Source organism: Stenella coeruleoalba (genome assembly GCF_951394435.1).
Source record: "Stenella coeruleoalba genome assembly, chromosome: 14".
NCBI classification, from domain to species: domain Eukaryota; kingdom Metazoa; phylum Chordata; class Mammalia; order Artiodactyla; family Delphinidae; genus Stenella; species Stenella coeruleoalba.
The window spans coordinates 43816078-43876363 of NC_137160.1; the positions used below are offsets into that span (position 1 = coordinate 43816078).

Genomic DNA, 60286 nt, shown 5'->3' on the forward strand with positions numbered 1-60286 from the left:
TATGCTCTGGAAGAGTATATGGGGAGCTAGTGAAAAGTACATTTTTATTTTAGATGAAAATTAAATATTTTCTTCACCGTCTTGGGGACAATTATGCTTTTAGAAGTATTGTCTTTGGTGCAAGAGAATTGCTTCCTCTATCTGCATGGCTCTGTGCTGAAGGATTTTTTAAACATTCTTTGATACAATCTCCAACTGGTGAATAAGGCTCATCTCCCACTATATTTTTCACCCTCCGGAGGTGCTCCCAGCTCGATCCTGAGATCTCTGTCCATGTGGATGCATCATCAGGTTCCTACAGGTTCTAGAATTGTTGGAAAGACATGGACCAGAACAAGCTCACAGCAATTTGAGCCTCTGAGATTTTTTTTGAAGGATCACGTGAGAGGATTTCCATTAAAGAATTGCAGCCTTGATGCCCGTGGGTTGATTGAAACCCATAAATGTGTTTTGTTTGCCCACCATGATGTATTATTACTTTTTAAAAATATAAATACCTTGGCAAGGACATGCTCTCTCTAGTGTGACACGCGCCCACCATCTTCAAGCATTTGGGGAACTAGCCCAGCAGGAATTAGGCTTACAACCCTGATACACAGTGCTTAGCCCTTTGAGTATGCTAAAGATTGAATGACTATCCTACCCGGAGCTTAATATTCAGGTTGCGTTGGTAATCACTTTCAGAAAATGTTAAATCAGAAAAAGTGTCTGGCATATATATGTTAAAAAATTGAAATCTATTAATGCAATTCTTACCAAACATTTTTTGAATGGTGGTGGATTAAAAAAATGAGAACATGAGTTAATAAACTATTTTGAATATATAACATTTTAATAGGACATTATATTTTATTAATTTAGAAAGAAACCATATGTTTAAATAATATTTTAATAGTGTTTTGTGCCAAACTCTATAGATTTATAAACATTAACTGTATATATCACAAGGATATTTCTCGTTCAGACAAAAATAATTTTTTTAATCTATTAGCTAGTTAACCTTTGAAACAAATGAGTATCTGATTTTCTTAAATTTTGTGATTAGTCTCCTTACTGTTAGTCACAGTTTCTAAGTAAAGGGGTTTCTTGATATGAAGTTGGATATTAGAGCAGAAAAGAAAAGTTTTAATAAGTAAGATTATATTTTAAAAGGTGTCCATTTTTATAGCCATTGTCAGTAAAATAATTTTGGAGAGTAATGCAATTTCTGGATATCTGTTATTTGATGTACATGTTACTCTGACAATGATACCAGTTTTGAAATTTTAAAATATAATATTAAAATTTTGGAAATATATAATAATAACGTGTTAAGTTATATTCTTGAATGTAGATGCAGTATGTTTGCTAAGCAATTAAAACTCACTAGTCAAACATTAACTGACATGTTTGTTTATGTCTTCATATTTCTTAAATTTAAGAATGAAAGAGAAAATTTGTATCTGAACATAAAATACAATTAAAGGTCAAAGGCTGATTTCTCAATCGGCAAGAGAAGACACTCTAAAACTATAATCAAAATTATTAGAAGGGCTTCCCTGGTGGCGCAGTGGTTGAGAGTCTGCCTGCCGATGCAGGGTACACGGGTTCGTGTCCCGGTCTGGGAGGATCCCACATCCCGCGGAGCGACTGGACCCGTGAGCCATGGCCGCTGAGCCTGCGCGTCTGGAGCCTGTGCTCCGCAGCGGGAGAGGCCACAGCAGTGGGAGGCCCGCGTACCGCAAAAAAAAAAAATTATTAGAAAGTGTAGGAAATGAATTTGTATTAAGCAGTTTCGACTATTTTAAAATTTTTTCAAAATATCGTTAAAATTTATCTCACAGAGGAACTATGATGCCTTTGGGTTTATTTAGGAAATTCAAAGTCATTCTTTATTTACACTCAAAATTAAATGTTAATTGTATGATTGATGAAATTTATGAAACTCTGCTGAACTGTTTACAAATTTAGTTTGTTAATAGAACATTGTATTTGATGGATTATTTCATGTAAGTTAATTGTCTGTTAATTAATTGTCAGTAAGTTAATCATTCTGAATTGTTTTCAAGAATTAAATCTATAGCTAGGGAAAATGTACAGTTAAACTTTCCTATCTTGATCAAGATCTCAAACTATTTCATGTGAAAAAATTCCATGGAAACACCAAGACAGATGAAAATTGATATAATTGTTATAAATGAGCTTTGTTAAATACTTCCTTAACTTTGCTGAGCTTTTAATTCTTCCTAGGTTTATTAAAAATATTTTGTAAAATTTTTTTCTTTTTTCTTTTTGCGTTACGCGGGCCTCTCACTGTTGTGGCCTCTCCCGTTGCAGAGCACAGGCTCCGGACACGCAGGCTCAGCAGCCATGACTCACGGGCCTAGCCTAGCTGCTCCGCGGCATGTGGGATCTTCCTGGACCGGGGCACGAACCCGTGTCCCCTGCATCGGCAGGCAGACTCTCAACCACTGCGCCACCAGGAAAGCCCTATTTTGTAAAATTTGATATCTATGCATATGTTTACTCGTAGAAAATGGAATATGCTATGTTATTTGGAAAATGTTCACAATAGATGTTCTAGAGTTGAGGATTTTTATTATCATAGAGGAAAAGCTAACTCCATTTTGGTGTGTGTTAGTTATAAAAGTCCTGTACTAGTTGAAAATCCTCAATTAGATTAGGGCAATGAAACAAATTATGTATATTGCTACATGTTTCTGGTTTCTTTTATCTGCTTTTCTAATAAATGTGAAGGAACATTGCATTTGAGCAGAAACTGCCTTTGTCTTTCTACATAATTAGGTTAAAGAAAAGAGTACTACATATAGCAGGAGAAAGCACTACTAAGAATGGATAAAACAACTACACGCCAATAAAAATTAAAAAAAAAAAAAAAGAATGGATAGATCGTTGTATACTTTGTAGGGCCCAGTAAATTTAAGCGAGCATAGTTTTAAAAAACTCTTTGAAAGGATAGTGTTGCATAAAAAATAAAAACCACACTTGATCTCAAATCCTTGCCACTACCAATAAAATAATAACCACTTTCAAATATATAGATAGAATAATTGTGTAAGAAATGTTATGTGCAAAGTATATTTATTATATGCATTTCATGTGGATAGATCAAATTATTTTAAAATCTTTACTTAAAGTTTTTTGATTGATAGGAATAAAATGTCCTTTATAAAATCAATCTACGGAGTTAGACTGTTTATTTACTAACTTTAGAGAAAAAAACAATTAAAAATAAGTGTGACCTTCCTCCATATTTGGTCTGAGATACATAAGATTTCAAATTTTTAAAAATTTAGTTGTCAGAGTGCAACAATGAATACCTGTAATTGTGGAGTGTTTTTATTTGTCCATGTTTAGGGACCATTAAATGCTATAACATGGAATTATTCTTAAAAGGAAATTTCAAGGCTTCCTTTGAGATACCTGAATTTTTACCTAGAATTCATACCAAAAATTCACATAGAATTATTTTCTGCCACGTATAGTTCAAGAAAAACTAAAAGGAACCCTCTAATCCAAAGTGGAAATGAAAGAATTTTCTTATTTTGACTTTGTCTCTCTTAAAATATGTAGAAAGCTTAGGAATTAAGAGTGGATGACATTTATATGGTTCATTTACATAAAATTTAAAATCCAACTTCACAAAGACCTTTCGTCCATAGTAGGCGTTCTGTAAGAGAGCTAGGTTACTATTCTACATCCACCATATTTCTCACCTCTTTGAGATCCATAATGAAATTCTAAATCAGTGGTTCTTGAAGTGTGATTCCTAGACCAGAAGCATCAGCATCACCTGGGAATGTGCCAGAAAGGCTAATTCTTGGGTCTTTTCTCAGACCCACTGAATAAAAAACTCTGTGGGGGAGGCCTTGCAGATGTTCCCAGTGTACAAGTTCACCTCTGTACTAGGTCTTTGCTACTCAGTGCTGTTCATAACACCTGACAGCAGGTGAAGAAAGTGGATTCAGGCCCCACCCCAGACCTAGTGAATCAGAATCTGCACTTCAACAAGCTGTCCCAGGAGATCCCTTTGTACGTGAAATTTGACAAGCACTGTATAGATGATCCCTTGGTTAGAACCTGCAAAACTAATAGATGAACAACACAATTAGCCAATTAGAGTGAGTACGCTGGTAGTCTCAGGCAGCAGGTCTACGGCTGCCAAATGGTAAGGAAATTTGTCCCGGCTCACCTGGTGACCCCAATTCAAGGCCACATGTCTTCTGTCCACCCACACAGCAGAATCTCCCACCCTACTCTGTGTTCTTCTGTACCTGAATAACTGTAACTGACTCTCTGTATACTTTGTACCCTATGGTTGCGTATATCGGAGGGTATACAGTGGCACATAGGGTAACCAAATTTAGGTACATGGCATACTCACTGCCACTTTACTTAGTGAATATATTTTGCCAACCCATAATTGAGGGGAAAAAAATCACATTTTGACATTATTTTTGGTCAGGGTCTATCCAACAAATTTACTAAATTATGTTTAAAAACCAACCTGAATAACCTGGATAGTTTAAGCAACGCACTCGCAGTATCCTGAGATCATTTTGGCAAATAGATGACTTGATGTATTCTTTTCTTACTGAGCCAGTTCATCACCATGTATGTTTTTAAGCTTTTATTTTTCTGGGTGTAGCTGACTTTGAATATCATAGGTGTGGCTAGGAAGCTGTCAGAACCAGTTGTGTTTTACTGAGTAACCATATTCTGTCACAATTATTTCTTTTCATTTCAGACTGGGAAGTCAGCCAGAAGGAAATGAAGACAAATTTTCAGAGTTATTTTAATCTTAATATTTTAATCTAATATTTATGTGTCATTAATATTAAATAGATAACAAATAATTATTAAAATCAAATATGAATTTGGTATTGATATTTTAATATTAAATACACTTGAAGTTAAATATCAAGGGGACACTTGCCACTGACAAACACATGTCCCTTGATATTTTGTGACAGTTGTGACAGAGACTTCTGGTTGTTTACCAACTATCCCCTAACCTAACTATTTCTTAGAGATGGACCTTGATTTCATTCAGAATGGTTATAGGCCTCACTAAGAGACCAGTATTTCCCAATCCCTTGAACTAAGTGTGACGTGTCCTAGATTGTGGTCAATGAGAAGCAAGTGAATTGCTGTGTATGAAATTTCTGAGTAGGTGTTTCAAAGGAGCTGATTCAGCTGGAAGATGTTTTTAGGTTTTTTTGTTTGTTTTTATTTTGTTTTATTTTGTTTTTTGCATCCCTCAATTGAATTTCATGACTTCTAGAACACAGATGTGATGGCTGGTGCTCAAGCAGCCATATTATGATGCTTCAGATTGGAAACCATGAGCCATTTGTTGAGAATGGTGGAGCATCAAGATAGAAGGAGCCTAAATCACTTGTGACTTTGTGGAGCCTCCAAACCTGCCCTGGTCTTCCTGCCTCTGGACCTGTCCACTTGAGTGACTAAACCTTTCTGTGTTTAAGCAATGAAATTTTAGATTTTCTGTTAAATGTAGCTAGTCTAATCTGATATAGGGAGATAACAGAGACTGGATGGAAATAATTGTTTTACTTAAGTCATGATTCAATCAACTTAATCTGTCTTGGGAACTCATTTTTTTTTTTTGGCTAAGATTTCAAAAATGGTTGTTCTTGAAGATACTTCTGTGTCCTCTAAACAGTCTCAAGGCAAAATGAAGTATTAATTATTTAATGGAAGTCAAAAAGGTGTACCTTTTCTTCACTTGAAAATACTCTTTTCTGTTCTCCCTGAAGTCAGAAGCCTGACTTTGTCAGAAGGCATGGGTCTAGGAGTGAGGCAGTCTGGACTTTACTATTAACCTGTTGTATGATCTTTAACAAGTCATTGAAGCTCATTTACTTCAATCCCCTCAACTATAAAAAGGATTTTATTTGTTGGTTTTATAAGCCAAACTGACGTTCTTCAATGCAGCGATTATGTTTCAGTCATCACTGTGCTCTCCCTTACGCCTGTGCTTGACAAGAGTTTTTGTTTGTTTGTTTGTTTTGTGTGTGTTAATAGTATATATATATACATGGCATTTAGTATTTAATTGATGCATTAAGTTAAAAACTTCAGTGAAAACATCTTCCCTAATTTTAAAACACACCTTTTAAGATTTAGCATACTATTTCCACTGCTTCAGTCTCTGTCCCTATAAATTGTGTGATCAAATGGATGTGTTCCCTTAAGTCTGAGGGATTCAATGTTTGGTTGCATTCTAATAGCTTGAGGCATGATTTCATTTTTCAGTTAATTAATATATAGGTAAATAAAAGCAAATACAATTTATTTTCCTATTAATTAATCCAACAAATTACATCACAGTCTAAAATATTTCTTATGCCAATTCAACTAGACTTCAAAATGAGTAAAGGTGATTTTAACAAACACAGGAAGTTGAGGAGGTTTCAGCAGGTGACAAGACAATTTTATGGTTTTGCTGTATGACAAATGGTGATTCCACATGCCTATTAACTTAGCTGGAATTCTGCTCTTCCACATTAGAGGCTATATAAAAAGGTATTTTAAAAATGATCTCAGGACTTGTATTAGACTACTTGGTAACAGAAATAAAGTGGCTTATTTATTTATTTAGACATCATGAACCACCTGATCCTGCCTGCTCAGGGCACATTGTCACCCAGTAGCCAAAGCCAGAACCCTGGGCATCACCCTTGACTCTTCCCCCTCTGCCCTCCCCCATCCAACATCCCACATAGAACTACAACCAGTTCGCTCTACCTCTTAATTATCTCTTAATGTAATCATTTCTTGTAAAGAATCAATTTCTTATAAAGTGGTTTAAATAGGCAAAAGTTCATTTTCACTAATGTAAAACAAGTTCAGAGTCTTGGACTTACAGGGGCTTCTTTATTTTTTTTAATTTTTTATATTTTTCGGTACGCGGGCCTTTCACTGCCGTGGCCTCTCCCGTTGCAGAGCACAGGCTCCGGATGCGCAGGCTCAGTGGCCATGGCTCACGGGCCCAGCCACTCCGCGGCATGTGGGATCCTCCCAGACCGGGACATGAACCCATGTCCCCTGCATCGGCAGGCGGACTCTCAATCACTGTGCCACCAGGGAAGCCCTACAGGGGCTTCTTAATATCATCAATGTCCCAGGAGCCTTCACTTTTTCTGCTCAACCATCCTTTGTACAAATTGCTTCACAATCACAAGATGGCTCATGCAACTCCAGCTATCACGTCTGAGTCTGAGGCAGAAAAAAGAGGAAGGAGGAAGACTTTCTTTTTAGGGAGCGTTTCCAGAAGCTCCCTCCAACAACTCCTGCCTACATATCCTTGGGAGAACTTAGTCACTTGTCCATCCCTAGCTGCAAGAGAGAGTGAGAAATGTGGTTTATCAGCTGAACAAAATCAGGGCACTGTAACTAAGGAAGACGTTTAATAATGATAGGAGGTAATCTGGGGGCAAATATGCAGGAGAAATATTGTTTCTTATTCTTAACCAGTGTTTCCTGCCCCAGGTCAGTAAGATTCTTAGCAAAATATTTATTCCTTATATAATGATTTGCAGGGCAGGAATAGAGACGCAGACATAGAGAACAGACATGTGGATGGGGTGGGGGGGGCGGGTAGAAGGGGAGGGTGGGATGAATTGGGAGATTAGGATTGACATATATACACTACCATGTGTAAAATAAATAGCCAGTGGGAACCTGCTGTATCGCACAGGGAGTCAGCTCAGTGCTCTGTGATGACATAGATGGGTGGGATGGGGGTGGGAGGGAGGTCTAAGAGGGAAGAGATATATGTGTACATATAGCTGATTCACTTCGCTGTACAGCAGAAACTAACACAACATTCTAAAGCAACTACACTCCAATAAAAAAAAATAGTTAGTGACTATGTAGTAGTTTGAGTGGCTCACACTTTCACGTGCCAAATTTTACAAAATACTGCAGAGCTAAAGCTTATTTTAAAAGTGACATAAATAAAACCTCAGTTTTTTTCAGAGATTTAAACCTGATTACTTCCTTAAACCATATGTGGTCTGCAAATTTTGGGGGGGGGTTGGGGGGAGGAGAGGAGAAGATTTTACAGTTGAAAAAATTATAAATAAACGGCTATATTAAAAATCAGGATATTTCACCCCAAATGCAAATTTGTGACTTTGCTTGAAAAATTGGCGGGTCTGGCAACACGGAGTCCATATTCCCAAAGACCACCAATTGCTTGGAAGTGACAAGTGACTTTCCCAGGGTCTCTGCCAGTGCCAGAGCCCTAGGAGGCTTGCCATTTATGTCTCAGATAAGAAGGCTGTCAATTGCCATTGATCATGACACTTGTACTATTGTTTTCTGAAGGTAGATGTAGGAAGGAAAAGAGATGTATTTTTTGTGCTCTTATCTTCACAAAAGCAGAATAATAAAAAAGGCTGCTCTTTTCAACCAACCTAACTTATTTATTTTGATTACTTTCCTGGACCCTGCAGGTGTTAAAGGCTATGACTACTTACACTACATGAATTTTCTATATAAAATGGATTATGTTGCCATTTGGTGTACAATATAATTTGTTTCTTCATTATGTTCATTGTTTTCTCTCCCCTCCCCACATCTGAGTGTAAGCTCCATGAGGGCAGAGATCTTTGTGCTTAAAACAGTGTCTGGAACATGGAGGAAACTCAGTAAATGCTTGTTGAAGACATTTACTGAGCACCTACTATGTGCAAGCATTACAGGAAACTATCACAAATGTTATCTCATTGAAAATATTAATAACATACTTCCAAGTTTAGGTGTTTATTATTCCTTTTCCCAGTAAGAAAACTGAGGCTGGGAGAGGTTAGGTGACTTAAACAAGATCAGACTGCTAGGTTTTCATAGAGCAAGGATTTAAAGGTAAGGCTGACCAGTGATTACCCTCTGAACATTTCTCCTGAAATGGCCTTCTCAGGTCCATACTACAATGGAAAGTGTTTTTAGCTTATCAATCCTAAAAGAAAAAATACTTCCTATGAATCTGTGTTAAATATTTTACATACATCCTTCTACAATGTAAATTTCAATCTTCAGCTGGTACATTTCTGTGGGAAGGTGGAAGACACACAGTCTTCCTCACATTAGAGCCATTCTCTCCACAGCAGAATCAATGGGTGAAACAGATAGATGGCTTTCATTTGGAGTTGCCCTAACTATTCATATCCTGATAATGATCAAGTTTGCGTCTTCAGATTGGATGTCTCTTTTGAATTCCACATCCATATTGCTTACTAATTATTCCAGCCTGATGGCTCACAGAAATCTCAAACTCAGTACCTTCAAAAGCAAATTATTTAACTCCTGCGCAAACTAGCGCTTTCTTGCTGTTCCTACCTTTGTTACTAACAATACTGTACACTCTTTGTCCAAACATAAATCAAACCCAGAATTCTGCAATTATTTGAGTATATAAAGAATAGAAGGTTAATGCACTCCAGAGGAGACAGATTTATAAATGAAATAATTACAACACTTTGGTCAGATAACCAATTACAGAGGCAGATATGAAAGCTGCAGAAGACTCAAAGTGCTTCCCCTCCATGGGGAAGGAGGGAAGGCTCCCTGAGCAAAGCAGAAGACATTCTAGATGGAGTGGAAGTAAGGCTTCCCAGGCCAAACAAAGCCAAAACAACCAACCAAAAGCAAAACGAAACAAGCAAAAAACAAGATCTACTAAAGTTCCAAACAACACAAATTTAAAACCACTCTTAGGGAGGTTGGATTGGAGGGGTTGTAGAGCTGGAAGACCAGTGAAGGTGGTCCAGATGAGAGATGAGGGATTAAACACAGCAATGAAGCTGGAGACTGATGTGATGTGAAGGTTTATTTTATTTATGTGGCGATGGTTGTTGCTGTTGAGGAGTAGAAAGTGAGAAGTAGGAAAAAGTTACCTTTAAATTTTCGGGAAACAGCAGCAAACTGTATAAAGGGCACTCAGAATGTTAGCCATGGGACGAAAGCATTTTTAAGAAGGTTACTAGGTATTAAGAATACCCCCTGAAAAGGCTAGCATCAGGGAGAAGGCAATTTCCACTTCACCCTCTTGAGTTCTTGTGCCAGACTAATAACAAAATTGACACATGGGGCTTCCCTGGTGGCGCAGTGGTTGAGAGTCCGCCTGCCGATGCAGGGGACGCGGGTTCGTGCCCCGGTCCGGGAGGATCCCACATGCCGCGGAGTGGCTGGGCCCGTGAGCCATGGCTGCTGAGCCTGCGCGTCCGGACCCTGTGCTCCGCAACGGGAGAGGCCACAACAGTGAGAGGCCCGCGTACCGCAAAAAAAAAAAAAAAAAAAAAAAAAAAAAAAAATTGACACATGACAGATTAACAGGAGAAAGAGAAACATATTTTAATTTGTATGCACAGAAGTCTCATAGAAATGGACCTAAGCAGTGGCCAAAGCAGGCAGCTTTTATACTTTTTAGGCAAAGAAACAATAAATTTGTGAGGAATTGACAGGACAAAGAAACTTCGGTTTTGGGTGCTTAATGAGTAACGAATCTAAACAGAATTTGGGCTTGGGTGGTAAATTAAAGCAGTAACAAGGTTGGTTTATACAGGATCTCAGCCCGAATTCCCTGTCTCTGGAAATAGGGGTGTCCTTCTACCTCCAGATGCAGGAGGGCACCTTTCACAGGAGATTTATTTCCTGCTTTCAGGGAGAGAGAAAGGAGGGTTAGAGCGTCCCTCTCGCATGGGCCATTTCTTCAATAACTTTAACTCAGAATAATCACTACGCCATGGTGGCATATTTGGGGATGGCCTGCCCTGAGCCTCAACACTGGAAAAGGTTTGAAGTACTTGAACAGGTTTTCTTTATTTTGGACTGTGTTTCCTAGAAAGCCCACTCTGCTGGGACTGGACCCGGGGCTGGCGTAGGCTAAGAACACTAACATGGTAGCTGGCCAGGTAAATGTTTGGGGAGTGACTGGATTTGTTTTTGTTTTCAGTTTTATTGAGGTATTATTGACAAAACTGGTGTGCATAAAGTGTACAATGTGATGATTTAATATCTGTATATTTTATGACATGATTATTAGAATTAAGTTAATTAACACATCCATCAACTCATATACTTAAGAAGGCTTGCACCCTTTGACCAGATTTCCCTATTTCCCTACCTCCCAGACCCCCTGGTAACCACATTTTAATCTTCATCAAGATATCTATATAGATCTATAGCTCTATGTATCTATCATCTATCTATCTATCTATCTATCTATCTCTATATCTATATTTTTTAGCTGGCTTCCCAAAATTGAATAGATGAAAAAATTACCCACATTTAAATAAATTACTATTACTTTCCTTGCTATTATTTTCTTTGGAGTGAGTTACATAGAATTGTCTCTATGAACTGCAATTACATTTCCATGCCTGTAATTAAAAATCAATGTTGTAGTTAGGAATTTGTTTTGTTTATATACACTTGGGGAAGATAGAGATGGATTAAATGATGACATAGGAGAGAAGGAACAGAATTGCTAGAGCAGTGTTCTCAAGGAGGTGGGAGGAGATGGGAATTAATGCCCAAGTGTACAAGCTGACCTTAGCCATGAACAGAGGCAGTTCTTCTACAGTATAGAAGAAAAGCCCATATATAATAAATATGGCACAGATGCAGACAGGTGGGTAGGTGTGGGGAAGCTTGTAGTATTCCTTGATATTTTGTATGTGAAATTGAAAGCTATTTTGTATGTGAAATTGAAAGCTATTTTGTATGTGAAATTGAAAGCTAAGTCAGTAAAGGAAACTAAGGATAAAGGAGGGTGTTTGGGAGGTTTGAGTAGCAGTTGGGAGGGTGGAGAGTTAATCAGGGAGTCACTTTGACAAGGAAGCATCAGCTTCCTAATTTTTGTCAGTCCAACAGGTGTAAAGGATATTTTATGATTTTAAAATGCACTTCTCTGGTTTCTTAAAATGTGCGTTGTAGGCTTTGGGATTCCTTTATTGTAAAATGCCTGGTCACACCCTTTGCCCATTTTTTTCTATTGTGGTTCCTGTCATGTGTAAGAATTCTTTGCACATTCTAGATATTATTCCCTTGTCTGTTTTAGTCATAACTAATGTATTCTCCCAATCTATCACCTATTATCTTTATTCATGGTGTCCTTTGTTGAATAGAAAGCCTGAATTTTAATGTAATCAAATGTATCTTTTAAAATTTTCTTTATGGTATATGCTTTTTGGGCGTTATTTTAAAAATCTTTCTCTACCCCGGGTCATATAGATGTTTTATATTGTCTTCCATTAACTTATATCTTCGTCACCACAGGAAGTTTATCCCATCTGGAGTCCACTCTGTACATGATGGTAAGTAGGGAATCGGTTCTGTTTTTCTCTAATAAAGAATCAGTTTTCCTAACGACACCACTAAATAATTTCTTCTTTTTTCAGTGGTGTGTGCTGTCCACACTTTTATCATATATTAAGTTCCTATTTCTGCACTGGTCTCTTTCTGAATTTTAAAACTCTTTAGCCTATTTGTCTGTTCTTGTGCAAAAACCATACTAGAAATTCTTGGTAGGCCCAGCTCACATCTTAACAAATATACTAATACATGTCCATTATGTTTGAGACCAGATTAGGAACACTCACCCTGCTAAATTTGACTCAAGACATCATTTTAGTAGGCCAATAAACATTAAAATTAGAAAAACAAAGAATTACTTACCAAAAAAACCTCCCAGGAGTCATTCATTCATTTATTCATTTACTCACTCATTCAACAATTATTTATTAGGCATCTACGATGTGCCAGGATTCATGCTGGTTAGTGCCAGGGATACAGGGAGAACCAAAAAAGGTCAAGTACAGTCATGAAAATGTATGGTCTTTGGTGAAAAACAAATATTAATCAAATAATTACTCAAATTTAACATTGTAATTGTGACAAGTGCTCTAAAGAACAGGCAGTTGGGTTTTTTTTTGTTTTTTTTGCAGTACGCGGGCCTCTCACTGTTGTGGCCTCTCCCGTTGCAGAGCACAGGCTCCAGACGCACAGGCTCAGCAGCCATGGCTCACGGGCCTAGCCGCTCCGCGGCATGTGGGTTCTTCCCAGACCGGTGCACGAACCCGTGTCCCCTGCATGGGCAGGCGGACTCTCAACCACTGCGCCACCAGGGAAGCCCCAGGCAGTTTTTTAATGAGGAAGATTTGACCTGATCAGAGAGGGATTTGACCTGGTGGGAGAGAAAATAAAAGTTGCTATTTATTGGATGGGCCAGGCCAGAGACAGAAGAAAGTTCCAGGTAAGGGAAGAGCATATACAAAACACCCATGGTAGGAGCCTCTCGAGTACAGATCTGAAAAAGTGCAAACGTGTCTGTGTGTGGCAATATTTAGAAGTCAGGTCGAGCAGAGGAATCCAGGCGAGGAGAATGCACAGACCCAGCCAGCAAGGGAAGAAGAAAGCAGGAAAAACAGGAGACATGACTGTCAAAGAAGCCAAGAGCAAATATGTTCTAAGTGAAGTGATCTCACAAAACAGTGAGTTTCCTGTCCCTAGGTCCGTTTCAGAATTTAACACATGAATTTTAGTTGGTGATTTTTCATCCTTATAGAACACTCTTTATATATCATTTTGCACTTAACTTGAGATTAGTCTTTTCTTTCACAAAAGAGTCCGCATGAGGTGAATAGCAGGTGGAGAGTACTTGTTCAGCCCAATTGTCTTCCTTAGGCGTTTCCTTCCAGCACATGCCCTTTCTGTTTTGCTCACCACAGCATTCCCAGGGCTGAGAAAGTGCCTGAGACATAGTTGATACTGAATAAATACTTGTCAAACTAGTTAGTTAGTAAAGCAAATAATTGAAAATTCTGTGGTTTTAAGGATATATTTGCTCACAGCACTCCAGAGTGGCACATGTCAATGGCATTCTATTAAAGGCAAGAGCAGACACGGTCATGTTCAACACAACTGCCTCAGAATTCATTCATTGGCTGGTTTTTTAATTGAGGGTCTTTTAAGTGAAAGTACTTCGATAAGAATGGACTGATTGTTTATTTCACACTCTACCCCTTATTTATTTCAAAAATATATTTTGAAAGGTAATGGAAGTTGAATTTGATTAGTACACTCTTTTATTGAGGACAATTTTGAAGAGAACTTCAAAGAAATATGGCAGCATTAAAAAATAAATATTTTATTTATCGAACAAGGCAGCACTTAAAAAGCTTTTCTCCCATCATATAAGAATTCTGATGGTCCTTGCCCTAAGAAGCTCACAGTGTAAAATGAGAAATAGAAAAAGTGAACAGAATTTCTATTCAGTATGTTAACTGCAATACTAGGAATGCATGCCAAGAGGGCTATGGGAATACAGGGTAGACATTCAATAAATGTTCGTTAAATGTTGAAAACAAATTGGTCCCAATTTTCAGTAAGTACAAAACCAGCGCGAGCTGTGGCATCTCATTTTGGTATTGCATAGTTAATCCTTCTGAATCAGATGAGGTCTGGGGGTCGTGTTGGGGGGACAGAGCCTGAAGGATTTGGGAGCGGTGAGTGAATTAACACTGGGGTTCAGCCCTAGACCAGTACCTGAGCAAAGAGGAAGAACAGGAACTAGGGAACTGTCATGAGCATGAAGCCTGGTGGGCGATGAGTGGGTTGTAAAGGTATGGTAGCAGTGGGCAGGAGAGGGATACCCATATTAACCAACATTCATGGAGCTCTTAGAATATGCTAGGTTTTATTCTGCATCATTTAATCTTGTAACAACTCTGAGAGGTAAATAGGCTAATTGTGCTCATTTTATTATGGTTATCTGATGTTTTCCTCTTCACTTTCACCTGTAAAGTAACTAGACAACGTTCTTCAACCTCATTTTTCCCCCCTTAGGTCTGTTTCCTTTGCTTTGAGGTTCCATTCTGTGTCATTGGCCATGCCAAGATAGAGGCACCCTAAAGATCACGTGTCCACATGGACCCTTCTCCCCAGGCTTCAACAGTGGAATCACGCAGCTCAAAGAGAGCTGTCCCTGTGTACATATCAGTAAGTGGTATTTTTTGTTGCCATTAATATGTTCAGTTTCCGGTTTCTGAAATTAGAAAACTGTGAAGCTAGGTTGCAGAGATGTGCCCCAAGTGCCTTGCTGTTTGTTCAGTTTTTTAAGGACAACTCTGGTTCTGACTTTCTACTTGGAAAGGAACACCTATTTCCAGCCAACTTCTCAAAAATAAGCCACAAGGAGTCTAAGTAGTTTAACTTTAGATGTGGAAGGTGCCATAGACAGCATCAGTATTACTTTAATTATCTTACTTAACAAACAGGCGTGCTGAGCGCTAAGGTTACATGAGTGGCCCAAGACACAAAGGAACTTGGTCCTGACTTTTGGTCCGGTGCTCTCTTTACTATAGCAGAATGGAAAACCAGTTCAAGTCAGCAAAATCATCTTCACAGCCAAAAGACATACTTAAAAATTTCATCTTCCCATATTTCATTGTCTCTTCAAATTTATACCTGTTGTTTCAAGACTGTAGTATAGAAGAATCTATTTCAGAAGCCATATAGTCTAATTTAAATCTATTAAATTAATTGGGCCCCTTGTTTAGAGTTTATAATTCATTTCTTTGTTTAAAGAATCACAATGAAACAAACAAATCACCATCTTAGTAGCCTCAATCAGTTACGTAATGTGAACGATGAAAATAAATATCTAAGGTGAATTCTTTTCAAATTGCTCTTCTCCCCTTTTCTGGAATGTGGAAAAACATGAGCTACCCTTAGGCATTAAAGGTTGAGGGGTAGGCAAGAGTTTGGAAATGTCCTATTGTCAAGGGGTATGATGACAGCCTGAGTAGATTTCTTAAACCTGAAACTAGCTTGCTTCTCTTCCTCTGGAAAGCTTCACGCTAGAGATCATGATATCTTCATTAATAGGATGAGGTGTGTTTATGAAAGCATTGCTGGAAAAAACATGAGGTTTAAAAAATTATGGAAACAGAATGATGTCAACCATAGTCTCATGCTGATGACCCAGGCTTATTTTACAAGCAAAGATTCAATGATAAATTTTATATACATGGAGATAACAGAACAGCTCATTATGTGTCATTCAGTAATAAAATAGAGCATGGGACTAATACATAGAATGTAACGTGGGTACTGTTTGACAATACTTTTGAATTTAAGTATATGGTCAATATTATAATAATTTTGGCTCTGTGTATAATGGTATTAGGACTGTACATGTTTTCAAGAGCTGAAATGTATCACGGCTGGCTTTTCAAACAAGTTTTCTCCACACATCCCTGTGGAGACAAACCAAATGAAATGGAACAGACAAGTTTCTCCTTTGTGGTCAGAATTCCCTGGTTTAAGCCATAATTGAAAAGAGGTGCAGGAGATTCAGAATGCCCTGTCATTGCTTTCTGAAGAGCTGCAAGCATACCTCTTTTATATTTTAATCTTCCAGGTTAAGTACTCCTATAATTCATCTAGTTTAAGTATACTTCAAACCAAAACATACATTTTATCCTATTCTTTTTCTTTTCTTACCACGAACTCTGGTTTTTATGGTGGGAAGGGAAGAGAGACATCTCAGACGTCCAGGAGTCCAATTTAGGAGGTAAGTTACAAGAAGGTCAGTGGTTGGCTTTAACTGTGACAAAGGAAGGTCTTGGATGAAATCAATAGGCCCACATTTAACCAACGTCTACAAGATGTATTTTCAGTAGTAACTCACCCTTGATGCCTGGATTCCCTTATTTTAATTGATTAATTATTGTAATTTCCTTGTATCATTGCTATACTGGCCAGGACATTTCTGTTAAAAAAAAAAAGACCAACAACAACCAAACAAGACCCCAAGAAAGGTGTGTCACAGATGAAACCTCTGTCTGAATTGCACTTGGATGTCTGCAGTAAATTAACTCCAGCAAAGAGTGTATAAAACAGTCTACCTGGGGTCAACCCTCTAATAGGCGGGCCTTAGTTAGCTGTGACACAAAACGCGACCTCTCCAGCTCCCAGGCGGCCTTTGCGGGTCTGAAACTGGCCGCTGCGCACGGGGCGGAGTCGGGGCCGGGAGCGCGCCCCCTCCTGCGGCAGGACGCGCTCGAGGACCGAGTCTCTGTACAGTCAGGACTTCTGCTGGGCAGGGCCAGCTGTTAATCCTCAAGGCGGATACCGGGGCGGTGGGGAGATGGGGCATATGGGTGGTGTCCGTCGGTGAGAAACACCTAGCACAGAAAAAGGGTGGCGGCGAGAGGGAGTTCCCACCTGTTGGCGTTCTTCCAGAAATAAAGACTAGAGAAAATACCAAGGAGGGGCCGATCGGTGTGTTTCGGACGCGCCTGGAACCCCACCCTCGGTCAGAGGAAAAGCTCCTGGGGTGAGACGCAGAAGCTTCAGAAAAACCGAGAAGAAAAGCAGCTCCCTCCGCGCGCCACGTTCTCTGCCTCGCACTCCTGCGCGGCCGGCCCAGCCTGCGCCTGGCCCGCGGCCCTTCGCCCGGCTGCGCCTTCCCACCCCGGCCTTCCGGGTGCCTCGGCCGGCGACCTGCCTCCGAGTCCTCCCATGGCGGCAGCGCGACCCACAGGCTCCGCGAGCGGAGCCCTTTGCTGGCAACTCCTGCTGACCCTCGCGGTGAGTGGCTGCCCGGACCCCGGTCCCGAGTGGGCGCACGGACCCATGGGGGAGGGAGGGGAAACTTTGGGGGCGGGGGGCGGTGGTGGCGGCGGCCCATGCGGGGGTTCTTGGGCCTGGGGCTGGCTGAAAAAAGTGCCGTAGGCTGGGGTAGGGGGGAGGGCAGACAGAGGAGAGCGAGCTGGGCGCAGCGATCCCGCAGGGGAGGAGAAGGGTGTCTCCGGTAGATGTGATCAGCGCAGGCAGATGAGCGGCTGCAAACGCCCGTCCCAAACCGTGGCCTCTGTGTACAAGCCGGCGAGCGCTGCGCGCCCCGCGCTGCGCCTCTGCGCCTCGCGCACCTCCCCGGGCGGGGCAGTCCATCCGACCTCAGTGCCGGGCTCCGGCCGCAGACGAGGGGAGCCGCTGGGGATCGAAATCGCAGGTCCTTGGGTGAAAGGACTAGGCGCCTTTTGATCTTAGTGTGTGAGTGAAGGGGGGAGGGAAGAGCTGGGGCTGGGGCGGTCTCCACCCTCTGCGCCTAAAGATAGTAGATGGGCCGGCCCTCGGTGGTCCTTGGTACGGTTTCCATTGTTTGTCAGCACGTGAGATTTCATCCCCCTTGAACTTCGGGGAAGTGGCTTTCCCGATCTCTCGCCTCGGAGGCATACAGATTCTCCCCGCTCCCCCATCCCCCGCCAAGCCCTCCAGCCCTAGTTTCCTTCCCGCTTTAAAGAACCCAATAGCAAAGACCCCAAAGCTGGGAGGGAAAAAGGAGGTGGCCTTATTCGGAAGGGATAGCCCCCCTCCCTGGCAGGAAAGACCGAGGTCTCTTTGGGGGACCTCAAGGCATAGGAATCCAGTGCGGGGAGAGCAGCCCCTGGGAGACTGTGGGATCAGAGGTTCCCCAGTCAGGGCTTCCTGGGTCCCCTGGAAGGACAAAATTTACATAGGCCAAGTACAGAGGTCAAAGCGCATAGTGTCCTTTCACGTTGAGCCGCAGGCGTTAGGGCTCCAGTCCCTAACCCTGAAGGACAAGGGGACGAACCTGGAGAACAGACAGAGGGAGGATTCCTTCTGGGAGGGGTGCAACTGGCGGCGGGAAATATCCGTGTAATTTCCCTTACTCTACCGCTCTCGTTTTACAACGAAGTCCTGAAATTTTTAACTAATGAAATTGTAGTTGTTACTATTATTAGAATGCCTTTCCCATGGAACTCCAGGGACTTCAAACGCTTAACTAAATTACCGGGGCACATTAATAACATACACAGGGCCGGGTGCACAGCAAGTAATAGTTCACAGCTGAGGAAATCAAGAAGGGAGTAAATAACGGTCGTAAGATATGTCTTTGATGACGAGAGGAACGGATTTTGCTTAGATTCTTAATAAAGTTGACACTTTTTTTTTTTTTTTGACACTTCTTTTTAAACATTGCCCTTGAAGGAAAAGGCATGATTAGGCACGGGTACTAAAAGGCGCAGGCCATAAATAGCTTGGATCTTATATACTGACACACACAACTTTCCGTGTGTTCTCACTTCCTTTTTAGAAGAAAACACATATAAGGGAATAATAATAAAGTTGAATAAAGTTGAATAATCCTCATTCTTTGGCCTTCCTTAGCTTCAAAGCTGGATAGGCCAGAAGTGGGGTGGCTGTGGCTACCCCCCTCATCCTACTGCATTCTGGCTGGAAGGCTTGGTGGGTCTTAAGCTGTTCTGATGCTCATGTGCATGTCTGTGCAAAGTCCTGCTAGCCTCAGATGCTTGTTGTGGTTGTGAGCCTCATGTGTGATAGACGTGTTAAAGAAAAGTAGGAACATTACTAAATAAAAATGGCTTGGGGGACACCCCTTACATTTCCCTTCCATCACCCTTCTGTGAATCAGCTTCTCCCAACTTCCTCATCTTGCCTCACCTCACACATTTAGTAACCACTTGAACGCTGCCTCTACCTAAACACCTAATGAAGTTTCTGTCTCTCTAAGGTCATCAGGGATCTCCACTGCTAAATCGAAATCATTCCTTATACAATTCCATCTTGTGGTTGGAGCTCTTCTAAATCAAGAAGTCCAGCATGAACATGGACCTGAAAAACCATAAAGTAATAAAAATGTCCCATAAAATATTTCAGCCTTACTTATAGTGAGGAAAGATGAATTTAAAACTACATTGGTTGTAAAGCAATTATACTCTAATAAAGATGTTAAAGGAAAAAAGAAAAAAAATGGTCTATATCAAAAAAATCTTTAAAAAAACAAACAAATAAATAATTTAAAAATGGTATTACAAAAAAAAGAGAAAGAAATACATTGAAATATCATTTCTCATTTGGCAAACATCCAGAAGTTTGACAACAGGCTCTGTAGGCAAGAATGTGGAGAAATAGAAACTCATAAATGGCTAGTGAGTGTTAACAAAAAGTTACAACCCCTATGGTCTATATACAATTGTAACAAATGTAAATAGAAACTTTTACTTCTTCCTTTCCAATTTATATGCATCTACTCTCTTTCCGTCTATTCATATACCAAATACTGCATTGTTTTAATTATTGAGACTTCATAAGACCTTTCAGTATCTGCTAAAGCTAATATCCTTTCATTGCTTTTCTTTTTCATAATGTTTCTATCTTTAATTGTTTATTTTTCCTTATTACATTTTATATCAGCTTGTCTAGTTCCAGAAAAAATATTGATGGGATTTTTTTTTTTTTTTTTTTTTTTGCGGTACGCGGGCCTCTCATTGTTGTGGCCTCTCCCATTGCGGAGCACAGCCTCCAGATGCGCAGGCTCAGCGGCCATGGCTCACGGGACCAGCCGCTCCGCGGCATGTGGGATCTTCCGGGACCGGGGCACGAACCTGTGTCCCCTGCATCGGCAGGCGGACTCTTAACCACTGTGCCACCTGGGAAGCCCAATGGGATTTTTTTTGGGATCATAAACTTTATAATTTAACTTAGTGTAAATTGATATACTTACGTTGTTGATTTTTTACTATCCAAAACAATAATATATATTTCTTTTGTTCAAGTCTGCTTTTGTGTCCTTCAGAAATAGTTTCAGGTTTTTCTCAAATAAACTTTACATGTTTCTTGTTAAGTTTACTTTTTGGTATTCTAACTTTTTATCACTTTTGAAAATGATTTCTTCTTTTCCATTATATTGTTTAACAGATTTTGTTTATGTGTATGATGACTAATGATTTCTGTATTTTAATAGCTGTTTCTGCTCCCTTATGAATTTCTTATTGTTTTGTGGTTAATTTCCTTGGGTTTTCCAGATAAATAGTCATATCAAATGCAAATAGTGGTTCTTTTTAACCTCTTTCTTTTCAATTCATATGCCATCTAATATCATTCTCTTGCCTAATATACTTTAATGTAATGTTAGCTGTAGATGATGACCCTTGGGAAGTCTACCTTGTTTCTGAGTTTAGTGAGGCTACTGCTAATGCTTTTCCATTGATGATGTCATTATAATATAATTCTATTGAAGTAGCACTTATCAATTCTCATTGGGGGCACTTTTTTTTAAAATTTAAGAATGGTTATTGACTTGGTCAAATGGTTTTCATCACCTATGGTGCTGGTCACATGCCAGGGCTTCTTTAAACTAATTAGCGGCTTGTGTTTCCTAGAACAAATGAGTGATGTGAATGTGGATCACAAATCCATGTGAGGACCAGTTTACTACTAGCTTACTCTTACAATGAAGGTTTCGCATTTGGGGATCCAGATTAATGTGGACAGATCTTCTCTTAGATCTTAGGCAGGTCTGTGCTTTGATTTCACTCCCCTCTCTTGAGGCCAAAAAGCCAGAATCTAATCTTTTCAGATTAGAAGTTGTTTCTGGTTACTACTGTGTTCCAGCTTTATCCTCAGTTTTTGCCTAGCTGGATGGTTTTAGGATGGTTTAAAAACATGTATCCATCATTGTTAGTTTTGGCCTGGGGGTTGGACTGAATGCCCTAAGTCCCATTATTGGAAATGAAAATTGTTCCCCTACTTCATTCGTCACACTGGTCAGAGTTAACCTTATTCAAATAGAAAGCTGCTATGTAATTTATCTGCTTAAAACAAATCTTTGGTTTCTTATTATCTTTAGGAAGAAAAATCTATATGTGTACTTTGTTAAGGCTGTTCAGGACCTGTCCCACACCTACTTCTGTGAATCCATTTTAAACTCCTGTCCCTCTTGTGCTATATGCATCAACCATCGCAAATTGCATTTTCAAGTCTGTGTCATCTCTGGGCCTTTGCATATGCAGTTCCTATGTCTGCAGCATACAAGCTCTGCCTCCCTGTGACATGGCTAACTTGTTGCCCCTCTTCACCTGGCTCTTAGAGGAGGCTGGTTGCTAGTGCTCTCCCAAAGCATCCTGTACTTCCCTGTCATAGCTTTTATCCTCCATTATTGAAATTACAAATAAGTCTTATCCTTGAATTGAATGTTTCATGAGAATCCCTTTTACTGCTCTGTGTCTAGTACATATTAGAACATTCAGTAAGTATTTGTTGAATGCGTGAATGACTGGATGTCCAGGATACCGTTATCTGAAATATTGTCTTAATTCGGCCACTTCTCACCTTTTCCATCATTTTTACCTTAGTCCAAGTCACCACCTCTCCTCTCAGATAGATTCCTCCCAATGGGTCTCCTTGCTTCCACTCTGTCTTCCCCATAGTCTGTTCTCACATGGCCACCGGAATGAGTCTGTGTAAATGCTCACCACGTGACACCACTCCACAGTGTCTAAACCTACTGTGCTTCTCTTTGCCCTCAGAATAAAATCTGCACTCCTTACTGTGGCCTTTTAGACCCTACATGATATGCCTATGATTGTCTCTTCAATATCATGTCCTCTCACTCTTCCCTCACTGTGTTTACTGCTACACCCTTCTTTTTGTTCCTTCAACGCACCAGGTGAAGTCCCCTCCCAGGGCCTTTGGCCTGGCTTTTCGCTCCACCTGGAAGACTCTTCCCCAGTTAGTGAACTGGTTTGCATCCTGCTTTCACTCAAGTTTCTGGTCTTTATCACCCTCTCTTCCTGTTTTATTTTTCTCGTAACACTTACTCTTGGCATTGTGTGACCTTTGTGCATTTGTGTATTTACTTTTTGTCTTTTGGTGTAAAATAATCTCTGTGAGGTCGAGTTCTCTTTGTTCACCGTAGTAGCCTTTGAACACTTCTTGGCACCTAGGCAGAAACCAAGAAATGTTGGTTGAATGAATCAGTGGGTGTATGCCTTCTGTCACCTTGAGCTGGACTCTTCACATGTCTGATTCTACTCCTATTCTCTCTGGGCTATGCAACCAATGAAGATTCTTTTCATCTTTTTATTTCTAATTCAAGTACAGTCTCTTTGTCATGTCCATCTCTGAGTTCCAAATGAAATGTAATCTCTGCCATGCTTGGTCCTTCATACATAATTTAAATTAGATACTTAAAGGGTCTTTAGTGTATTTTGGAAATAAAAATTTTCATCCAAATTTTGATGATTTTAATTTATGTTTATAGACTTTTAAATAACAGTGTAGGGACTTCCCTGGCGGTCCAGCGGTTAAGACTCTGAGCTTCCACTGCAGGGAGTATGGGTTCGATCCCTGGTGGGGGAACTAAGATCCTGCAGGCCGTGCGGTACGGCCCAAAAAAATAAAAGTTTAAATAACAGTGTAAATGCTGGTTGGCTGTTTTGCTTTTCATCAAAAACCTTTGCAAAAAACTGTGAAACTTTCAGAAGCATCCATTATAAAGTTTCAGAGAGAACAGAATTTATTTTCAGTGTGCTCAAATATGTATTGTATTGGAATTGGTTCAGCATAAATCACTAAATCATTTAAATTTTTTAAGTGAAATACTTTTAACATTGACCTTAATTCTCATTATTGAGAACTTCAAAATAAGTTCATATTTCAAAGTCGTGTGCTTATATGTGTGGGGTCATATGTAAATACTTTTTAAGTCACTCCATGGCAATGAGTCAGTGCTTCTCTTTAAAAGCATTGGAATTTTCTTTAGGATATTTTTGATTTGGTAACAAAACTCATAGACAGTTGACAGTTAATTGAAACAACTTGCTGGCTCATTAAATTTGTTTTTGTTTCTCTTTCCTTTTACATACCTGTGCTGCCTTCCTAATAGTTTCCAGTGCTTTCCCACAAAAGGGTGTCATTGGTTTCTCAGTATATCCACTAAGTTAGTGAAATTATTATTAACTTCATTTTACAGACTAGGAAACAAAGCCCAAGAGGATAAGCAATTCTCTGAGTTTACATGCTTTGTGAGGGAGGGATCCATGGCTCTTAGTCTGTTGTTTTTATTCTTCTCTTCTATGCAATTTTTTTCTGAATTCTTAATCCAGTGTATGCTTTTTATTTTATTTTGCTAATTATATAAACAGATTTATAATTATACAAATTTGTATAAACTATGTACACATGAAAAGGCTCTTTTTAATGTATAATACTGATTTTTTTAGATCTTAACATTTGCCTGTGATGCCTGCAAAACAGTGACACTACATGTTCCCTCCAAACTAGATGCTGTAAAATATATTGGTAGAGGTAAGAAACTGCCAGGATATGTAATAAATCCTAATTTGGTTGATCTTGTAAAATTAATGTAATCTTTAGGAGGATAACTCTATTGGAACTAATAGTTAAAACTAATATAGTACATTCCAATACTTTTTAAAAAATATATATGGTGTCAATCCAATGAACGGAATATTGTACTTTATTGAAAAACATGATTATATAAAGTAGTTAAAATTGTTTAGTTTGAGTAATTACTAATATTTACGTTAGACGAAGGATATGGTATATGTTATAACATGTCTATGAAATTGAGAAATAGTATTGAAACTATTTCTTGAGTTTAAAGGTGTTGTTTTTGGATTTTTATCCTAAAATATTTTGGCATCTTACAACATTTACTTCCACATATTTTTTTTTCAGTTATTTTTTTTCGTATAACTCAAATGTATACCAAAAGATCAGACCAATGAAGACACAGAATACGATGACTATTTAACAACAGATGCAAAGAGTTCAGTAATAATTTAATGTAGTAACTACCAGTTTTAATCTCTAGATTCTGTTTAACTTGTTTTAAGTGTTCTCATGTATTGCTCTGTGGCTAGTTTCAGTTAATAAAGAAAAACTTTTTTGGTGTGAGTTTAATATTCAGACTGTAGAGTTCACATGCTTTGATTTCAGAACAAATGTCTCTTCTTTAAAAGGCTGTGAAGTAGGTATCAGAAGTGATGGATACGTTTAGTTACGCACAACTGAATTAACCGTATAGTTTCATATATCCTTTTAAAAATGCAAAACTTACAAGTGTCAGTGTAATTAAAGTCTTTGACTGCCCCACCTCAAATGCATAGCTTACTGTTAAAGCTGTATATTGCTTTGTTTTACCTTACAAATGATTGCTGTGTACATTTTCTACAGTTAACCTGAAGGAGTGCTTTAAATCTGCAAATCTAATTCATTCAAGTGATCCTGATTTCCAAATTTTAGAAGATGGTTCAGTCTATACAACAAATGCCATTCTTTTGTCCTCAGCGAAGAGATCTTTTACCGTATTACTTTCCAACACAGAGACCCAAGAAGAGAAGAAAATACTTGTCCTTTTAGAGCAACAAACAAAGGTATACCAAAGTATAAAAATGAAGTATGACGAACTGTTTTCTTCAGGTGGAACTAACATGACCAGGGAAGGTGTGAATCAAAAAAGATATGGGATAATTTAGCTTGAAGAAGAATAAAAGCCATGACTCAAGTTAACATTTTTGAAATGGAAAAGGGTTGTTCAACATATGTTATCACAGATTATAATTTCTTTTTATTTGGGACATAAAAGGAGAAATTGGGATATGGGACAGCATGAGAACTTGAGATTAGACACAGAGAAGCATTTCTTGATCTTCACTGTGGAATAGGTTTCCAAAACAAGAAACATTATTGTTTAAGATATTTGTATATAACTTGGACTTTGTAGCTTTTAATTATTCAAGAACTCATATGGCGTGTTAATGACTTAGGATGGTGTCCTACTCTGGGCAGCAGTATAGCGTCATGACATGGTTAATTACTCTGAGATACATGAGGCATCCAGAGATAGGTCTCATGTATCTTAGCATAATTTTTAGTCTTAGAAAATGGAGGACTATTTTAGGTTAAGGTTTGGACTTCACACATACTTATGACTTTTTGACATCCAAGATCAAAATGACTTCATTCAACCACTGGCCATTACTCATGACAGCTGTTTGAGAGTTGTCACCATGTTTCTCTCCTCGTTCTGACACAGATCTCTCTGTTGGTCCCCTGGCTCTTCCTAGTTGCCGGTGAGTGCAAGATGCTTACGCTAAATTTAGAAGGGCACCTGTCTACTTACATTCTTTGCATATCTCTCCTCCCATGTTTTTGCATGGTAGTGTGGCAACAGTACAGTGTTTTTTTTTTCAGTTTTGCTTCTAGGCTTCCAATTTCATCTCTCTCTCTTCCATGTTCCCACCAAGTTATTTTCTCAATAGGATTGCTGTGATAACAGTTAGGGCAGGGATTTCTTGGTTATTTTTTTTCTAGTATTGACATTTCGTTTGGTTTTCAAGCACTACCATGGTCTTACGCCTCCCCAGCTAATCCTCATGAGAGGAGAAAGATGTATCAGAGTTTTAAAGTTTGAAAATAAAGTAGTCATTGGCTTTTAAATAAATAATATTTATTATTAATATTTTTTTGTCTTCTAAATTGAGGTACTGAGGAAAAGGCGTTCTCAAGAAAAAGTTCTAATACGTGCCAAGAGAAGATGGGCTCCTATTCCTTGTTCAATGTCTGAGAATTCCTTGGGTCCTTTCCCACTCTTTCTTCAACAGGTATAATTTACTTTCCTTCCACTGTGAGAGTCTATGGTTTCCATCTTTGTAAAAAATTTAGACAATGAGTATGCAGTTATTTAAAAAGTATGTGTGTATGAATGTATGGGTGAGTATGTCTATCATATGTTTCAATATATGGTATAAATGCATCTCTCTATACCTATGTATACTTTTTTTTTGCAGTTTTAGTCATGCAAAAGCCATTTATAAAACTGTAAAACCCATATAGCACTGTCAAACGCATGCTTCCTTAATGAATTTTCATATCATCAAGGGTATCTCAGAGCCTGGGCATAGTCTAGAAAATCCCAAAACATCTTCCATAACAAAGGATGAAATTGTTGATAACAGGTCAAATGCCATGAAGGGGAAAGACACATACACCTTTCCATGGTTTCTTCCCAGGTCCACTGCTTAAATCAGACTGGATCCACATTTTCTCTCCCCTGTTTCATTTTTAGTGGAAACCCCAGCAAATCTTCTTTCCTTCCTCCCTTATCAGTGGTCACTACCATTCAGTCTAGCTCTTAGGTTTCTTTTCCCCCAGTTCTTGAAATGGTGAGAGAGAATCCTTGTTTATATCCCATCAACAAATTCAATGCAGCTGAGAAAAGAGCATTTTAAAGTTGAGAAAGAAATTGTTAGAAAATAATTGTTAGTCATCCTAATAGATAAGGATCCTACTAAGAGGATGAAAACAATTTGGAAAAAAATTTTCTTTTTGAATCAAATACCAAAGTAGCACACTTGCCAGGATATTACGTCATTTCCATTCTCACTCATTTTCATCCTCCCATTTAGCCCCTATAATAGAGAAGATGCTGAGAAATAACAAAAACTAATTAAGGAAACCACTTTCCAGATGTTTGCCTGCCGACAGTATACTTTAAACCCAGTGTCTCAAATATTATGTTATATATAATAAAACTTGAGGTGTAAAACTTTGACAGAAGGATAACTTTTCATGCTCAGAATACTTTGTTATCTAAGACAGGGAAAGTCCAAAATGCTTGATCCATGTAGTTACACGTAGCCTTTAAAGTACTTCTTAGTTATTCTGGAAACCTAAGATGCTATTACATTATTTTCCTCATGCCTTGCTCTTGAATTTCACAATTATTAGTCTTCCTTATTCTATTGCTGCTTTTTATTCAGACATAATAATAAATTAAAGAGGGCAATTACTTATTGTAAAATGTCAGTATGATTGCATAAGTATATAAATGAAAGTTTTGCTGAAATACAAATTTGTCTTTTATGTATATGATGTCTACTTTCTAGATTCAATCTGATACAGCACAAAACTACACTATTTACTATTCCATAAGTGGGCCTGGAGTTGACAAAGAACCTCTAAATTTATTTTATGTAGAGAGAGATACTGGAAACCTGTTTTGTACTCGTCCTGTAGATCGTGAAATGTATCCATCTTTTGAGGTAAAGTCTAAAGTTTACATATTGTATTAGTAAAATTAAACGTGGCTATTTCGTCTCCCTTCCTCAATTCATTTACTCTTGACTGTTTTCTGACTTTTGGCATCCGTGCTCTGGGTACATCTGATAGTACAGACCTGACTGGCAGCAAAAAGAATTTTATAGAATAAATAGCCTTCGATTCTATTAGATTGTTCTGGGGATTACAGTTTACTATTTTTCTTTTCAAAAGAAAAAAAGAGTACCACTTTGAACAGTAGTTATTTATTTGGCAGAAAAGATCTGTGAACCTCTTTATGGTACTGAGAGTGATACCATAGGAGGTAAGTCAAGTTCAGAAGTTAAGCCTTGGTACCTTTGCAATGAGAGAAAGTTAACTTGTGGTGAGCAAGTAAGGAGTGTGGACAGTGCTTAACTAGGATAACTAGGTCTTTTCATCATCTGGGCAACCTCCTGTGGTGGGATGAGCGTTAATATATAAGAATTTAACCTAATGTTGTGTTGATTTTCCAACAGGAGCTGGTCATTTTGCTTAACTTAGTTTTAATTATTTTATATCTATTTTGGATGATGTAATTACTTAGCTTTAGAATTACTACAACATGACCTTCTAAGTACCTGTGATGGTCTGTTCTTTCTATGATAGCTGTTATGAGAAAAATTGGAATTGAAATTCATATTATAAAATCAAAAGAATAAATCGCATCTAGACCCAATTTATAACCACTCATTTGGTCCATTTCTGACTCCCCCCTTTTTAAATTAAAAAATTCTTATGAAGAAAGTTATCTAAATACAATCATCAATATGCCTAAAATTCTAATTAGAAAATAAAATAATATCTCAGTTAACTGCACCTGGGGAATTTGGAATCCTAAGAATTCAAAGTTATAAAAGATCCAGAAAATTGTATTTAAAATTCATGCACCTGAAACTTTCAAACAAAGCAAAATAGTTCTCAAGACACTTTCGGGAAAATAATAATAAAAACCCTTACACTCATGAACAACAATACAGCAATGGTGAGGTAACCAAATTTAGCTATGTTATTATATTAGATAAATTTAAACGTAAAATGCTATAGTGCATCATGAAATTAACCATCTCTTCTGGCATTAAGATTATGTTCACATCCCAAAACAGTAACAAATGGTGAAATCCACACTGTGATGCTGAACAGTCTCCAAATGAAAGCCAAAGCGAAAGCAAGTTTGAACCGTAGCTTTTTTTTTTCCATTTTACTCTCTTCACAGCTCGTTGCCTTTGCAACAACTAAGGATGGATATACTCCAGAATATCCACTGACCCTACTAATCAGAATCGAGGATGAGAATGATAACTTCCCAATTTTTACAGAAACAACTTACATTTTTAATGTTACTGAAAACTGCAGAGTTGGTGAGTACCCACCGTGGCAATACACGGCAACTGAATGTTTAAATTCATTAGCTGAGTTTCACTGTGGCCACTGGGAGGTGGCACATCCTGCTGCCAAGAACAAGGGACTTGCCAGATGGGCGGCTGTAGGTGGCATTTTACTCTGCCTTTTGCTAGCTGTCTGACATGACCCTGGGCAAGTTTCCTAATCTTGACAAGCCTTGGTTTCCTCATCTGTAAAATGGGATATTAATATACAAGGTTGTTTTGAAGGTTAAATGAAGCACAATATACCTTGGAGGCCAAGCACAGTGCCTGAAAAATAGGAGTGACTCAATGTTACTTTGCCTTCCTGTGTGAGGTAAAATAAATACTTTTAAGAGACCATATTTTCTAAATATTCTAAGAATATTTTTAGAATATTTTTTTCTAAAAAAGAGTAAGTCTTTGAGCAACGGCTGTCTTGGCCTTGAAGAGAGCTGGCTGATGTTCTATAGTGATTAAATGATAGACAGTATTCTGAGCATTATCATAAAGGTCATGGAGAATAATATATTTTCTCAATCTTTTGAAAATTGACCATTTCAACTAGGAGTCGGAATGCAGATTTTGAGTCTTCCCTTAGAAAAATCTAACTAAACCAAGAATTTTCAGAGTAAACTGACCCATATGATCAATTTAAGTGTAGGCTTACAAATAGAAAAAGGTTAAAGAATAATTGGAATTCTTTAGTCTAGGAATACAAAGGCCATGGAGGGATATTATCAACATTTATAAATTTATACAATAAATACAGTAAATACAAATATGGTTACCAAATTCCAAAATGTTGGAACGCTGGGATATTTAAAAGTAAGTGCTATTTTATATAGAAGTCTGAAAATGTAAAAAACCTATTACTATTATCAATTATGTGGTCCAAAACTTTTTTGTGGTAGATGGAGAGGAGTCAAATAAAGGGAAAGTTGAAACTGTAAAAGTTTTTGAAATTAAAGAGGATTTTTCTATATGTAGGTACTACCGTGGGACAGGTTTGTGCAACTGACAAAGATGAGCCTGACACACTGCACACGCGTCTAATGTACTCCATCATCGAGCAGTTACCAGCATCACCTACCCTCTTTTTTATGCAGCCAGCTACAGGTGTGATCACCACAACATCATCTCGGCTAGACAGAGAGGTAACATAAATATTAACAAATAAAGCCTGATTATCACATGGCTACTTAGCAGTACCTGCATATCTCTGTATACCACCTGCAGATGTGCTTTTGAAAAGCATGTTGTGAATCTAATTTAACAAAAATTATTTTAGGTAGGTTGATGGAGGTCATTGACCTTGCAGTGCTCTGAATTTGAACCGCTAATTCATTCTCTCCTGAATTGTATGTTTTATAAAATCAAATTTTATAAATTGATATAATTTACAAACTATACAAACTATAATTATTTATAGTTGTAAAATAATTATACAAACTATAATTATTTATAGTTGTAAAAAACAAGAAATGTCATATATGAAAAGTAAAACTTTCAGAATTTTCTTATCTACAGATAACAATGCTTCTTTTTCTATCTGTGTCATTTCTTCATCAACAATCTCATCTACACTCTTTCCCCTTACATAGATTAAATGAAAGTTTATCTGTCTCTGATCTCTGGTTTAACATTTTCAGTTGACTGCTAGAAATCCTTATTTGAACATTTCACAAGTACCTAAGATTCAGTACATCTAGAAATGAATTCTTCTTTCCTTCTAAACATGCTCTCCTTCCCATGTTCTCTAGTTAAAATGCCATTAGTACCTTCTTTTCCTTCACACATTTTTTCTAATGTCACCTTGGATTCATGTTCTCAAAATTGTATTTGATGTCTCCTCTTGCAGATCAAATTACTTTCCAAAGCATTTGATATTGACTCCAAAGTGATCGTAACATTCACATTCTGTCCATTTCTACTGCAACTACCCCAGTTTAGTAATTGTTCATTTTGTTATTAAACTATTACCTCCTCCCCCAAACCTTTATTCTGGCCTACTTCCTACGTTTATAATCCTTAATATTAAAATATAGTAATATGTGTTTGTCACGTTTTTCTTTGATTCCTAAATCTCATATCGATTCATTTCCTCTCCCTCTCGCATGGATTAGAGAAGTGGTCTGCAACTTTTCTGGTCTCAGACCCCTTTACAGTCTTAAATATTATTGGAAATTCCAAAGGTCTTTTGTTTATGTGGGTTATATTTATCACTATTTAATCTGTAAGTGTTTAAAACTATAAAAGTTTAAACTATGTATTTATTTACCCAATTAAAATAATATATTACATGTTAATGTAAATAATATTTTTATAAGAAATGATTACATTTCTAAAACAATAAGTAATTTAGTGAGAAGAGTGGCATTATTATGCATTTTCTAAATCTCTTCAATACCTGACTTAGTATAAGACCAATGGATTCTCACATCTCCTGCATTCAGTCTGTTATATAGTTTTAGACGAAGTATGTAAAGAAAATCCAACATGATATGAAGTTAAAAAAGAGTATGTTAACAGTAATTTCAGATCATTGTGGATAGTCTTCTTTGATACACCAAATCTTGACAAGTGGTAGTGTCATAAATGGGTTTTGCAATGTGCACTCTGAAGAAGCCTTGTCCATGAACTTTCCTACTTTGTTACATCAAAATACATTGGTCTTTCTTCTGCTATGAGTGGGTAGTTTACCATGTGTGATTTTGTAACATCGTGCATTAGTCATATGGGAAATATTGACTCACTGAGTTATGTAGATCCTCCAAATACTGACACATCTAATTAAACAATATTGGCAAAAATCACCTCCTCATCTCCATTAATATCACGATGGTTCATAAAAGTTTTCCAGAATCCTCATTTTGGCTTGAAAACTCCAATTGACCATTGGCAACAAATAGCTGTTTTCCTTGAAATGACATATTCACCTTACCTATGACAAAATGTCTTCCAAATATACCAGTCTGACTAACCATAGGTGTCTTTCATGTAAAAATGGTATTCTATGAAAAAAAACCCAATAGCTAGTTCAGCTTATAAATCAATCACACAAGTACTTTTCCATGAAAAGAACATCATACTATGTTATGCAGAAGTGCTTTATATATACCTCCCATTTCTTTAGATAGACTATGGGTTGAAATCTAATAAAATTTATTAAAATTAATCATTTTTACTGCATTTACAAGGACATTCCTAGGTAAATTTTTAATTTTAATTCAATTTTATAATTTATAATTTATTTATTTTTACCATGAGTACATGCCAGTGAAGAATGCAATTTCGTTTGTTGAATGAATGAATTGCTGTCACAGCTCTACAAATTATACAGATTCTTCATGGAATTTATGTGCTCAGAAAAAGCAGATTATAGACCAAATTCTCTTTTATCATCAAGCCTTGAATAGATCCTTCTGATAAATCAGTGGAAAACATTTGACTAATGAAGGAGTCTTGGAGTGCTTTTACCCAAGAGAGCTCTGGACTCACTTTCTGATCCCAGGTTTCCAATTTTTTTTATTGTTAATATTTAATATTTATTAAATAAACAATAAATAAATAAATATTTAATATTTAATATTGTTTATTAAAGGGCCTTCAGCCCTTTAAGCTCTTTAAACATCAGAATTTTTCTTCCATCTGAAGATATCACAAGTTAATATTTAGGTCCCAAACTTGATTTCTTTCTTTGTTTTATCAGCCAGTTGATCATTCCCAATAAATCATAGTTTATTACAAACAGAATACATATTCCCTCCCATACGTAACACTAGTATGAGCTTTTAAAATTTTTTTAATGAAATAAGGCCATGAATTTTTAACTCTCATGTGACTGATTATGAGAGAAGAATAAATTGGGAAAAATTGGGTTTGTAAAAAGCATAGTGATCGAGAGAAATATTAGTTTTATTTTGGGTAATTCATGAGGGCTAGAAAGTTTAAGAGATCTAAAGGGAAGAAGGTGGCTTTTTTAAAAAATTAATTAATTAATTTTATTTTTGGCTGCTTTGGGTCTTCATAGCTGCACGAGGGCTTTCTCTAGTTGCGGTAAGTGGGAGCTACTCTGTTGCGGTGCGCGGGCTTCTCATTGCAGTGGTTTCTTTTGTTGCGGAGCACGGGCTCTAGGCACGCGGGCTTCAGTAGTTGCGGCACGCAGGCTCAGTAGTTGTGGCTCGCGGGCTCTAGAGCGCAGGCTCAGTAGCTGTGGCACACGGGCTTAGTTGCTCCGCGGCATGTGGGATCTTCCCGGACAAGGGCTCGAACCCGTGTCCCCTGCATTGGCAGGTGGATTCTTAACCACTGCGCCATCAGGGAAGCCCAAAGAAGGTGGCTTTTTAAGAGAAGGGTGAATATTCTAGGTGGACAGTTAGGATAGTTTTTTACATATAATTTAGTCTTATGAAAAGAGGTGAATTATAAAGGAAGGTGTTGTTATAATTTTATAGAAGAGGAAAGCAAGGGAAAAATACGTTTCCAACTGCCCAAGAGTACATTTGTTATTTTTGAACTTGGAAGTAGAACCCAAGCCTCCTAATGTTCAGTCCAGAGACATTATTATTAGTGTTGTTGTTAATCCTTCCATATCTCAACACTTGTGACAAATGAAACCATTATGAGGAGATACACTTTTTTTTTTTTTTTTGCGGTACGCAGGGCTCTCACTGTTGTGGCCTCTCCCGCCGCGGAGCACAGGCTCTGGACGCGCAGGCTTAGCGGCCATGGCTCACGGGCCCAGCCGCTCCGCGGCATGTGAGATCTTCCCAGACTGGGGCACGAACCCGTGTCCCCTGCATCGGCAGGCGGACTCTCAACCACTGCGCCACCAGGGAAGCCCGGAGATACACATTTTTTAAAACCAGTGATGAGCCTTCTGCAATCTCTGAAGAACGGAAAACGCTTAAGAACCAGAATCTATTTTCCATGAAGAAGAAAAAATTACATAGTTCCAAAACTTTGTTTTCATGCTAATTTAATGATCTTTTAGTAAATGTAAAGTAAATATTTAAAATCCACCTTTTTTTACAGGAGAATACCTTTATTGCTTCATTACGAGACTGGTATAGAGTCACTGTTGTGTATTTTTGAATATAAGAATGTACTTTGCATAGGAGATAACGATTTTGATTAATTACTAGGCAATTTAAAATGTACTATGACTATATCTTCTCTTTCTGTTAAGTAATGCTAAAACCAGTTACTTCCATGAGTAGCACTTTCAATTTGAGAAACTACTCTATTTTTGTAAATTAATTAAAAATTACTAGTGTGAGGAAATTGTTCTTCTGCCAGTACATGAAAACTATGAAATCTAATAGTGTACCTCTTAAATTTTGAATGCAAGGGAAATTATAGGGTGTAAATTAAGATTTCATTTACAATGTTGCTTTCACTCAGTAATTAATACTTACTTTTCAGGTAACTGATAAATACCAATTGAAAATAAAAGTACAAGACATGGATGGTCAATATTTTGGTTTGCAGACAACCGCAACTTGCATCATTAATATTGGAGATGTGAATGACAACTTGCCAACATTCAACCGTTTATCTGTAAGTGTGTGATATTAATAAAAGAAAAATGTACAATGTAGTGTTAGTTGCTACATATGTGCACCTCCACCCATGCCCCATGATTTCAAAGGAAGTATTCCCAGCCACGTGTCAGTAGTTTGGACTTGGGGTTTAAAGTCATGTTAACATAGTACTTTAGAAATTAGAAGAACTGGGCTGGCTTTACCTGGTGTTTTGTTTTTGTGAGAGTTACTAATTAAACTTTTTTTTGTTGTTTTTTATTATTTTAGTATGAGGTATCAGTGGAGGAAAATAGAGTTGATGTGGAAATCTTACGTGTTGCCGTTACAGATAAGGATTTAATTAATACTGCTAATTGGAGAGCTAATTATACCATTTTAAAGGGCAATGAAAATGGAAATTTTAAAATTGTAACAGATCCCAAAACCAATGAAGGAGTTCTGTGTGTGGTTAAGGTAAGAATAACTTAGGAAATTAGTTATTTGTAGCTTATAATGTCACAGATTAGCATACTAGAGCTTAATGAAAAGAAAGGAATTATGGTAAATGTAGGAATAAAATAGATATTTAGGTAAATGTAAACACTATGTTTTTCATATATATAGTGGGATGAATATACAAATTTTGGAGAACATTTTTTTTATAAAGGCATGATAGTTTAAAATGATTATATATGCATGTTCAATGAATATGATATAGTACCCACTTTGTAACCAGTATCTCTTAACAATTAAAAAACTAGCACAGCTTTGACACCAGTGGGACACTGCCAAACTTTCCTAGTCTATTCTATCTATAGCTGTGTCCAGGAGCCTGTACTTAATTACTGAATTTCCCAGATGATGAGTTATTCCTGGTCAGACCCATAGGAAAGCTGTTTATAGATCTGTTCATCTGTATCCAGCGTACATTACATTCTTAGCTTCCTGGTTCAAAATGGGAATCCTCACCCATTTGAAGATGTAAATACTTCTAAAACCTCTTTCTAATAATATTCTACAATTATCTCAGAAGACATCACTGCGAATTCAGGAGGCAGAGTTAGCCCATAAAGTGATCTGAGCTCTGGCTTTGGACAAAACCATGGGCTTATTTCTGCTGCCTCTAACTAAAACATGATTCTATCCTGGGTCTCTGTAGCTTCCCTGCTGTACATATTCACAAGGAGAATGGATCAAACATGACGAATTCTTTTTTTCTTACAATGATGAAAATTAGCTGCAGTTTGTGGGTTAATTTCTGTTTCAAAACAGCAAAGGGATTGTCCCTTAAATCTTATCTCTTTCTTTAGATATCAGGCAAAATAAAATGAAAACCTTCCATTAAACTTGGTACTACCCATGTTTTAGAGAGTAACTGGGATAAAAGAGATTAAAAAGGAAAGTGTAAAGCCCATAAGCTTTCTATTTTCTTGTCTCTCTTATCTTGAATACGTTTCATAAAATTTGACCCACGTTTTCTACCCCAAACCAGGTACGAATAATTGTACTCATCTCAGAAGGGTAGGAAAAGTGGTTCCAAAATTAATGGACTAGTAAATTACTGTTGATTAGGGTACGGAGTCCCTAAAGTAATATTTCAAATAGTATTTCATTAAATACTATCTGAAATCGCCATCGGGACCTATAATATTACTTTTGTTAAATTTGCAGTTGAGGAATTTTTTTTTTTTTTTTTTTTTTTTTTGGCTGGCTCCACCCAAATGCTCAATCAGTTGAAGGATTTCCCTCCTTCCACCACCATCATATTTGTGGGTATATGTTTAATATTTTCATGACTGTTCCCGACACAGCACTTACATATTTCCACAGCTAACTAGTTACACACTAGTTCACATAGCCAAGTACTATTTCTTGATCTGATTTCCAACACACTTGCTTTTGTAGCCACTGAATTACGAAGAAAAACAAGAGATGACCCTACAAATCAGTGTAGTTAATGAAGCTCCAAATTTTGCTAGTTCGAGATCAACCGGGAGCATGGCGACAGTCACTGTTCGTGTAAAAAATCAGGATGAAGGCCCTGAGTGTCGCCCTGCAGTGCAAATTGTTCGTATTAAAGAAAATGTACCAGTGAGCACAAAGGACATTGGATATAAAGCACATGACCCGGAAACAAATAGTAGCAGTGGCATAAGGTACTTGTAATTCTATTTTAGTTGATTTCAAATTTACCATGTTTTTAAAATGTATAACTTATTGTGATACCAGTATTGTAATTTGGCTTACGATCCATTTTGCTATTTTAATTCATTACTTACAGGTATGAGAAATTAAGTGATCCAGAAGGATGGGTCAGTGTTGATGAAAACTCAGGATCAATCACAATTTTAAGAAGCCTGGATAGAGAGGCAAAGACCATCAGAAATGGTATATATAATATCACAATCCTTGCCTCAGACGAAGGTAAGAACTTTGTGTTTAAGCCAGCTGTATACACCCCCAACTCCAGACATCCTCAGTTTTTAAACAACATACATTTTTAAGTCAGCTGCATACATTCTCAAAATTTATTTCACCCCAGATGACAAATAGAGTAATTGAGAGGTTTGCTATAATTTATTAACTCATGTCTGCTTTCTAATAGTACCCTCAGTTTTGTATGTAATTACGGTATAAAATAATTTAGTCATAGAAAATACTTGAGACTACAATTTATTAAAATTAAATAATCATTAAAAATTGAGAAAATTACTTTAGAAAAATTAGCTTCAATTTACTTAGTCATATCTCTTAAAATATTCACTTTGACAGGAAAATTTATTACAGAGAGAACATACTTACTGCCTCATAGGTCAGTACTCAAAAAGTTATATCTTTCTACAGGAAACTGACAATATACTTGGGGGTTAGTATTCTGATATTATAAAATTAGAAGAATTCTGTGAATCCACAAAATCACATAAAATGGAAAATCATTTTCTATGAGCCCTGTAAAATTGGAATGTGAGCACAATGATTAGGAATGAGATCCTTTTACTGCATAAAATATAATTTTACCGTAATATACATTTGAACTTTTTGCCTCTGTAAAATAAAAATGTTAACTACAGTAAACATAAATTATTATACTATAGCTTGCAAAATTAGAATTTAGAAGTGATTTTGGAAGATGTTTTAGATATTTCAACTTTTTCTAAATTAAAGAGAAATGGCTCATATCCATTGATTGAATTGGTATAAAGTTGTAATCATTGTTAATTTAACTTCAACCAATTAAAGACTGCCCTTTAAGGCCTCAACTTCCTTTGTCCCTTTGTCAAAACATGCTTTTTGGTCAAAGCAAGTGAAAAGAAGAGAAATAATATGAAAATCAAATCCATTATTTTTACATTTTTAATTGCACTTGGCAAATCGTTTTCATCAATGAGATAAAATTTACTGTCTGGAATGAGAGATTTTGGATGTAATTTTATTCTACATTTTCCTCTGTTGAACAAATGTTTTTATGGCATTTAGAAGAGAGGCACGGTTAATCATCATTGTGGTCGAGAATAAATGTGTAACAGGGCCTTTTCCATTAATTTCTTTTGAAGCTGGTGGGGGATAAATAACTCCACATCTTTTTATTTTCTGAACTGAGATCATACTAAAGTATGTTTTTTATTTGTTTTTGTCTTTTACCTTTTTTAAAATCTATCCTGGCTCATTCCCTTTGAGCCCTCCCAGCTGCTGCTTCCGTACAAGAAATGTTCTCTCCTGTGAGCACTGACCTCTGAGCCTGTGCTCACTCCCTCTCCTACTTTCCTACAGCGCTTGTTTCCTCTTTTTAAAACTCTCCCTCAAGGATTCTATGTCTCAACTTTTCCACACATTTCTCTCTTATCTACATGCATTCTAGTTTTACTTCCTTCTCCTCTTCTAAACAGAGCTCTTTCTTAAGCTTTAAGTTCAATTTCTCTTCTCTTCTCAATCTAACCTCAGTTGGCAGTTTCGCCCAGGTGTTTCCTCTGTATAGCTGAGTTTTAGGTTTCTACTTTTGTTGTAAGATTCTAACTTTGGGGAGGAGGAGTGTGCTTTCAAACTTTTAAAAAACATTTATCAGAAGAGTGCCATGCACATAAATCATGGACCCGTAGGTAACTCACCTTCCAAGACTTCATTTTAGGAATTGATATTTACCCGTATAGAATTATATTAATATTAGAAGGTGAGCATTGCATGCATATGTTCCAGTGAATAAAAGAATATTATTTATTAACAGATGAAAAGCAGAGCTGTGAAACACTGAGTTAGATGTCTAAAATCTTTGGTTGAAATATTGTCCACTACTCATCACAATGTGCAAAAACAATGGAGTTTATTGAACAACTCTAAATATTTCATGGAAGGGAAATTCAAGCATTTAGCACCGTGGTAGCACAGCAAACACTGTAGAGGTCAATTTTTTTTTAATTAATTAATTTATTTTTGGCTGCGTTGGGTCTCCGTTGCTGCGCGCGGGCTTTCTCTAGTTGTGGTGGGTGGGGGCTACTCTTTGTTGTGGTGCACGGGCTTCTCATTGCAGTGGCTTGTCTTTGTTGCAGAGAGCGGGCTCTAGGCACCCGGGCGCTAGGGCACAGGCTCAGTAGTTGTGGTGCACAGGCTTAGTTGCTGCGCAGCATGTGGAATCTCCCCAGACCAGGGATCGAACCCGTGTTCCCTGCGTTGGCAGGTGGATTCTTAACCACTGTGCCACCAGGGAAGTCCCGAAGTCAATTTTTAAAGACTTTATAATTAACCAGATTTAATCAGTAAGACATGTGTTTTCAACACCGTGTGTGGCCTCAAATGGAAAGAAATGGTCAAGACATCTTGCAAAACAATTGTCAGAGCAAGAAAATACCACATGGCATAAGAACGAGAGAATTTGAGAGTCGAGATTATTCTGTCCTAATAGAAAAGTTTGTCAGATGGATAAAATACATGTATACATGTCTCCCTGCTTCCTTTGTGTCTCTGTCTTTTCTTTAAAAGTTGTCCAGGGCTTCCCTGGTGGTGCAGTGGTTGAGAGTCCGCCTGCCGATGCAGGGGACACGGGTTCGTGCCCCGGTCTGGGAAGATCCCACATGCCGCGGAGCGGTTAGGCCTGTGAGCCATGGCCGCTGAGCCTGCGCGTCCGGAGCCTGTGCTCCGCAACGGGAGAGGCCACAACAGTGAGAGGCCCGCGTACCGCAAAAAATTAATAAATAAATAAATAAAAGTTATCCAAAGTGAGAGATAGTTGCATTGTTTCTTGTATCTCATTTCTTCTCTCCTAGTTCCCTTTTCTTCCTGCTCAACTATATCCTTTACTAGTTCCTTCAATGGTGCATTGTGGATGATAAACCCTGTCAGTTTTATTGTTCTGAAAAATATTTTAATATTGTTCTCATGCTTGATTTGATCATTTGACTTGGTTTAGAATTTTGAGTTAACCCCTTCTTTCCCTCAGTACCCTGCAAGTGGTACTCCATCATCTTTTGGCATTACTTGTTGCTCACGCATATTCTACTGTCTGTTTAATTATTGTCTCTTTATAGGTAATACATCCAGATAACTTTTATAGTTCCCTAGGTTGTGTTCTATATATAGTTTTAATTCAGTCTTATGCTGAGAATTTATTTTTATTTACCCAGCACTACAGTCAGAATATATTTTAGAAGATCCATTTTTTTTCTTTAATTCTGGGATATTCTCAGCAAGTATTTCTTTGAGTATTACTTCCCTACCATTCTATTTATCCTTTTTTTCCAGAGTCCCTGTTAGATGAATGTTATTTCTACTGGAATTTCAGTGTCATTTTCATGCTTATTTAAACAGTTAACCTTCTTTATGCTTTTGAAGATAGTAAATATACGTGTTTCGAAGATATCTTGCATAGAGTGAATTAATCTTTTGATTGTTGATTTTGTTGGTTTTCCTTTAAGCATTAATCTTGCTCATTCAGGAATTTTAATTTGCAAGCTTACATTAAATGGGAGGTATTGGTTTGCCTCTGCTTTTGACTCTTTTCTTTCTTCCACTTTACCTCATAGTGGTCTTGTAGTTGCCTCCACCATGTTCTTTTCTGTGGCCCACATTTCAGAACCCCTTCTTAACTTGGTGGGCTATGGCTCCTGGCCCATGATGACCCTGGGAATATCACAGGTTCTTTTGCTGGGTCGAGGCTGTGACTGCACGCCAGTGCCCGGTCTTCCCGCTTTCCTACGTGGGCAGCTTCGTATAAGGCATAGCCCCAGATCGCGGGTGGCACAGGTTTTTTTCATCCTCTTCTCCACCCCTGATGTTCAAGGCCTTCTTATTAAACGGAAAGAATAAACGATTTAGAGACACAAGTCCTGGATTTATGTTCCACTCCAGACTTCACAACCGTGTTACTAATTTGTGGCCGGGACCCATGACCACTTCATTTTTGAATCTCCAGATTTTCCACTGCAGTGCCCTGTACAAAGTAGCTATTCAGTAAGTTTTTATTGAATATGTAGATAGATGACTTCCTTAGGCTACACCTCAGAGTGATTATTCTGGTTTGAAAGTGTTTTTCCACTTCTGGAGTCTTTCATGCTTTGAACAATTCCGTGTACTAGTTTTGTTCTAATCTCCCAAATACATGCCTTCTGTCTTTCACTCTTCCTGCTCCCAAATCTTAAGTGTTTTCTAAATGCATATTAAACTCCAAGCTCCCTACGTTGGCTTTCAAGGACCCTTGGTTCTTCTTTCCAGCGTTAGCTCCCACCAGTGTGCCTTCCCCTTCATTATGTCCAGAACATAGGTGTGTGTATGTGCTTTCCCACCTCCTTAAATCTCTTTGTGCTTTTAAATATACCAGAAATATCCTTGTTGGTCCCCTCTTCCTTCCTCTTTTTAAAAATCTGTCAAAGCTCACCTCCATAAAAGTTCCCATGTCTATTGCAGCTCTTTAGTGAATGAATGACAAATCTAAACAGCAGTTATTTTCTGTACAACCCATTTGAAACTGATAATGTCTTTCTCTTAACTTACCTTAAGGACATAGCCTGGGACTGTGCTTGTCACTCTCATTTATATGGTACAAGTGCCTAATAAGTAATAAAATTTTTGCAATGTGTAATGTCCCAGTGAAAACTCAAAACATTAAAAAATTGTATTTTCATATCCAATTTTCTAGGTAAGAGAACATGTACTGGGACACTAGGGATTATACTTGAAGACGTGAATGATAACGGCCCATTCATACCTGAAAGGACAGTGATAATGTGTAAAACTGTCATGTCATCGGCGGAGATTGTGGCCGTAGATCCCGATGAACCCACACACGGCCCACCCTTTGACTTCAGTTTGGAAGGTGTTTCTGATTCAGAAGTACTTAGAATGTGGAGACTGACAAAAATGAACGGTATGTGTTTTTAAACATTACTTTGTCCTTCTCAGCATCAGGATATCTAAAATATTTTTTTTCTTGTTGGAGTAGAAGAATAATTCACTGAATGGTAACCGCCAACAAAAGAACATGAGTTTCTCAGTGTTGATGTGGTGGGAAGTGCCGGTCTCTGATCAGTCCTGTGCCGGGATTCCCTTTGGTGTTGGGTGAATTCTCATTCGTACTCCACCCCCCCCCCCCACACCCCAGACTAGGTCTGATGTAACCACTTCCTGACTTGTGTAACTCCCACCTACACAGAGTCTTCCTATGACAGTGGTCTCCTAAGTCATAAGGGAATCCCCATCCCTTGCAGGTATGCTACCCAGGAAGCAGACTCTGAGACAGTCTTTCCAGGCTGAATGTTTATCAAGGAGTTTCCTTGGCATTAATATGTGTGAAAGGAAGGGAAGCAGGATTTAGCAAAAAGAGAAATCAAGCTGTAGCTCAGGCCAAAGGACAGCCTCGGCTGACTCACGGGGAGTCTGAACTAAATGGCCCTTCAGAGTGGCCATTCTGTTCTGTGCTCTCACATTACTTCATCAGTGGGTTGGGCTGCCCGCAGGGATGTGACCTTTGGCAGGAAGGCACAGTCACTGATGGTGCTGATAGCCTCCCAAGCAGCTGGGACAATACATCCCTGATTACAGGGGATCTGGGTATGCATCACAGTGTCCACCGTAGCATCCCTTCTTTCTGCACTGCATTGACTTCTGACCATTTCTTGTCTACTGTTTTCTATGTGGGATTCTTCCCCCACTTGGTACCAGTCTGTACTTCTGACTTTAGCCATGTTAGAATCTATGGTGACAAGAATGGCGAAGACAAAGGGAACCTCCCTTTGTCCCACCATGGCCTCATTCTCTACGTCAGCTCTTTAACTTTCCAGCACATTCTGCGCCTCCTGACCGCACTACAGTACCTGTGCATCATGATGTCATGTCACTCCAGCTTTCACGACTCAAGATCCACTGTAAGCTGAGTGGATGCCCTTGAAAGGTTTTCATTCCCATGCTTTCGATGAGTATTCCTTGACTTCCTATTATGACAAGTTGCTCTGTGAACTGACAACATTTTCAGTGTCTGTAACAGCATTCTAACGTGTGCGTGCTTGAGAACTAACCTTATATTTAGATGTCCTTTCTACTTATTTGGTGTCATAATATTTCTTTTTACATAATGTTAAAGGAGGTGGTAATTTTAAAAAATATTCCTACTTAGTACAATGAAACGTTGTCAGGATTATGTTGGTCAAAACTTTGTTAGTTTAAAGTTTTACTGGGCTGTGAAAGAGCCCAAAAGCCTGGGAAATGCCAAGTTAAGAAGAACGTATCCTAAAGAGGCTTTTATTGCTATTTATTCTTCTTGGGCATCAATTTACTCATGTGTAAAATGGGATTCTTGGGGGAAGTAAACAAGATAGTCAATGCAATAGACCATGGCATGTTTTGAATCATAAATTGTGGTTTTGTTAGTCTTATGATTTCTTACACATACATAGACTCACTGGGTTAACCATGCTTTCTCTTAAAATTGACTTGATTCAGTGACTTTTTTTTTTTACCCAAATATCCAAGTTTATATTTAGAGCTTCAAATTATGAAATAATGAAAATGTCACACTGAGCCAGTTAAGTGGGGAGGATTATTCTTGGGCATGGGCATGTGTCATCTACATGTAGAGTAGTATATTTTTGGCGTTCCCAAGACTAGGATTTTGACCTGGATATTTTCTACTATTGACCTAAGATAACATACATCGAAACCAAAAAAAATACAGTTGGTCCCAGTGTCTTGTAGGACCATGAGAAGATGTTCCAGCAGCATGACTCATGCCTTGAAAATATGTTCAAGGTGTGGCACAATGTATAGAAAACAAAGTAAGGGGAAACATCCAGAATTTTAGTCTATGAAATTCTCTGATGAATCATGCGTAAAAGAAAATATACACTGACTGGTATTTTAAAAATTTTTTAATTTTAAAGATGTGATAAAAATCAGTCTCTAAACAAGTCTGTTATTTGTGATAGGAAGGATTTGTTTATCCACAGATAAAATATATTATTACAAAAGCCAAAAGAAAGACCTTTCTAAAAAGAGGCAGTGTAGACAAGCTTTTATATGATTAGAAAGACTTCGTCCATTCACGCTTACAATCGTGTAGCACTTGTGCCATTCCCATCAGGAATATCCAGTTGTAGGGAAATATGAATATTCTGTCACTAGTTACTTATTTATGCTCAGGAGAAATCAATGACATTCTATAATGCTTGGTTTTATTTCCTTTCAGATACAGCAGCACGTCTTTCCTATCTGAATGACCCCCAGTTTGGACGATATACAGTACCTGTCAGAGTTGCAGATAGGCTTGGCCAATCACGTGTCACTCAGTTAGACGTGATGTTATGTGACTGTGTTACCCGAAGTGACTGCAAGATTCCCTCATCTGTGAGGACTGCCAAAGGACGGATGCTTGGAAAGTGGGCCATCCTTGCAATATTGTTGGGCATAGCATTGCTATTTTGTAAGTCCTTTCATGAATTCAAATGATAGCTTTTAAAATAACTTTCAGGACACATTCTTAGGATCAGCACTGTTATCTATGGCTGCTCATTTGTATATAGCTACATTTCTATTTAACACACACATATTTAATTTATTTATTGAAAGTGCATTTAGGTATCATTTTAGTACTATCCTAATTAGCATAGACATAAAATTCAACACAAATACAGCACTTAGCATTGTGTGTGGCATATCTGGTTAGGGCAGACTTTTCTACTGGATGCTACTTTGACACAAGCAATAATGTTTATGTTTTCTGGAAAGTTGTTTTCATATTTGTCATCATAAATTCATAACATTGTTTTACGATAAACTGAACATCTCTCTCATCCTCCAGGTGTCCTATTTACCTTAGTCTGTGGGGCTACTGGGGCAGCCAAAAAGCCAAAAGTATTTCCCGATGATTTAGCCCAGCAGAACCTCATTGTATCAAACACTGAAGCTCCCGGCGATGACAAAGTGGTAAATTGTTTGTCCTTTCAAAATACATACAGACGATAAATTGGCCTAACCAACAATAATGACCTTTTCTGGGCAAAGTTCTTTTCAAATCTGGTAACTTACAATATATAAAATGTCATCAGTCCCAGGAGACAGATAAAATGACATTGATCCTATGGTGATATATGGCATTTCAATTCGGCCATATAGTGTCACTTAATAGTAAAAATCCTTCGGCATGTCATTATTATTTTCTATTTCAAGGGTGTCATGGCTTCAACTTCAGACCCAGTCTTTTTTATATGTTGAAGCTGCTGGTTGTGTGTAAAAATGTTTCATTTAGTTATTCACAGATCATCAGCATATGGTTTTAATTTTTTTTCTGGCAATAGCGATAAAATGACTGCAGGCTTTGATCATCGTGGGAAGAACTTTAATGGAGGCTTTCAGGCTCTAATAGGTTAGAAAGGAGCCTGAAGTCAACTATATGAAGCAGTAATGCTAACAGGTGATTACACTGCTTCCGCTTTGTTTTCCAGCCTAATATGTGGTTGAGGAACAAGTAAATTCCCTGCAAAAAGCATAATTGGTGATTAGAGCAGGAAGGATTTAGAAAACAAAAGGATGTTGACATCTAGGAAGGTATTTGAAAAAATAAAACTTAGAGTTTCCTACAGAAACGTAACATGGAAAATTAGTGGCCAGAGCTTTGGTGTTCTTATTTTCTCTGCTGATTTATTTGTATTTAATAGGATCACACGGATTTAGTATTGCTGCTAAGATTTTTACAGCAACTTTTATTTCTACTGATTTTGTTTCAGTTGAAGGGAACTCAGTTAGACACTAAATAAAAATACTGATTATTATTTCTGTTTCTGTTCTAGTCAGGTGAAGGGAATCAAGGGTCAATCCATGTGAGACAATAGTGTACAACCCTGATCTTGAGATGTGAGATGCTGGAAGGATTTCACAAATGAAGTTGTACAGTAGTCTAAGATGTTTTTGAAGAAGGAGTATACATCAAGCTTTCTGACTTGTCTCAAGGCTCAGACCACTTGGCATCTATAGTTTGCTTCTTGTATTGGACGCTACGTGAAGTACTGGGGTTACGGTAGTTAGGTACTTGGGATTGCCAGGACAGATGGAGTTCCTGCCCTCAGAATGCTTACCTTATAGCATGAAAAGTCACAGCATTATCTGCATGATTTGCTCTTTTTCTCATTTTTTGTTCTCCTCCGTATTTCCCCAATGCCAACTGTTTTGTTTCAGTATTCCACCAACGGCTTCACAACCCATACTGCGGGAGGCTTCACTCAGGGAATTTGCAGCACCCTGGGATCCGGAGTGAAAAACGGGGGGCAGGAGACCATTGAAATGGTGAAAGGAGGGCAGACCATTGAGTCCTGCCAGGAGGCCGGGCATCATCACACCCTGGGATCGTGTAAGGGAGGTGGACAGCACACCCTGGATTCCTGCAAAGGAGGACAAGTAGAGGCAGACAACTGCAGATACGCGTACTCCGATTGGTACACCTACACTCAGCCCCGCCTTGGTGAAGTGGGTTTCCCTAAGTGACCTACAAATCTATTTTGCTTCCTTTGCAACTTTCTAAATGATTACAGTTTAGTGGCCTGATCTTTATTTTCAATTAATGATTAACCTACTAATAAGAAATTTGATTTTCCTTAATTTTGATTTAGTTATGATCAGATGTTAAGTGGATATTGACTTTTCCTCATATTTTGTTTGCTTTTTAATTGCTTCTGAAATCATATGATATTCAAATTCTTTTTCTCATGACTTTGTGTTGCCAGTTCTCTGATGCCATTGTCATCAGACAAGTCATGTCTTAAAGGCCAAAAGTGGGGTCCAAGGCAATTCCAGCCTGCACAGCCACTATGCCTATCTGGAAAGCTCTGAGCCCACATTCATTCAGGTTCAGTGTAAGGGATGCATTTCACATTAGCCATAATCTTGAAAGAGAAAGCAGTGATTACTTAAAACGAACACTTGTATACTTGCTGCCACATGTGTGACTTTTAGAAACATGCTATGTAGTGAATTGATGGTATGATTGATGATATAGACCAATTGTGGGTGTTTTTTATATGTAGGAATCCATTAGAGGACACAATCTGATTAAAAATTAAACAATGAAAGGTAAATCAAAGCAATTATTTTTATGCTAGTAAGTTTCGGTGTTTAAAATAGTAATAAAATATGCTGTGTTTTTCCTCTTGGCAGAAGGTCCAGCAGTGTAATCAGGATAACAGTCATACGCATGCACAAGACTACGTCCGGACGTATAACTATGAAGGAAAAGGATCGGCGGCTGGTTCTGTGGGTTGTTGCAGTGAACGACAAGAAGAAGATGGGCTTGAATTTTTGGATCATTTGGAACCCAAATTTAGGACACTAGCAGAAGCATGCATGAAGAGATGAGTGTGTTCTATTTAGTCTACAAAAGCCAGTGGCTTTAATTGTCTCTTTTAAATTATTATTACAAGCCAGGATTTTTTTAAAAATAGAAGATGCTGTTTTGGGGGGCTTTTCCCCTTTATTTTGTTGAGATCTCTTTAGCCAAATGTGCTTTTACAGAGGGATGCTGTGAACAACTACACAAATTTCCTGATTTTTCCGTAGTTTTTAAATACTTGTCTTCCACCTAAGGACACCTGCAGATAGACAAGTTGAGAAAGTCTGCGTTACTGTTTACATTTGGGTATAGTGACAGCAGCCAATTTATAGTGCAATAGTATGTAATTAACTCAAGTCTATATCATAGACTACTTGGAGTATAACCGAATGGAAAGTTGAAGAGGTCTTGCTCTAACATTATCTTCAGTTACCTAAATTAATTGTTTGTGTGGTGCTTGAAGACTGTTGTTCTCCTAAACATTCTAAAGTGTATACACTGCATTCTTGCTATTGTTTTAGTCTTGTAACGTGACCTTGCCTCATAAAGCAAAGGGAGATTCCCAACTAAGCGTTGACTGTTACTATAATTCCACTTTGGTGGACTTCAGTTTTTGTGTTGTATTCTCTGTGAAATCCGGCACTGAATCTACATTTCCTCTGTTACCCACCTTCTCCGCAAAATTTAAATTAAAAAAATGCTGAAGAATGTATTTTTTACTCCTGCAAGGTTTTGGTCTTTGGTCCCCGCCACTCCCCGCCACCCCTTCTGTCTGCCTCTCACCCTCTCTCTTCCCTCTTTCCCCCTCTCCCTCTCTTTTTCCCTCTATCTCTCTCTTTCTCTTCTTTTTTGTTCTTAAAATTCCGATTTGGGTTGGAGAATCTAAATATGTTTAAAAGCCGCCTCTTTTTTCCTCGCTTATAAAGTGACTTATTCTGTGTTTCTGTTTTACGTAAGCACCTGTATTCTTGGCTTTTCTTAAAATCAATGTAATGTCGATTTTTTTGTTTCAACTATTTTGGTGATTGCTTCATTATCTCCTCAACAAAGACCCTTTACTTTTGCCATTCAACTGTAGAAGTATGCCATGCTTTTATTTGATGCAAAATTCTATGTTAACAAAAGGAATAGTGTAATTAAAATTGGTTTAGTATAAGATAGTATATTTACAGTTCATTATTGCAAGGATACAGTTTATAAATGCAAAATAGTGATGTTTTTTGAAATAAGCTTTGCAATACAGGGATTGTGAAATCTCTAGGAATAACTTTTATAGCTTTTTAGATGAGGTGGCTAGTTATAGCTATGTGTTTGTAAAGTTTTTTTTTTTAAATATTTTGAGATTACAGTTTTTTAACAAATGTCGAACTGGTTCAAACTATTTAAATTTTGAAATAATAAGACAAAATTAAACTTAATAGCCAACCAAATTCCAGGCTACATTTCACAGCTGATTTCAGTCAATGAATTTTCTATCCGTGCTAACCATATGGACATTTTTAAAGTATTTCTGATATTTAGGATTGTTAATAATATGCCTATTTTGAATTCACAGGATTGGCTTATAACAATTATTTTTAAAAATTAACACTGGGTAATTTATTCAATAATCAGTTTATCTTTTCAATAGTTTCATCACTACTCAGTCAAAAATACTATTTCTCAAAGTTATTTTTAATACATTATGTATAAAATTCTTGTATATTACTAGTTATGATAAAGTAAATCAAGTAATTTTTAAAAATCAGTGTGTTTGTTAATCATGTGTCTGACATGAGCTTATGGGATTGTATTTTTCTTACTTAGAGAAGTGAGTCTCTTTTTTAGAATCCTGTTCTACATTTTTTAGAATTTTAGAGCTTGATTTGGAGAGGAAATTGGTCCATTGTTACATTTATCTAATTTTACTATTCTAAAGACTATGATGCTATGGGATGTTGGTTAAGTTGCACAATTTCGCCGTGTCTGGTTTTCTTCATCTAAAATGGGGAATAATAATAGAACTCCTTTCCTAGGGTTCTATTAGGGTGGCTGTAAGACATTTGAATAAAAAATGGTTTTTAAACATGAAAGTCAGAGTGGTCCACCTAAAAGGCACTCCTAATAAAACCAAATAATTTTAAATAAGTCACATATACAACCCATTTCATATTAACAAAAATCAATTAAGAAAACAGGATAATGAAAAGGTTGGGTTTGGGGGGGGATTATTTTTATTTTTGTTTTTCATTTTTGAATGTTTGTCAATTGAGCATATGTTTCTCCATAATGATCATCTGATGACTGGGTCTTATATTTCCAGTGGTTCAGAACAGACATTGCAAAGGTTGCTGAAGTATCTGCAAAGGATTGCTTTGTTTGAAATACTGTGAAACTACTCTATTCAAATTGCCTGGAAAGAGGAACATCCGCTTCTTAAAAAGGGCACTAATTCTAAAGCTCTTTGAAAATTACTTGTGCTTAAGATTCCTCCTGTCAAGCCCATCCTTAGCTGCTCTGCTAGCTTGTTCTGCTAAAGAATGGTTTGCCTCCAAGGCAAGCAGTTGCTTGCCTGGGAGTTTAAGACTCTTGGCAGTCACCATGGTAATCTAAATGCAAAAACTCAAAAACTCCAGAGAGACTACCTTGATGCAAACTCCCAGCTCCACCCTTATTAGCTGTGGGTTTTGAGAAGTCACTCAAGCTTTGAGTCTGGTTTCCTCACTTGTATGACACCTATTGAGGGGGTTGGAGGAGTCTACTTCATAGTTTTGTTGTCAATTAAAAGAGTTAATTCATGAAAAGACTTGGTACTGGGTTAGCCCTCAATATATGTGTCAGCTGCTGCTATTATCATAGGAGCAGAGGATGCCATAGCTGGGAAGAATCATAGCTCCTGTATCCACTTCTCTACAGCTGACAACTTGCCATCATGTTCCCGTTCATTTTCCCCAGAAGCTCGATCAGTGTTTTTACCTGTGATGGCCTTTAGGAACTTCATGGCTAATAATAGTTTCCAGGTCTCTGATTCTTGGTAGTCAGGAAGCTACATCATACCCATAGCCCACAGATCAGTGTGTGATCAGTCTTAAGACTTAAATGAAAAGCAGATAAAATTCCTAATAAGCCATACATTGCCTCAGGAAGCAAAAAGGAGGCAAAACTCTTAGAGATTTCCCCTACAAAATGTTGCTTCAACAGAGGAAGCCAACGGGGATCTGCCGTTAGTTCAGTGCAATCTGCTTTTGCGATCTCTGTATAATCATTTTCTGCTTTATTGGATTCCCTGTTTTAAGACAGGGCTTTATCTTCATTCCTTTTCTTTCTTTTTTTTTTTTAAGTGCAAAATCTGACTTTGACCACAAACTTTCCCTTTAGTCTCTACCTCCAGCCTTTTCCTGGGCTCAAGATTGAAATCTCGACCCCAGATTTTGCCCTGGTCGACCCCTTAGGCAGTAACGTCCTGAGGACAAAATGCTTTTCCTTCTATGTACCTAGAACCATCCTTTTTTTTACCTCCTTGAATAATGAAGCTGTAAGAGGTTACATGGTATCTGTGTAGAGCTACAGCTCTTATCCAGTTCTTCTTTAAGACCTCTTTTATCCTATTATTTACTTTTAGGTCAAGACCTCTGTTAGGCTAGTACTTTTAACTCATTATGCATAAAGACAAACAGCATGTTGCCCCATCCAATCAGGCCTTCCTGAGTTTCCTGTATAAATAGTGTCCTCCTTCTTATTACTTAGGCTTGAAGCTGAGAAGCCTTAGCTTCTCTTTCTTGTCGCATAGCACATCCTATTCGTTGCCCCAAACTGCCAAATTTTCTGAGAATTTTAAACACAATTTCATTCATTCATTTTTTTGCATACAGTCATTTAATGCGCTCCCATTTACAGCCATGTAAGGCCTTCCTAATACAGACAGTTTGTGCTCATATGAGAAGGAACAAGCTGAATCAGCTCCTCTTGCACAGGACAAGGCATGGTGTAGTTGTCCCTTACATCCCTACAGGAAACCTGCGCAGAGCTAAGAGGTTAGAGCTGTGGAATTTCTGCTAGTTGCCTGTTTGCTTTTATTTATGTTAGGATACAGGAAGGAGGATGGAGCAAAATGCTGGTTCTTTCACAGTAGACAAATAGTAGGGTGACCTTGCTGAAATATTTGCTTGCACTATTTTTTAGAGTGTGGTTCACCGATCATCTACCACAGAATCACCCGTTGTGTTTGTTAAAATAAAGATCCCTTTGGGACTTCTCTGGTGGTCCAGAGGTTAAGACTCCGTGCTTCCACTGCAGGGGGTGCAGGTTTGATCCCTGGTCAGGGAAATAAGATCCCACAGGCAAAGTGGCCCAAAAAAAAAAAAAAAAAACCCTTGAATCAGAATCACAGGGATGACAGGTTATTGGGAAGAAGTATGGAAGGCCACACTTTTTAATAAGTTTGCTAAGTCACTTTTACACCCTTTAAATTTTGAGAACCATGAATAGGGATTAGTATCTGGATTTAGGTGATTATTTGGAAGTTTATGAAACTGAAGTATTTAAAGTTTGCTTCTTCATATCAGATACATTACACAAAATGCTAGAAATGTACCAAAGAGTTGAAACACATTAGTTTGTAAAATTCCACAATTTCAGTTGATTAACCATTTCAGAATGAACTCTGCTCCGTGATTCCTGCCAACCACATGGAAGGGAAGTGGAGGCATGGTCTTAAGGTAGAATCGTGGGATGAAGACAATCAGTAAACACTAAAGAAAATGAGCTAATTTTGCCACATAAATGCTGCTAACCAATAACATGCATGCAAATTATGTTGCATCTCTTCCCAAAACAAATCAGGTTGTCAAATCTCCAGAGACAAATGGGCAAGGAGGGTCAGCACCAGGTGCAACAGGTGACTCTGTCCATGAAGTGGCAGATACTTGGCAGTGCTATGCTGTCATGTGGAAGCCGTGTCGGGCAGGGTGACAGGCAGTGCTCACTGGGTAACCATGATGGCTAGGAGCTTCAGAGGGTTTTATGAAACAGGGAAGGGATGTGGTGGAAGAGTCAAGACTTGCAGCTTAAAGAGTGTTCCCATGGGAAGTGGGCCAATTGGAAATTTTCTAAGAACCAAGGACATGAGGTGAACCTACAGGGAATGAGATGTTCTGAAAGCCATCGTTGAAAGGAGAGGGGCGGGGTCAACCTACAGAATTCTGATGCAAAATTACCAGTAAATCAGGTAAAAGGAATTTATCCTGAAAAGGTAGGATAATGGTGCAAAGATTCCACACACATGCAAAGATGTTTATCTCAGTAGTATGAAATATGTGGATAATTGGAAATAAGCTAAACGTCCCATGATAGGAAAGTAAATGGTTTATAATACATTACTGTGATACAAGTTACCATAAATGAGGATGACGGATGTAGTGACCACGGGCACTGACTTTGTAGTCTGAAAGACATGAATCCAAATTGCAACTTTGCTATCACTAACTGAGGAACCTTGGTAAATCATGGGAGCATCAGATTTGTTACATATAAAATGGGGACAAAATAGGAATAAATGATGTAATACATGTAAAGATCCTATCTTTTTAAAAAATTTGTTTATTTGTTTTTGGTTGCCTCGGGTCTTAGTTGCAGCACACGGGGTCTTCATTGAGGCCTGCGGGATCTTTTCATTGCTGTGTGGACTCGTCGTTGTGGCACGTGGGCTTCTCTCTAGTTGTGACATGCGGGCTTAGTTGCCCTGTGGCATGTGGGATCTTAGTTCCCGGACCAGGGCTCGAACCCGTGTCCCTTGCGTTGGAAGGCGGATTCTTTACCACTGGACCACGAGGGACGTCCCAAGGATCCTATCTTAGTTCTTGACTCATCAATGAATTAATAAAGATAGCTATTGCTACTATTGTTATGATGATAATGGAATATCATGCAATTATTTTATTTTGAAGGCTATTTAATTAAGAAAAGACAAAATACAGTATTAATGAAAAAGTAGGACAATTCTCTAGTATAATTCCAAATTCATATAAATGTAAGATTCTATGTAATATACTAAAATAGAGTGGTAATCTGCAGATGAAATATTTCTTTATTGTGTTTTTGTGTTTCCATTTTACAATGAGCATTTATTATAAAATCGGGGGGAAATAATAAATGAAATAACAAGAAAAGTTCATAGGTTTTAGATTTTTGGAGATTTATAGACCTGTGAGAAAAAAAACCTTTAAATCTTAGCCTTACAACATCAAGGCTACAAGGAACATGTTACATTCACAGTAAATGACTGAATTGAAGCAAAAACAATATTTTATCATCTCATAAGAATTGAGTGCACTCGTGTTTTTTGTCTAAAAATTTTGCATTAGCACACAAATTTTATGATCAGTAAATTTTCATGTGCTGGCTAGACTAAGAAAAAGTAACCAATTTACTAGATGTACCAAATGAAATATTTCAAACAGTATTTGCATGAGTGCAAGGGTGAACCAAATAAATTGTTCATTTTGTAGCAAGCCTAGCTTTCCCTCTTCCTCCTGCCATAGACACAAAGTTAATCTCTGCACAAAGAAGACCTATGGTGAGGACTTCCCTGGTGGCACAGTGGTTAAGAATCCGCCTGCCAATGTAGGAGACGCCGGTTCGAGCCCTGGTCCACGAAGATTCCACATGCTGTGGAGCATCTAAGCCAGTGTGCCACAACTACTGAGCCTGCGCTCTAGAGTCCACGAGCCACAGCTACTGAAGCCCGCGTGCCTAGAACCCAAGCTTCGCAACAAGAGAAGCCACCACAAGGAGAAGCCCGTGTTCCACAACAAAGAGTAGCCCCCGCTCGCCACAACTAGAGAAAATCCACGCACAGCAGCGAAGACTCAACGCAGCCAAAAATAAATAAATAAAATAAAATTTAAAAAGATTGCTGAGTCTTCATTACCTTTTAAACATTGTAACATTGTGGTCTGGTCTGGAGTCTGTACTTTTTATATATATATAAATTTATTTCTGGCTGCGTTGGGTCTTCGTTGCTGGGAGCGGGCTTTTCTCTGGTTGCAGCCAACGGGGGCTACTCTTTGTTGCAGTGTGTGGGCTTCTCATTGCGGTGGCTTACTCTCCTTGCGGAGCATGGGCTCTAAGCACGCAGGTTTCAGTTGTTGTGGCGCGTGGGCTCAGTAGTTGTGGCTCGCGGGTTCCAGAGTGCAGGCTCAGTAGCTGTGGTGCACTGGCTTAGTTGCTCCAGGGCATGTGGGATCTTCCACGACCAGGGATTGAACCCGTGTTCCCTGCATTGGCAGGCAGATTCTTAACCACTAAGCCACCAGGGAAGTCCCTGGAATCTGTACTTTCTTTTTTTAATTGAAAAATAGGAGTCATTTTCTAATTATTTTAATGTCTCCTTTATGCAAAATTTTCATATAAACATCAGTAATTTAAATTCTTCCTTTTTGCATAATGCATATAGAAATCTTAGAGAATAAATATCATTTAAAAACTTCTAATTAATAAAATTATTTCTAAAACTCTTTATATGGTTCATTGATTGTTCACAGTAAAAGAATTTGGATAGTTTCCTAGAACAGGATTTAACTTGCAGACACAGTTTTGTTTCTTATGGTTATAATTGGGTGCTGTTTCTTCCAACAATAATAATAATTTAAAACCTGCCAATACATCTTAGGTTTAAGCAGGAAAGAAAAAAACAACATTATGGGTTTCAACCATTTTTGGTTTTAACAGATTAATTTATCTCCATAAAGATTTTTTAAGAGAGGGTATATGGGTCCAAAATTCTGAATTTTTATCTCAACATTCTAAAAACTCATCTGCATCTTTAGGAAAATCACATAACTCGTTCTTTGGGTGTATGTTTCTTCAATAAACTGAGGAGTTAAACCAGGTTAAATATCTAGTCACTTTGTTATAATTTTCTATGATTCCATGTTAATCAAATATAAGTGAAGTGGTAATTCAGTCTTAGTATATCATTGATTTCCAAACGTCCTCCAAGTCAAAGAGATTGTATTGCAATGGCTGTGGTGTGTGGGGATGTATGTCAAGGACAGGGCAAAGATAGTTGGATTAGTTTGATGTTAGCTCCATGCCAACATGAAGCTGGTAAGCAGCCCTGATAAAATGTCTTTAACAGATAAATGCACACGTCTATCCCAGAACTCTTCTGATGCTTTGATTTATATAGTTTGTCTGGATATGTGCCTGAAACTCAATTACGTAGGGAAGTTCCCTTTTTCTTTTTTTTTGGCTGTGTTTCTTTAGGAAATCTTCCAATAACATCTTTGGCAATTTTCAGTCTCTTGCAAAACCCTACCACTTTTTCATTGTTTCATTGATCTCATCATTTCCTTCCTTTCTCAACTTCAATTTATTCATTGCTTTAATCTATTCCACTATAACTTTAACTTCTTTTCCCTTCTCTTCTTTTGCTGAGTAATTACTCAGCAAAATCCTATCACTGGATTTGCCAACTCTTTCATGAATTTTACATGAACCCTGGAACATGGCTCAAGAAAAAACATTTAACCATGTTGTCAGTGCTGACCCACAATTCTGCCCTGTTACCTAAGTTCAGGGTTTTTCAAACAGTGAGATACAGCCAATTGGTTGAAACACAGCCAATTAACTCGAGGGATGGCCACCTGCATTATTAATAAATTAGAAGGCAATGAACAGAAATGGTCAGTGTGTGTTACACATGGGAACAGTAAGTGTTATTCATGAAATTTAAGTTCCAGATTACATGTATGAGCTATGTACCAGTTCACAACATAAAAAATATTTCTTACTATGAATTAGAGTCAACAATTCAAAAGACTGGTCTAGTCAATTTCCTGTTTTACACCTACTCTCTGCTTAAGTCTCTAGACGACCTTCCTTGCTTAACATAACTTTGCAACTGATTTTAATGACAAAATAGAAACAGAACTCTCTCATCTTTCCACCACCAACTCTACCAGACTACCAACAACTATACCATGTACTTTGACCTCCATCCTTTATGATGGATGACTTGCTCTGCTCCTATTTAAGGCAACCTCTCCATTAATACACTGGTTCCCATGACCTTTTCCTTCCTCAAGATCTTTGTTCATGAAATTAACCTCTCCTACATCGTCCATAATCTGCTCTTGCCTGGATCATCTCCAATAATAAACAGAAATGCTTAATAGAAATAATAGTTAACATGGATATAGTAGTTTTCTTGTGCCATATTGTAAAAACTTTGCATATGTTAATTATTTTTATGCTCATTCAAGTTAAGAACTATTATTATTCCCACTTTATAGATGAGGAAACTGAGACACAGAAATGTTAAATGACTAGCTCAGGGTAGTGGTACTAGGATATGATAGAATCAGTATCTGACTAGGCAATCTGACTCCAGAATCTACGCTCTTAGCCACCCTGCAATTTGCTTCTGTCATGTGCATAAAACTTGTTTACCTCAAGTTGTCCTTCAGCGTTTGCCTCATTTTCTCCATCCCTTTTCATAGAAAAACCTACATAACAGAGACCCAAATGATGCTGTTGCAGAAGGCTTTGAGTCCCATAGGACAACCCTTCAACACCCCACCCAATTTTAACATAGCTGAGGCTGACAGCTCCACACACCTGCCAGTGTCCACCTGGAGCACCTGCTTCAGCATCTCTCAGTCTTGTGTGTAGATGGAGCCCAGAAAGTCAGAGGAGTGACTGCTCCTCAGGGCCCACCCTCACCGTAAAGGGAAGAGAAGTCAGTGGACATGTGCTCCAGATTCCTGTTTGTTAAGGTGACCCTCCAACGGTTCCTTGCCTTTTGGTGTCCATGATTTTGAGTAATCTCCTCCTCTGGAATGAGGGCCGGGCCTCATTGACTAGAAGGCAGGGCAGGACTTCTATTGACTAGAAGCAAGTCTATTGACTAGACTTGCTTCTAGTCAATAGAACATGGCAAAGGTAATGGGATGAGACTTCACCCACATAGCATATGATTACGCTATATAACATCCCATTTTAGTGGACCGGGGAAAGAGCTTCTTCTTGCTGACTTGCAATAAGCAGCCGTATTAAGCAAGCCTATGTGACAAAGAACTGGCGTGACCTCTAGAAACTGCTGGTGGCTTGTAGGACTTAATGCTGCCCACCATCCATCCAACAGCCACAAAAAGCAGGCCATTTGTTACACAGCCATAAAGAAACCTGCCGAGAATCAGCATGAGCTTGAAAGTGGATCCTTCCCCACCCGAGCCTCTGGATGAAAATGCAGCCCAGCCGACACCTCGGTTGCAGCCTGGTGAGAATAAAGCAGAGCACCCAGCTAAGGCATGTCCAAATATTTGACACACAAAAACTATGGATAATACATGTGTGTTGTTTTAAGCCTCTAAGTTTGTGGTAGCTTAGAATTGCCTGGTCACGTACTCTCTTTCCAGAATACAACTCTGAAGTGCAGTAGACCTCCTTTCTCAGAGTGCGACAAATGGGACTGAGCCCACAGCATTAATCAAGTCAATAACACAAATTTTAGTGACTTTTATATTTTCCCAGTCTCTGATTCTGCCTCCAGGATTATCTCCCAGTAGACTGGCTTCTCTCACATCTGTGTTTCAGGCTTTGTTTCCAGGTGGACCAAAGTGTGACAGGTGCAAGGAAGCGAAGATCTGAGAGTCGCTTTTGTCTCTATTTCCTCATCACCTCGCCTAGTCCATGTGCAGCTCTGCAATCGTACCTTCATCACCACCACTCCAAGGAAACTCACTTTCCTGTCATCACCAATGGCTTAGTCATGTCCAATCCAATGACTTGTTTTTAGCCTTAATCTTACTTGACTTTTCAAAAGCTTATGTCACAGTTAATTACTTCCTTCTTGGTGACAAACTGTCTTCCCTTGGCTTATGGAACACCATGTTCACAGATCATTCCATTCCTCCTTAGTCTCTGGCCACTCCTCCTTAGTCTAGGAGAAGCTGTTTCCTTTTTCCTTCCTGACTCTTGGAGTAACTAAGGGATTTATCTTCACTCATTCCCTAGATTTTCTTTCACTCTCAAAGTTTTAAATAATACATCTTAGCTTGGGTATGTAATAGATATCTCAAACTTTACATGTCCAAATAAAACCCTTCATGTCTTAAGCCAAACCAGTTCCTCTCCCAATTTCCTTCCTTCATTCAGTCATTGTGTTCACACTGCTGCTTAGTACAAAACCCTTGGTAGGCACCCTTGAATCTTCTCTTTCTCTCACATCCCATCTCCAATCTATCAACCAGTCCTATGAGGTTTAACTTCAAGTTATACCACAAATCCAAACTCCATCACTAGTTGCGTCACTGACTTTCATAGGTCAAACCATCATCACCTTCGGCCTGAACTGCTACATCTGCCAGTGTTGTCCTCTATAATCTCTTTTCTTGCAGCAGCCATAAGTGATTAATAAAATATATACATCAGATCACGCCTTCCTCCCCCACCACCACCCAAAAGCCTTTCTATGCCTTTTTATGAGCAGATGAAATTAAAATAAAACCTAAACTCATTAACGGGGCCCATGAGTTTTTTTAAATCTCTGTTGCTTCTTTTTATTGCTTTATATGCTAGTAGCCTTCACTCCACTCCAACACTTGTTGGCTTCTCTCTGTTCTCTGAACAGACAAGCTTGTTCTTGATTTCCAGGGCTTTTATACTTGGTATTCTCTCAGGCTGGGATGCTTTCCCTCCAGATCATTTGTCTCCTCTATCATTCAGATCTCCAAGTTCACACCTCAGTACATCTTTCCAGATGACCCCTATAAAATACCCATTTCTCAGGATATTTAAACTAGCTTGGGTGTCAGGACTGTTTGGTTTTCCTAAAAGAGGTGTGGCAGAAAACTTGTGGTTTCAGGAAGCATGCCTTCACCACTGTCAATTATATGTGTCTTGAGAACATTTTTATTGTCCCAGTTGAGAGTGTGGAATGGAAAGATGAAAAAGTAGGTAAAGCATGAGCTAAAGGAAGAGATTTTTAAAAACCAAAATGAAAAACAAGACCCATAACATCTAGGTAGAGATGAACAGAGCTATCTCAAAGGGAAGCGTGATTTTGTTTCAAGACTGGCATTAGTCCCTGAGAAATAAGATATTGTATTTCAGTACTTAGTATGAAGGCAATGGAAACACCAATCTCTGTCCTGTGTTTACTGTGTCATGATGCTAAAAGTCTTACATGATAGCTTTGGTTATCTAAGTGGAAAGAACACCAAAACAATACCTGATTTTTTTTTCCTTTTTGCCAATAGCTGTGGACATCAAAATAAATCGTGAGAATTGTGTCAATCGTAAGCAGAGGGAAGTCTTAATAATATAGACAGTTTATCTGGAAACCATTTAAAAGACCCAGACCCAAGAGTTACAATAAATATTCTTGCACTTGAGATAGGAAAGTGGAACCATTAGAATCTTTTTAGCCATTAATATTTCACCGAGGATAGGAAACATCTAGACCTAAATGGGTGTGTGGAAGAAATACTTCCTTGATATATATTTCTCCTGTAATTTACTGAAATCTAGGGAAAGACTTTGAAAGTAAGAATAAACGAATACAGGTAACAACAGTCCAGGTAATAAACGAACTGGAAACCACAGTACATTTCATCATGCCCACCATGAAAGGACTTGATGAAGTACACAAAAGCAGA

At 38.1% G+C, this 60286-nt stretch overlaps 1 protein-coding gene across 3 annotated transcripts; it reads left to right on the forward strand.

Moving 5' to 3' along the window:
• The first annotated feature begins 17212 nt into the window (after positions 1-17212).
• On the forward strand, positions 17213-48310 carry LOC307197458 (desmocollin-2-like). 3 transcript variants are annotated; one of them, XM_079943359.1, is made up of 16 exons: positions 17213-17619; positions 24081-24165; positions 25057-25256; positions 26367-26486; positions 27771-27926; positions 29177-29321; positions 30315-30481; positions 34752-34886; positions 35138-35323; positions 36755-37005; positions 37131-37273; positions 41976-42203; positions 44517-44750; positions 45129-45253; positions 46502-46789; positions 47477-48310. In XM_079943359.1, the coding sequence occupies exons 1-16, from the start codon at positions 17551-17553 to the stop codon at positions 47672-47674; spliced, it is 2730 nt and encodes a 909-aa protein (XP_079799485.1). In that variant the 5' UTR covers positions 17213-17550; the 3' UTR covers positions 47675-48310. The 3 variants fall into 3 exon arrangements, with proteins under 3 accessions (XP_079799485.1, XP_079799484.1, XP_079799483.1); XM_079943358.1 differs by lacking the exon at positions 17213-17619 and having other exon boundaries at positions 24092-24165; XM_079943357.1 differs by lacking the exons at positions 17213-17619; positions 24081-24165 and adding an exon at positions 25919-25955 and having other exon boundaries at positions 25145-25256.
• The last annotated feature ends 11976 nt before the right edge of the window (positions 48311-60286 follow it).

Bases quoted from the DNA above. Each gene is read 5' to 3' on its own strand.
- LOC307197458 (XM_079943359.1), top strand. From the start codon at position 17,551: ATGGCGGCAGCGCGACCCACAGGCTCCGCGAGCGGAGCCCTTTGCTGG. The intron at 34,887-35,137 runs GTAAGTGTGTGA...TTATTATTTTAG, and splicing joins CAACATTCAACCGTTTATCT to TATGAGGTATCAGTGGAGGA. The intron at 37,006-37,130 runs GTACTTGTAATT...CATTACTTACAG, and splicing joins AATAGTAGCAGTGGCATAAG to GTATGAGAAATTAAGTGATC.